This window comes from Phyllobates terribilis, unplaced genomic scaffold (genome assembly GCF_046119375.1).
Source record: "Phyllobates terribilis strain yellow unplaced genomic scaffold, ASM4611937v1 Scaffold_3__8_contigs__length_932513732, whole genome shotgun sequence".
Taxonomy (NCBI): domain Eukaryota; kingdom Metazoa; phylum Chordata; class Amphibia; order Anura; family Dendrobatidae; genus Phyllobates; species Phyllobates terribilis.
This window is the reverse complement of record NW_027362763.1, coordinates 853,442,368-853,514,456: the sequence shown is the minus strand read 5'-3', so window position 1 is coordinate 853,514,456 and position 72,089 is coordinate 853,442,368. Positions and strand designations below refer to the sequence as shown.

The 72,089-nt window shown below is 44.3% G+C and overlaps 1 long non-coding RNA gene across 1 annotated transcript; it reads left to right on the top strand.

Moving 5' to 3' along the window:
- Positions 1-39,830: 39,830 nt before the first annotated feature.
- LOC141258375 (uncharacterized) lies at positions 39,831-49,034 on the top strand. The gene is made up of 3 exons (XR_012318310.1): positions 39,831-39,964; positions 40,048-40,228; positions 48,012-49,034. It is a non-coding gene; the product is annotated as an uncharacterized lncRNA (long non-coding RNA).
- The last annotated feature ends 23,055 nt before the right edge of the window (positions 49,035-72,089 follow it).

Here is a 72,089-nt window from a genome sequence, read left to right as displayed (position 1 = left end):
GGATGTCTTTGGAGTGTGTGAGGAAACCGGAGAACCCGGAGGAAACCCACACAAACACGGGGAGAACATACAAACTCCTTGCAGATGTTGTCCTTGGTGGGATTTGAACCTAGGACCCTTTATGATGATAGAGGCCACCATCCCCTTAGCTTGCTGCTGGTACTTTTCTGTGGGAATGAGCTTGCCCCCAACCAGCCTGGAATATTTCCAGGGAATTATGGCACACCATGGTATTAGCAGTGCACCCAGATTGTGAGCCCTCGCGGGCAGGGTCTTCTCTCCTCCTGTACCTGTCGGTCACTTGTATTGTTCAAGATTATTGTACTTGTTTTTTATTATGTTATACCGCTTTTCACATGTAAAGCAACATGGAATAAATGTTACTATAATAATAAATAATAATACTATGATGACCCAACTCACAGCACCCTATATAGTGTGATGATCCCCCACAGGCCCCCAAAAATTAAATGATCCCTATACTCCCCTAATCCAGACACCTCATCCTCCGCAGCATCTGTCTCTTTTATCCATTCTCGCAGTGGATGCTGGTGGCGCGACACAGTGTTGTCATTGCACTGCCAATGTCCCCTGCTTGGTGCTGGCCTCCGGCGGGTGGCAAACAGAGGGGACGCCCGCGGCCTGCTGGGGTAAGTGATGGAGCCAGTGACTTTGTGCTCCGTCACAACTTTTAACAGTATGGGCATCTTAAGGATGCCTCTCCCCAGTAGATTGTAAAACTAGAACCACGGAAGTTGGCGGGGGACAATGCCGGGCTAGTCATGTATCTCTCTATGTTTCCTGGCTGGCTTCTTAAACTACGTTTTCTCTGAAACACTGCATACCTGCCATCAATCGTACAGCGAGGCTCTGATTCATGCTGCCAATGGTTCAGTCTGCATCAATCAAGTGATTGGTTCCTTTTAAACTTTTAAAAAGCATTCTGGCATGAACTTCCAAAATAAGTATACCAGTCACATCAGATCTAACACATATATTTCATTATGTGTGTAGTTTGTCTGACATCTGGTGACCGATGCTTTCATTTACATGGTAACGGCAGAATCCGTCCTTCGTTCTGTATTAGTGTCCTTAGTAAAATGAGTGACTGTGCACCACCTAGTGGTTACTTATAGCTATTCTGACCTTATCGCAATCCAAAAAAATAAGACACATGCGTGTGGATATAATATTAATCAGTGATTTATAACATTGGAACATTCTTTTTATATAACAACTTTGAAATCAGCAAACACTGGTATTCGTTGACGACTGGTACATAGAATATACTTTTGCATATTTTAATTTTCTAAATTTGAAGTTCCACAAAATATTAAGAAATGTGAGAAAACAATTGCATCGTATAAGAAATATGTATTGCTCTTTCATGTATTAAAAATATAAAAATATACATCATTCAACAGTACAACATTATCCATCCACTTTATGCTTGACTTTGTCACTGACTACTCTATTCCTCATCCTATATACACATATATTCATATTTCTATCAGGATGCCACCTCTGAATGGAGGATATTGGCAAGTGTTAACTGGGCTTGCATGGCAGGATACGATCTCCGAGAATTGACTATGAGCTTGCCGAATACACCAATGATCACTAACACCACTGTCAGAACACAGACCAGGATCATTGTCTCTACTGGAATGAGTTTCCTCCGAGCTGTAAGGAAAAAGCAAAGATTTGTTACTGGAATCATTGTGGGTGATCCAAGCACATTTTATCATTCAAGCATCTTTTTCTTAACCCCTTCACACCAGAGCCTGTTTTCACTTTCATGACCGGGCCAATTTTTACAATTCTGACCACTGTCACTTTATGAAGTAATTACTCTGGAACGCTTCAACGGATCCCACTGATTCTGAGACTGTTTTTTCGTGACATATTGTACTTCATGATAGTGGTAAAATTTCTTCGATATCACTTGCGTTTATTTGTGAAAAAATCAGAAATTTTGGGTGAAAATTTTGAAAATTTCACAATTTTCAAACTTTGAATTTTCATGCCCTTAAATCAGAGAGATGTGTCACATAAAATAGTTAATAAATAACATTTCCCACATGTCTACTTTACATCAGCACAATTTTGGAACTAAAATTTTTTTTTGCTAGGAAGTTCTAAGGGTTAAAAGTTGACCAGCGATTTCTCATTTTTCCAACAAAATTTACAAAACCATTTTTTTAGGGACCACATCACATTTGAAGTGACTTTGAGGGGTCTATATGACAGAAAATACCCAAAAGTGACACCATTCTAAAAACTGCACACTTCAAGGTGCTCAAAATCACATTCAAGAAGTTTATTAACCCTTCAGGTGCTTTAAAGGAACTGAAGCAACGTGGAAGGAAAAAATGAACATTTAACTTTTTTTCACAAAAATTTACCTTAGACCCAATATTTTTTTTATTTTCGCAAGGGTAACAGGAAAAAATGGACCCCGAAATGTGTTGTGAAATTTTTCCTGAGCACGCTGATACCTCATGTGGTGCAAAACTACTGTTTGGGCGCACGGCATGGCTCTGAAGGTAAGGAGCGCCATTTGACTTTTGGAATGCAAAATTGGCTGGAATCAATAGCGGACGCCACGCTGCATTTAGAGAGCCCCTGAGGTGCCTAAACAGTGGAAACCCCCAACAAGTGACCCATTTTGGAAACTAGACCCCTCAAGGAACTTATCTAGATGTCTGGTGAACACCTTGAACCCCTAGGGGCTTCACAGAATTTTATAATGTTGAGGTGTGAAAATAATAAAACACATTTTTACCACAAAACTGCTATTTTAGCCTCAAATTCTTAATTTTCACAAGGGCAGCAAGAAAAGATGGACCCCGAAATGCCCATGAGGTGCCTAAACAGTGGAAACCCCCAACAAGTGACCCATTTTGGAAACTAGACCCCTCAAGGAACCTATCTAGATGTGTGGTGAGCACCTTGAACCCCAGGGGCTTCACAGAATTTTAAAATGTTGAGGTGTGAAAATAAAAAAAACACATTTTTACCACAGAACTGCTATTTTAGCCTCAAATTTGTAATTTTCACAAGGGCAGCTAGAAAAAAAATGTGTTGTGCAATTTCTCCTGAGCACGCTGATACCCCATATGTGGTTGGAAACTGTATTTTAGCCATAGTGCAAATCTCAGAAGAGAAGGAGCGCCATATTGGAGGGCAGATTTTGCTGGAATGGTTTCTGGGTGACATGTCACATTGTCAGAGCCCCTGAGGTGCCAGAACAACAGACCCCCCCCAAAAGTGACTGCATTTTACAATCTACTCCTCTGTATGAATTCATCTAGTGGTGGGAAAATAGGTAGATAGGTAAATGGTCACTACACCCATAGATGAATTCCCAGAGGGGTGTCATTTCCAAAATGGGGCCACTTCAGGGGGGATTCTGCTATTCTGGCACTTTTCAGAGCCGCTAAGTGCCAGAACTGCAGAATCCCCCCTGAAGTGACCCCATTTTGGAAATGACACCCCTCTGGGAATTCATCTATGGGTTTAGTGACCATTTTAACTCCATGGATGATTTCCAGAAACAAGCACGCAGTGGAAGGTTTTGATTCTGGAGAACCCCCCCACTCCCCTCCCACCTCTGGAAATTGTTAAGTGAGCTCTACTCGAATGTGTCATTCACTAAATAAACCAAATGCTTGAATGACCTAATGAGATACATTTTTACAGTTTAAAAACGTGGTTCTGTGTGGAAGATTTTAAAGCAGTCAGTGAGGCATAAGGCTGGCAATGAAGGGCATTGTGGGCAATAGTAGCGGGTATCACGCCTCATTCCTCTCTTAGTACATACACAACATCTTTTCTGGGGGTTCCTTCTTGTTTCTGTTGCTGGAATAAGTGCAATAAAATGTCGCTCAATGAGTCTTTTCACAACCTCAGATTCTAATGGATGAGCGAGGCTAACACTTTCAAAAACAAGATTTTTAATTACCTTTTCTTGATAATCAAGAAAAGTATCTGAATTTTCTGCTTTTTTTTGTATAACACAAAAGAATTGTATGTGGCCACCTGAAACAAATAAATAACTAACTTTTTATACCAGGTATAGGACTTTCTTGATACCTGGTATGGCTGTAGAACCTGGTCTGCAAGGTCCACACCCCCATGTGTTTGTTGTAGTCAATGACTGACACAGGTTTTTGCTTTGGAGTAGTGTATCCTAGTTCTACAGCGGCCCTTGTGTCATCTGTGTGGATCGAGCTGAGGACAAAATATCCTTCTTATCCCTATACTGGTGTAATAATTGTCCACATACAGATTGTAGCCTTTTTGTAAAAATGGACTTACCAGCTCCCAAAGAATTTTTCCAGATGTTCCCAGATAAGTAGGGCATCCTGGTGGGTTTAGTTGGCTATCTTTACCCTCATATTTGCAAAAAGCGGATGTGTATTCGGTTGAACTTTCGCACATTTTATAGAGCTTTATTCCGAACCTTGCCCTCTTAGATGGGATAAATGCTTGAGGTGTAGTCTTCCTTTGAATTTTACAAGCGACTCTCATCTATAGAAATGTTTTACTTTGAGGTGTAGAGCCTTAAGAATTTTTCTGACAAAATCTTCAATGATGGGTCTGATTTTATATAATCTGTCATTTTCTGGGCAGGCATTGACTATTGTTGTTAAAATGCCAAAACCTCATGAGCATTTCATAACGGGTCCTAGGAAGATTGACTGAAAACATAGGGGTGGCTTGAACAGGGTGGTTGGACCAGTAGGATCGAATGCTCGGTTTTTTAACAAGCCCCATGGCAAATGTAAGCCCTAAAAATTTTTTTATTTCCGGGACATTAGTTGGTGTCCATAAATTTGCCCTAGCATAATAGGATCGGGGATTCTGGCTGATGAATTGAGACGCATATAAATTTGTTTGCATGACAATATGCTCTAGCAAGCTGTCTGTAAAAAACAAATAAAAAAAAATTAATTGGTCCAAAATCTTTCACCTCCACATTTATACCAGGAATGGCGTTGAAATCAGGGCTGAATGGAGCAGCCGAATCCGAAGCCTCCCATCTGGGAATTGATATATCAAGTGGTAAAGCCCCTTGTACACTGGCGTGCTCAAATTCACTGGTAGCAGGGACAGCGCTTGTACTGGCCAGTGTTCCCTGATTTGGAGACTTTTCTCCAGTAGCGCTATTTGCCCCTATTGCTGTACTGGTCCTTGGGCTTGAGGATGGACCAGAATCACTGCTCATTTCTGAGCTCTCACTGTCGCCGCTACTAAAGCCCTCAAAATTCACATCTCAATCTGACATTGCACTGTCGTCACTGTCAGAACATAACAGGGCATACGCCTCCTCTGTGGTAAAAGTCTGACTGGCCATTTTAATTGTTTTTATATTTTTTGACGAGACTAACTGACGAAACTAACCGACGAAACTAACTGACGAAACTAACTGACGAAACTTACTGACGAGACTAACTGACGGCTAACCCTAACCCAAGGCTAACCCTAAGGCTAACCCTAACCCTAGGCTAACCCTAACCCTGGGCTAACCCTAACTTTAGCCTAACTCTAATTAGCCTAACTCTAACTTCCTTTTTCTGTTTTTTTTTTTCTTTTACAGTGGCAAGATCGCTGACTGACACAGCTCTTGTCAGCTGCGCTTGTCACACTGTTTCTCCTCTGATCTCTCACTGACAGGAGATCTGAGGAGAAACACTGTGTTTATCAGGCAGATCGCCCAGGAAAGTTTGTTGCTACAACAAAATTCCCCAGGAATCGGTTAACATCATGGGGACCTGATCCAATCAGATTGCAATGAAGTCACATGTAAGAGCTGTCGCTCTGCACCAGAACCGCAGCGCTTGCAGGACCCTGGGGGTCCTGAGCGCTGCTAGACCACTGACCGTTTGTAAACAATGGTGCTGCACAGAGCCCAGCAGGCGGTTAAAGTGGTTGTTTAGTGGTTGTATGAACGTTGTCCCTCTTGTGTCCCAGCCTCCCCACTTCAACTTTGATCTCAACACAGGTGCTCCCTTATTCTTCCCATATTCCGTATGTTGGTAAGTGATAAAGCCTGGCTGACTGGCTCATTTCAATGGCTAAAGCAGCTCAGGCAGAGCTTAATAGCTGTACTAAGATGGAAGACTTTGGGGCCATTGTCCATTGTTAGGCAATGATTTCTAGTATCAACCCACTGAAACCCCACAATCACATCAAGCAGGAAGAGTGATGGAGTTGAAGAGGGGGTCTCGGACTAACTGCTTAGATGCTGCATTTGTTATTGACTGTAGCATCTAAAGTGTTATCTCACTTCCTGACTGTTGCAGCATTACCACAATCAGTTAGTCATCGAGATCACACAGGCACAGCTCCTGCGCCATTGCGAATACATTGATAATGTACATATACATCACTTTGCATTAAGGGGTGAATAAAGCTGCAGTTGTAGCTTGAATCTAAAAGCCTCTATACACATTAAATGAAAGTTGGCCAAACCAGAAGATATTGGTGGGATTGGCCATGAGTCTAATATGTATGGGGTCCCACGACTTTCCCCCAACAGATGACGTCAGGGTAGCAAAAGATGTGGCCTTTTCAGTTTCAATGGCTAATCCATTTACTAAGTTCGGCGATAAACAGCTGCCAGAGGAGCCTGCCAGAGACTCACTTATAGAGAATACAGAAGCACTCGGTTGTGTCAAGCTCCTGTATATGGGGGAGTTTGGACTGATACCTGTTGGTCAAATGATCGTTCGGGTGATAGCAATCTAATGTTTATGAGGGCTTTAAAGGGAATCTGTCACAAGAATTATGATACCTAATCTGAATGCAGAATAATGTAGAGATTGAAACCCAGATTTCAAAAATGTATCACTTACTGTTCTTCTGAGTATATTTTTATCACCAGGAGATTATCACTGGAAGACTACTTGGCCTTCTGCCAAGTAGTCCAACTACACCACCATTATTGATTGATTGATTGGCAGCTTTCTGCCTATGAACAGTGTAGAAAGAAAGCTGCCAATCAGTATGATTGTGCAGAGTAGCGCAGATCTCAGCGTACAAATAATTGGTAGATCTGTAGCAGAGAAAACCGTTTTTAATCTAAACTGCTGCACCCAGCAAAGTAAGTGTTGCCACGTCAGGTGACGTCAGGTTTAGTTATTTTGTTTTGTTTATCCTTTATTTTCTGTAATTGTATATGCAATATTATTTTGTCCCCTTTGGAAAATATTTTGTATATTTTTTTTATAAACACTGCCTATCTTTCTGGATTAAATATAAAATTTAATAGTTCTGTTCCTTTTGTTCTGTAAACCAAACCCCTGAAGCTATAGACTATCTGTGTCCAATCGGTCTGTAAACAATTGGTGGTGGCAGCTAACAGTCTTTCTTGGGTTATTGTGGAGTAGACTGTGACGGTTCCGGGGTATATACAGTATACAGTGCCTACAAGTAGTATTCAACCCCCTGCAGATTTAGCTGGTTGACACATGCGGAATTAACTTGGCATTGTGACATTTGTACTGTAGATCAGCCTGGAAGTGGGAAATGCACTGCAGCTAATTTTTTTTTTTTTTTTTTAAAAACGTTAAAAGTTAATTCAGAGTGTCATTTATTATTCATCCCCTCAAACCACAAGAATTCTGTTTGGTCCCCCTAAAGTATTAAGAAGTAGTTCAGGCACCAAGAATAATGAGCTTCACATGTGTGGATTAAAGATCTCTTTTGCCAGCCTTTTCTGACTATTTAAGCCCCTCCCCAAACTTGTGAACAGCACTCAGACATGGTCAACATGGGAAAGACAAAGGAGCATTCCAAGGCCATCAGAGACAAGATCGTGGAGGGTCACAAGGCTGGCAAGGGGTACAAAACCCTTTCCAAGGAGTTGGGCCTACCTGTCTCCACTGTTGGGAGCATCATCCGTAAGTGGAAGGCTTATGGAACTACTGTTAGCCTTCCACGGCCTGGACAGCCTTTGAAAGTGTCCTTCTGTGCCGAGGCCAGGCTTGTCCGAAGAGTCAAGGCTAACCCAAGGACAACAAGGAAGGAGCTCCGGGAAGATCTCAAGGCAGTGGGGACATTGGTTTCAGTCAATACCATAAGTAACGTACTCCACCGCAATGGTCTCCGTTCCAGACGAGCCTGTATGGTACCTTTACTTTCAAAGCGTCATGTCAAGGCTCATCTACAGTTTGCTCATGATCACTTGGAGGACTCTGAGACAGACTGGTTCAAGGTTCTATGGTCTGATGAGACCAAGATCGAGATCTTTGGTGCCAACCACACACGTGACGTTTGGAGACTGGATGGCACTGCATACGACCCCAAGAATACCATCCCTACAGTCAAGCATGGTGGTGGCAGCATCATGCTGTGGGGCTGTTTCTCAGCCAAGGGGCCTGGCCATCTGGTCCGCATCCATGGGAAGATGGATAGCACGGCCTACCTGGAGATTTTGGCCAAGAACCTCCGCTCCTCCATCAAGGATCTTAAGATGGGTCGTAATTTCATCTTCCAACAAGACAACGACCCAAAGCACACAGCCAAGAAAACCAAGGCCTGGTTCAAGAGGGAAAAAGTCAAGGTGTTGGAGTGGCCTAGTCAGTCTCCTGACCTTAACCCAATTGAAAACTTGTGGAAGGAGCTCAAGAATAAAGTCCACATGAGACACCCAAAGAACCTAGATAACTTGGAGAAGATCTGCATGGAGGAGTGGGCCAAGATAACTCCACAGACCTGTGCCGGCCTGATCAGGTCTTATAAAAGACGATTATTAGCTGTAATTGCAAACAAGGGTTATTCCACAAAATATTAAACATAGGGGTTGTATAATAATTGACCCACACTTTTATGTTTAAAATTTAATAAAATTCAACTGAGAAACATAACTTTTTGGTTTGTAAGATTTATGCTTCTGTTCATAAAACCTACTCTCGTTTGCAGTTTGAAGGCTCTAACTTATTTGCATCTTATCAAACCAGCTAAATCTGCAGGGGGTTGAATACTACTTGTAGGCACTGTATATATGCATTGGAATGGGACGTGAATATACCATACACTCACTGTTAGTTCTCCAATAACCGGCCTAGTGGTAGTTACAGCCTACAGCCTCCTCCGTTAATCGTCGGGCAATTGCATAATTGTCCAGACAATAAGGGGCAGCAGGGGGCTGTTCATGACAATAAGGTAACAGCGTGGTGGGTTCAGCGTGACCCCCTTGGCTGTGATCTTTGGCAGTGACTACTGAATTAACACACACACATCCTGAAGTTGGTCTCTCAGTCAATAGATCATTACCACTGTCTAAACTTAGCTGTCATTGGGGGGAAAAACCTTTTGGGAATGACATGCATTACATGATGCTCACTGAAATCTCATAATAAAGGGGAATTCAAAAGATAGCACTGACATTGCCAGGCAATTATGGCATGTTTAGTTGATGTTTCATAAATGCCTTTTAAAGGGGTTGTTTAACCCCTTTCCGACCCAAGGCGTACTAATACGTATCTGTGCCCTGGGACTTATGGACCAGATACGTATTAGTACGCCCTATCTTTAAAGCGGCACCGCGACCGAAGTCGCGGTGATAAAATTAAAATTCCGGTGCCATCTTACCTCAGGGTAGATGGCGCCGGCATCTTGGGGGGTGGCGCCGCCCCCTCGCACCCACGATCGCTGTGATTGGCTGTTCAATTCTGAACAGCCAATCACAGCATTTCTCACTGTTTCCGGCAATCAGATTGCCGGAAACAGTGCTGTGCAGCCTAGGATCGGTGCTCCTAAGAGCACCAATCCTAGGCTGTTGCCTAGTAACCCCAGCCCTCTCCCCAAACTGCTAGGATCGGTGAGATCGCCGATCAAATCGATCGCACCGATCACAGCGGGACCGCGCGGTAACAGGGCGGTCACGGGGCGATGACCGGCTTGTGACCTGCCTGTCACCTCCCCATGACCCCCTGTGAAGTCATACAAGCCCCCAGCCAGCTCTGATTGGAGCGATCGATGATGACATCGATCGCTCCAATCAGAGTACATGAACACAGGTGACACGGCGGTCACAGGACGGTGACCGGCTTGTGACCTGCCTGTCACCTCCCTGTAACCCCCTGTGGTGCGTGCCCAGGCCCCAGCCATCTCTGATTGGTGCGATCGATGTCATCATCAATCACACCAATCAGAGTACCTGACCGGGAGGTGACCGGGTGGTGACCGGCCTGTGACCTGACTGTCACCACCCTGTCACCCCCCTGTGACCGCCCTTCAGATCCTCACACTTGGTGAGGATTTCTACAGAGCGGTCACGTCTGATCACTCTGTGCTGGGCCTTGTAGTTCCACAACCTTTTGTGACACTACAAGACCTCTCTCCTACCTGCTCCAGTCGCTGCTTCTGCTCCGGCATCCCTCTGCGCTCTCCAGGGTCCTGGATCTCTTGCTCCGGCATCCTGCTGAGCTCTTCAGGCTGCTGGCTGAGCTTCGGCGTCTGGCTGCTGTCCAGGGTCCTGGATCTCCTGCTCCTGTCTCCCGGGTCGTCGGTCTCCAGCTCCTTATCCTGCGTATCCTGCTCCTGAGCCTGCTGAAAGAAGAACAGAGAAGACTTTGGTAAATGCATCTCTGTTCTCCCCTCATCCACCCCTCTCTCCCCCCCCCCTCCTTTTTACCAATTTTTTTTTTCATGCGTCCTGCAGCGGCCGAGCGCTGAGCAGTGTCTACGTCACTGATCAACGTCCGTGCTCACTGCTTTTCACGACTTTTCTTTTTTTCTTTTCACGACTTTTCTTTTTTTTCTTTTCCGTGTTCGCTGTTTTCACGACTTTTCTTTTTTTCTTTTCTGTGTTTGCTGTTTTCACGACTTTTCTTTTTTTCTTTTCCGTGTTCGCTGTTTTCACGACTTTTCTTTTTTTCTTTTCTGTGTTTGCTGTTTTCACGACTTTTCTTTTTTTCTTTTTTTTTCTTTCTCTTCTTTCTCTTCTTTTTCTTGTCCCTGTCAATTCCCCCCCCCCACCTTTGCACCACATCCGCGCACACACCCAGCAGCTGCCGAGAGTTGATTGGTGACATAGTTTGCTCGCTGTTTGAACTACCCATGGTAGTTCTTTTTTTTCTCTTTTTTTTTCAGGAAAAAAAAGTTCACACCAAGCACACTGACCCACACACACTCTAAATAAATTACTGACATACACGCACCACATACACGTAAAAAAAAAAAATGGCCGGCTCATCCCAAACTCGCTATTCAGCGGAGGAGGCATACTCTTTTGTTGCCTCCGACACTGAGACCGACAGCGAGGGCGAGGATCCCACATTTCTTTGCTTTTCTGACGCCTCATCGTCCTCCTCTTCCTACTCTTCTTCCTCCTCTTCTTCCTCAGGTTCTCCTGGACCGCCCCGCAGTTGTCGCAGGAGAGATGTTCCAGCGCCCCCCAATACTGACCCCATATGGACCTCGCCCCCCCGAAAATTTTGAGCCATTGATTCCTGATTTCGTGGCGGAATCAGGAATCAAGTTTGACACCACCGGCCTCACAGAAATAGACTTTTTCAAAGTCTTTTTCTCTGAGGATTTTATAAACCTCATGGTGGGCCAAACTAATGTGTACGCTCATCAATTTTTGGAACAAAACCCCTCTTCATCATTTTCTGACTGGTCTCCTGTAGACGCAGAAGAAATGATGAAGTTTTGGGGCCTGGTCCTTCATATGGGGATCCTGAAAAAACCAGAGATTCGGCAATACTGGAGTGTTGACGTTTTGTATAACACTCCAGTGTTCCGAATGGTGATGATCCGGAAACGTTTAGAGGCCATCCACAAGTTCTTGCATTACAACGATAATGCAAGGTGTCCTGCACGCGATGACCCGAACTTTGATCGTCTTTTCAAAGTTCGGCCGGTCATCGAGCACTTCAACAACAAGTTTGGTGAAGTGTACGTACCCCAAATGGACATCTGCGTGGATGAGTCCTTAATTGCTTTCAAGGGGCGGCTTGGATTCCGGCAGTACCTGCCCAGTAAAAGGTCCAGGTACGGGATCAAGCTGTATAAACTTTGTGAGAGTACCTCAGGGTACACTCACAAGTTTAGAGTTTATGAAGGGAAGGACTCCCGGATTGAACCCCCTGAATGCCCCCCTGTTCTGGGAGTGAGTGGGAAAATTGTGTGGGACTTGGTGCACCCACTGCTGGATAAAGGTTATCACCTGTACGTGGATAACTTTTATACAAGTATCCCACTCTTCAAGTCCCTCTCTGCGCGACATACCGCAGCTTGCGGTACTGTCCGCAAAAATCAGAAAGGCCTCCCAAAGACGCTAATTGGGCAGCTGCTCAGAAGGGGTGAGAGCAGAGCCCAATGTAGCGACCACCTGTTGGTGGTCAAGTACAAGGACAAGAGGGATGTCCTTCTCTTGACCACCATACATGGTGATGGCAGCACCCTCAGCACTGTAAGAGGTTCCACTACACAGGTCGCCAAACCAGACAGTGTAGTGGGGTACAACAAGTACATGGGGGGAGTTGATCTCTCCGATCAAGTCCTCCAGCCATACAGTGCTTTGAGAAAGGCCAAGGTATGGTATAAGAAGCTGGCCGTGCACATTGTTCAGATGGCAATGCACAACGCTTTCCTTCTGTCTCAATGTGCAGGCCAGACTTCTGCGTCGTATCTTCACTTTCAGGAGACAGTTATCAAGGCCCTGATATTTGGCAGTGGTGGTGGAGCGGGTCCCACTACTTCTGGAACTAAAGGACCTCGAATTGTACCGGGCCAGCATTTCCCGGGGCAGATCCCTCACAGCGGAAAAAAGGGTAAGTCACAAAAGAAGTGCCGAGTGTGCTACCAAAGAGGAATACGCAAGGACACCATTTACCAATGTGACACCAGCCCCGACAAACCTGGCCTCTGCATGAAAGACTGCTTCAGAAGATACCATACCTCCATGGACTATTGAATTAATTTCTGACATATGAGAACCCAACGAACACTACACAGCTGACGTAGTGTTCGTCAAGTTGTCATACTTCAGTTGTGTAGTGTTTGTCAGGTTGTAATACACAACTGGCATATAACACTACATAATAAAATTGACAAATCAGGAATCCGTTCCAAAAAGGGGGCACTTGTGGGGGAGCTCCAATGTTTAGGCACAGAGGGGCTCTCCAAATGCGACATGGTTCCAATTTGTTAGCGAACACCATGTCATGTTTGGAGAGCCCCTGTGTGTCTAAACATTGGAGCTCCCCCACAAGTGACCCCATTTTGGAAACTAGACCCCCCAAGGCACCTATCTAGATGCATAGTGAGCACTTGGAACCCCCAGATGCTTCACAAATTGATTCGTAAAAATGAAAAAGTGTGTTTTTTTCCACTTTTTCATTTTTACGAATAAATTTGTGAAGTACCTGGGGGTTCCAAGTGCTCACTATGCATCTAGATAGGTGCCTTGGGGGGTCTAGTTTCCAAAATGGGGTCACTTGTGGGGGAGCTCCAATGTTTAGGCACACAGGGGCTCTCCAAACGCGACATGGTGTCCGCTAACAAATTGGAACCATGTCGCGTTTGGAGAGCCCCTGTGTGTCTAAACATTGGAGCTCCCCCACAAGTGACCCCATTTTGGAAACTAGACCCCCCAAGGCACCTATCTAGATGCATAGTGAGCACTTGGAACCCCCAGGTGCTTCACAAATTAATCCGTAAAAATGAAAAAGTGGAGAAAAAAACACTTTTTAATTTTTATGAATCAATTTGTATAGCACCTGGGGGTTCCAAGTGCTCACTATGCATCTAGATAGGTGCCTTGGGGGGTCTAGTTTCCAAAATGGGGTCACTTGTGGGGGAGTACCAATGTTTAGGCACACAGGGGCTCTCCAAACGCGACATGGTGTCCGCTAACAATTTGAGCCGATTTTCCGTTCAATTTCTTAGCGGACACCGTGTCGTGTTTGGAGAGCCCCTGTGAGCCTAAACATTGGAGCTCCTCCACAAGTGAACCCATTTTGGAAACTAGACCCCCCAAGGCACCTATCTAGATGCATAGTGAGCACTTGGAACCCCCAGGTGCTTCACAAATTGATTCATAAAAATTAAAAAGTGTTTTTTTTTCCACTTTTTCATTTTTACAGATTAATTTGTGAAGTACCTGGGGGTTCCAAGTGCTCACTATGCATCTAGATGGGTGCCTTGGGGGGTCTAGTTTCCAAAATGGGGTCACTTGTGGGGGAGCTCCAATGTTTAGGCACACAGGGGCTCTCCAAACGCGACATGGTGTCCGCTAACAAATTGGAACCATGTCGCGTTTGGAGAGCCCCTGTGTGTCTAAACATTGGAGCTCCCCCACAAGTGACCCCATTTTGGAAACTAGACCCCCCAAGGCACCTATCTAGATGCATAGTGAGCACTTGGAACCCCCAGGTGCTTCACAAATTAATCCGTAAAAATGAAAAAGTGGAGAGCAAAACACTTTTTAATTTTTATGAATCAATTTGTGAAGCACCTGGGGGTTCCAAGTGCTCACTATGCATCTAGATAGGTGCCTTGGGGGGTCTAGTTTCCAAAATGGGCTCACTTGTGGGGGAGTACCAATGTTTAGGCACACAGGGGCTCTCCAAACGCGACATGGTGTCCGCTAACAATTTGAGCCGATTTTCCGTTCAATTTCTTAGCGGACACCATGTCGTGTTTGGAGAGCCCCTGTGAGCCTAAACATTGGAGCTCCTCCACAAGTGACCCCATTTTGGAAACTAGACCCCCCCAAGGCACCTATCTAGATGCATAGTGAGCACTTGGAACCCCCAGGTGCTTCACAAATTGAGTCATAAAAATTAAAAAGTGTTTTTTTTTCCACTTTTTCATTTTTACGGATTAATTTGTGAAGCACCTGGGGGTTCCAAGTACTCACTATGCATCTAGATGGGTGCCTTGGGGGGTCTGGTTTCCAAAATGGGGTCACTTGTGGAGGAGCTTCATTGTTTAGGCTCACAGGGGCTCTCCAAACGTGACATGGCGTCTGCTAATTATTCAAGCAAATTTTACAATCAAAAAGTCAAATGGCGCTCCTTCCCTTCCGAGCCCTGCCGTGCGCCCAAACAGTGGGTTTTCCCCACATATGGGGTATCTGCGCGCCCAGGGGAAATTTCCCAACAAATTTTGGGGTCCATTTTTTCTTGTTACCCCTGCGAAAATAAAAAAAATTGGGTCTAAGGTAACATTTTTGTGAAAAAAGTTAAATGTTCATTTTTTTCTTCCACATTCCAAAAATTCCTGTGAAGCACCTGAAGGGTTAATAAAGTTCTTGAATGTGGTTTTGAGCACCTTGAGGGGTGCAGTTTTTAGAATGGTGTCACTTTTGGGTATTTTCTGTTATAAAGACCTCTCAAAGTGACTTCAAATGTGATGTGGTCCCTAAAAAAATGGTTTTGTAAATTTTGTTGGAAAAATGAGAAATCGCTGGTCAACTTTTAACCCTTATAGCTCCCTAATAAAAAAAAATTTTGGTTTCAAAATTGTGCTGATGTAAAATAAACATGTGGGAAATGTTATTTATTAACTATTTTGTGTGACCTATCTGTCTGATTTAAGGGCATAAAAATTCAAATTTTGAAAATTGCGAAATTTTCAAAATTTTTGCCAAATTTCAGTTTTTTTCACAAATAAACGCAAGTGATATCGAAGAAATTTTACCACAATCATGAAGTACAATATGTCACGAAAAAACAATCTCAGAATCAGGGGGATCCGTTGAAGCGTTCCAGAGTAATTACCTCATAAAGTAACAGTGGTCAGAATTGTAAAAATTGGCCTAGTCATTAACGTGCAAACCACCCTCGGGGGTAAAGGGGTTAAAGTTAGAAAAACATGGCTTCCAAAGACAGTGCAACTTTTGTTCATTGGCTGGATTTCTTGTTATGCAGGGTTTTCACAAAGTATTTTTTATCAAGAGTAGTTTTTCTGCGTTAGGCTACGGCCCCACTATCAGTACTTGGTCAGTATTCGGTCAGTATTTTTCCTCAGGAGTTGGAGCCAAAACCAGGTGAGGAAAAATCAGAGAAAAGGTATAATAGAAATAAGTCACCAATTCTGCATTTAACACCCACTCCTGGTTTTGACTCCCACTCCTCCACAAGAGAAATTAACATGTTACAGATATGAAACACGCACCACAGGTCAGTTTACGCTGAGCAAAAAAAATCGCAAGTGGGCGCAAGATTTCTATAATTCCCATTCACTTTGTTGGAACTGTAAGACTCACCATCGAAACTTAGCCAAAGGGCTCATTCACACATCAGTATTTGGTCATTGTTTTCCGTGAGTATTTGCATGCCAAAACAAGGAGTAGAACTTACAGAGAAAAATTACAATTGAAAGATTGAAAACAGTTCTGGGTTTTGGAGAAACTCCTGGTCTTTGTATTGAAATACTGATCAAAAGTGATGATGAGTGAATAAAGTATTTTTTCTATGTGTTAGGCCACGCTCACACATTCAGTATTTGGTTAGTATTTTACATCAGTATTTGTAATGTGACATGCAGAAGTACTGCTGTTGCTTCCAAAGCATCCAGCAACTGTTACAAATAACACAAGCACAGGAGACAGGAACTGTTGTGCTTCAGAAGCATCTAGCAACTAGAGGGGTTAACACAGTCACAGGAAACAGGGAGTGTTTTAGCAAAGCCCCAGGGGGATTGTGGGGAACTTTTTATGGTAGTCTGGCTGAAGCCGAAGAGAAAGGTGGTATTTTATCTGGATCTGACAGAAGGCAACTGAAGAGGATGCAGATCAGGAGAGAAACTAAACACAGGTCAGATAAACTCCCTGAACTAAGGCTATGTGCCCACGATGCAGAAATGAAGCAGAAAATTTCTGCAGCATTTCTGCATCTCCCTGGCAGAAAAAACGCATGCAGATTGTGCATGCGTTTTTCCTGCAGAATACATGCGGATCCACATGCGGATTCACATGCGTTTCCGCATGCAGATTGACAAGCGCTTTCCTGGCGATAGCATCACTTGGAAAGTGCTTGACAACTAGGTCACACTATATAAATCCATGCAAACGGCATGGATTTATACAGTGTGAACCGTAAAAATTAAAACAAATAAAGCTATACTCACCCCCGAGGCCCCAGTGTGTGCAGCAGCGCTCGTTCCTGTCTGGTTCCTGGCTGCCGGCATATCGCGAGACAGAGCGGTGAAGGGCCTGCGGTCACATGACTGTGACGTCACCGCAGGTCCTCAAGCGATGCCGGCATTCAGAGAGAAGCCGCCGGACAGGTGAATATAAACTTTATTTGTTATTTTATTCTTTTTTTTACAGGTTCTTCGGTACCCAGGTCTGGATGAGAGTCTCCTCTCCTCCAGAACTGGGTACCATCCGCACATAGAGACGCATAGAAGCCACTTGTACAAATGTACAGTCGCGGTTTCTATGCGTTTCAATGCCAGTCAATGGCGGGAGTTCCGCTGCGCTTCCGCAAAATTAAATGACATGCTGCGGATTTTTGTACGCAGCATAAACGCTGCGGAAAAATCCGCAGCTTGTGCATAGAACATGCGGAATCCCCTTGGGGACCATGGGGAGCGGATTACCTAGCGTTTCACAAGCGTTTCCGCTGCGGAAATTCCGCAGCATAAACGCTTGAAAAGCGCTACGTGGGCACCCAGCCTAACAGTGCAAAGTATTATTGGGCAGGAAGATAAGGACTGGAAGGAATTGTGAAACAGGGATCATCTCCCTCCTCAAATCCCCCCTCCATCTCCATGCAGGATAAAGAATGCTGTGTACTATTGTGTCCTTGTGAAGGAAAAGCCTATGGTTGTGTGTGCATAGAAGTGTGCTGCTAAGAGATCTAATCTATGCTGAATTATGCTACTGAAGAGACTGTAATACTGTGCCCTGTGAAGAAACTACTGTATTTTTACTGGAGCCGGTTGCTCAAGAAACTCAGACTGTACTGTAATGAAGATTGTAGCTGTAATATCCCTGAATTGCACTGGCCGTGCTTCAGATTAAATTCCACTATTAAACTGTTGAAAAAGACTCTTGTCAGATGTGTCTGGTCAGAAATTGAATCTATCGTGTGCCTGAGAGAAGCTTCAGCCTATGGTCGCCCTGAGTAATGGTTCCCCCAGGATTCCAAAGAATTCATGAAACCCATCTCGCTCTATCTGAACCTAGCGACGTGCATATAACATTGGGGGCCCAAATGGGGAATACTGAGCGGGAATTAGCGTGTAGAGGAAGAAGAGGAAAAGTGTCTGGAAAAACACTGCAGCACAGCACCTCAATTCAACTCTTCTACACCAGTCCTAAAGAAAACTCACTAGCAGCAATGGATGTGGAAATACAAATGGACAGAATTAGTGAGCTGATTCTTCAGTTAACCTGTGAAATATTGAGAACAGTAGCAGAACATATAAAGATGTCAGAAGAACAGATTTGTAAAGCACACTCCCGCAGGCAACTGTTAGGTGCCATTAATTCAAAAATGGATGAGCTGGGGGAGAAAGAAGGTGAAGACATCATAGGAACGTTCCTCCAAGAGCTAACACAGTTTCTAACCAGGTTGAAGTTGGAGGATGGAGGGGCGGCACCAATTACCAAAAGCGTGAATCTCCGCCCGCAGACAGAACTACAGGAATTGAAAGAACAATTCAAAGCCCTAACAACAGCCCTGCAGGAATCGACCAAAAACTCTGAACGGGTGACAGACTCAGACAGGAACTTTACCCTGCTCGGGTTACATAAATCAGGAAGAAAGTCCTGTCTAACACCACAAATCACCATAAGGAAAGAATTCAAGATCCTGGGACAGATTGGAGAGTGTGAACAGAAAGAGAAACTGTCTTATATGAACTTGTCGCACCAGATCGATGAAGCCTTACAGAAAGGTTACCAGCCAGATGAGATCATTGAGGGGATGGTAAAAGCAATCAGCTCAGGGCTGAACCTCCGTAGTATGCTAGAAATGAAGAGTCAATTGACCTTGCAACAGCTGAAGATGATTTTAAAAGGGCACTTTAAAGAAGAGAGTGCTTCAGAATTGTTCCACCGACTCATTAACCTCTCACAGAAAAATAATGAATCAGCCCAAAGTTTCTTGTTCAGAGCAATTGAACTGAAGTATAGTGTCACGTCAGGTGTGAGTGCAACACAGAGGGGAAAGGGAGCCCAGACACTAGGGAAAGGGGGAAGAGGTGACCTCCTAATCTGGACTAGCGTCACCCTGTCTTCCCCTAACGTCCCTATTCAGCCTCTGCAGCTGTCGCCGATCACGTGTCTCGCCTTACTATCCCTGGCGTAAGGCTATAGCTGGGGATGGAAGGAGATGAGCACTAGTCATCCTCCACTAGCACTCTAAAGACAAAAGGGGAAGACAACACATGGGAATAACAACTTAGCTGTTAGGAGAACTCCAACAGGGCACACGGCCTCAAGACTTCAGCCAAGTTCCAAGTAGAAACAAGTATAACTGGCGACGCCCATATAGACACACCAGGTATATATACACCCAGACTAGAGACAAACAGGTAATGGGCTAGGACACAGTTCAGACAGGAACTGAACCCGGAACAAGATACAGGAACGAGCCTGGGAACTCAGCCCCCAGGGTGGCAGAAACAGACTAGAAGTCACAGATACAGATAACGGGCCTGGGTATACAGCCCCCAGGGTGGCGGAACAGACTAGATACAGGACAGGACCTGGCAACTCAGTTGCACAGAACACACTGAAAGAAAGTGTTGCTCAGGCCCCACCTACTGGGTGGAGGGGGTTTAAGTATCCAGTGACTCACAGCAATAGGCTGGGGACGCATTAGGATTGTGCACACAGTAACTATAAGAATCAGGCAGTAACCGCGCAAGTTCTGATTGACCCGCTCGGTCTGACCATTCGACTGAGGGTGGGAGGCAGAGGAAAAGGACAGCTGCACCCCCAGTCGAGAACAGAATGCCTTCCAGAACTTGGAAATAAACTGGGTCCCCCAATCAGACACCACATCGGAAGAAACCCCGTGAAGCTTCACAATCTCATTTATGAACACCTGAGCAAGTGTCTTAGCATTGGGAAGTGCAGGTAAAGCGACGAAGTGAACCATTTTACTGAACCTATCTACTACTACCAAAACCACAGTTTTGCCTGTAGAAACCGGTAGGTCAGTAATAAAATCCATGGATAAGTGTGTCCATGGCCTGCTAGGGATAAGTAGCGGAAGAAGAGTGCCAGACAGACGAGTGTGCGAAACCGTAGACACCGTGCAAATACTACAAGCAGCTACGTGTTCAATTACATCCCGATGCAACCCTGGCCACCAAAAATGACGAGAGAGGAGGTCCGTGGTTGTCTTAGCACCTGGATGCCCAGCAAGCACAGAGTTTTGATGTTCCTTGACTACTTTACGGCGCAGATCAGGTGGTACAAATAACTTTCCTGAAGGGCAGGAGGCAGGGGCGTCCCCCTGAGCCTCCAGCTCCTCACCCTCAAGTTCAGGAAAAAGCCGAAATAACTCCCTTTCTGTAATATCAGGGCAGGGTTCTCATGGTCACCACCATAAGGGAAGTTCCGGGACAAAGCATCAGCCTTGATGTTTTTGACCCCTGAACGAAAAGTGACAACAAAATTGAACCTAGTAAAAAACAGGGACCATCTGGCTTGCCTAGGGTTGAGACTTTTAGCTGACTGGAGATATGACAGGTTCTTATGGTCAGTAATATCAGTAACAGTAATAGGATGGACAGCCCCCTCCAACCAGTGTCGCCATTTCTCGAATGCCAATTTGATTGCCAAAAGTTCTCTATTACCCACGTCATAATTTCTATCAGCCAAAGACAATTTTTTAGAAAAGAAGGCACATGGACGCCATTTACCAGGAGACAAACCCTGAGACAACACAGCCCCAAACCCGACATCCGAAGCATCGACCTCCACAATAAAGGGTTGAGAAACATCGGGTTGACTGAGAATAGGTTCAGTGGCAAAATGATTCTTTAAGGAAGAAAAAGCCTGGAGGGAAGCCTCCGACCAGTTGGAAAAATCAGACCCCTTCTTAGTCATGTCAGTATGGGGTTTCACTACCACCGAGTAATTTTGGATGAATTTCCTGTACAAATTAGTAAAACCCAGAAAACATTGTAGGGCTCTAGGCTCTCGGGACGTTCCCAGTCAAGGACTGCATGGATCTTCTCCGGATCCATCCGAAAACCTGAAGATGACAACAAGTACCCCAAAAACTGCACCTCCTGAACAGCAAAAACACATTTTTTAGTTTGGCATAAAGTTTGTTATCCCTTAATATCTGGAGCACCTGCTTAACATGCCCCAGATGGGTCTCAAAATCAGGTGAATAAACCAAAATATTGTCCAGACAGACCACCATAAACCTCCCCATCAAATGATGAAAAATATCATTTATGAAATGCTGGAATACCGCAGGTGCATTGGTCAAACCAAAAGGCATAACCAGACTCTCAAAATGACCATCCGAGGTATTGAACGCTGTCTTCCATTCGTCCGCCTCTCTGATTCTAACCAGATTGTAGGCTCCCCTTAAATCCAACTTGGAGAATACCTTACCTCCCACAACCTGGCTGAACAAATCAGGAATCAGGGGAAGAGGGTATGGATCACGGATGGTAATTTGATTTAATTCCTGGAAATTTAAACAGGCATGTAGACCACCATCTTTTTTCTTCACAAAGATGAACCCTGCCGCCACGGGCGAAGATGAAGGTCTGATATGTCCCTTCTCCAGACTTTCCGTAATAAAAACCTTCATTGCTTGTCTCTCAGGGTCAGAAAGATTATATAGTCTGGACTTTGGTAGTTTAGCTCCGGGGGTCAGGTTAATAGGACAGTCATAAGCATGATGAGGAGGCAAATCCTGACACCCCTTTTCAAAAAAAAGTCCTCAAAACCAGACAGAAAAGCAGGCAGTATCCCCGTAGTGACAGCAGCAATAGAAACATTCAGACAGTTCTCATGGCAGTAATCTCCCCATTCAGTAATCTCCCCGGTTTGCCAATCCACCAACGGATTATGTTTAACAAGCCAGGGGATACCTAAAACAATCGGAGTAGGGAGATTTTCCAAAACATAGCAAGGGATGATTTCATAGTAAACTGACCCCACTCTCAGTTTTACATTATGTACAATCTGAGTAAATGCTTTCTGTGCAAGTGGCGCCGAGTCAATGACAAAGATGGGAATAGGTTCAGCTAAAGCACAGCAAGCAAGACCATGAGTTTTCACAAACTCAGCATCAACCATACTGACTCCGACTCCACTGTCAACAAACACAGAAATTTTTTGGTTTTGCTCACTGCTGTCAGGATAAAGCGGGAACTGCAGTTTGGCCACAAATGCACCCCTTGTTTATCCAACTACAGACTACCGAGAGTTAAACGAGTCTCCTTTTGTTTAGAAATTGAAGGACAGGTCCCAACAAAGTGTCCCTTTTTCCCACAAAGAACATACGCCTCTTTTCTTGTGAATCTCCAGGGAGATATATGATGTAGAGACACCCCGTGACTGCATTGGTTCCTCCACCTCCCCCAGTACTGGTTCGTCCCCAGACCGCTCCCTTGGCAAAGGTACACAACCCCGACAAGAAGGCCCCGAAGAAGAAGGTTGCACCCGTCTATCCCGAAGGCGCCTATACAGACGTATGGCCAAAGACATGGCAGCCTCCAAGGACTGAGAGGTATCATATACAGCCAAGGCATCTTTCAACCTTTCAGTAAGCCCCTCACAAAATTGACTTTTAAGGGCTGAGTCATTCCATTTGGAATCCATTGCCCATTTACGGAATTCCGAACTGTACGTTTCCACTGATCGAATCCTCTACTGAAGGCGACATAGCTTAGACTCAGTCAAAGCGACTCGCTCAGAGTCATCATAGATGAGGGCAAGAGCTCAAAAAAAAACCTCCACAGACTGGATACAAACTGAATCCTGCAGTAACGAAAACGCGCATGACTGAGGATCGCCTTGCAGTAGAGAGATCACAATTCCAACCCGTTGCTCCTCATTACTGGAAGTACAATTTGCATGCCTCCTTAAACACAAAAAACTTGTCCCTACCTCCTGAAAACCTGGGTGGGCAACCTTGGGTTCAGACTGGACAGGTCTACCACCAAAAACAGTTATGATCTGCAACAAGAACTAAGGAAAGATAGGGGAAAGCTGTCCCTACAGTAAGAATAAGCTGAATCCCTACAATGTAGCGGGCTGCCTGTTCCTAGTGAACAGACCCGCCTTCGTCCTCGGCTAGTCTGAACGAAGACCTATAGAATTAAGGGAGGGGTCCCTAAAAGAACTAAGGACTGGGACAAAAATGGGACACCTCCTAAACAGAATTTGTTGTAGAACACAAAAGACAAACTGACAAAAGGTACTAGAGGTCCCAGAGGACCAAGCAAACTGACAGAGATAGGCACCGAAGCACCAGGCTAGGAAGACCGTGAAACAACACTGAAGTCCAGCAAAGCCAGAAGGGCGGAGCTGGAATATATAGGCCGATGGTCACGTGACCGCAAAACACAAGATAGAAAAAACTAACAGGAGGGTTCTAACAGTACCCCCTCTTTTATGAGGATCCTCCGGATCCTCCAGGCCCAGGCCTATCCGGAAACCTCCTGTGGAAAACTTTAACAAGCCTAGGAGCAGAGACATCATCCATCCTTACCCAGGAGTTGTCTTCAGGACCGAAACTCTTCCAGGAGACAAGATACTGTAATCTCCCTCTATGCCATCTAGAATTCAAGATACGCGAAATCTCAAATTTGCCGTCTTCCACCACAGGAGGAACTGGGACAGTGGCGTCCCTATCAGAAACGTCACATAATAGCACCATAGCAGAAAAAAGTTCCTCAACAGACCCCAAACACGGATCATTAGGTTGGAGAGAAAAGGCCCACCTCTGTGGTTCCTTGCGCAAAAGTGACATAATAAAACCAATGCGCTGTGATTCATTCCCAGAGGATCTTGGTCTCAAACGAAAATATAACAAGCATTTTTAAAGGAAAAAAAATCTTGCTGTTTACCACAAAAAACATCAGGCAGTCCGACCTTGGGTTCGCCAAAATGTGCTCCAGAATAGCTACTCACGTGTTGCTGGAGCTCGGCCACCTCCAGAGACAATCCCTGCAAGCGTTGAGCCAACTCCTGGACGGAAACCATACTGATCCCCAAATTTCTTTCCTTTAAGTTATTTTTGGGGCTGGACTTACTGTTATGATCTGCAACAAGAACTAAGGAAAGATAGGGGAAAGCTGTCCCTACAGTAAGACTAAGCTGAATCCCTACGATGTAGCGGGCTGCCTGTTCCTAGTGAAAAGACCCGCCTTCGTCCTCGGCTAGTCTGAACGATAACCTATAGAATTAAGGGAGGGGTCCCTAAAAGAACTAAGGACTGGGACAAAAATGGGACACTTCCTAAACAGAAGTTGTTGTAGAACACAAAAGACAAACTGATAAAAGGTACTAGAGGTCCCAGAGGACCAAGCGAACTGACAGAGATAGGCACCGCAGCACCAAGCAAGCAAGACAGTTAAACAACACTGAAGTCCAGCAAAGCAAGAAGGGCGGAGCTGGAATATATAGGCAGATGGTCACATGACCGCAAAACACAAGATAGAAAAAACTAACAGGAGGGTTCTAACAGAAACCCCTACATTGGCGGCCTGTAACTGGTGATACCGCTGCTGAACCTCACAGCGGAGGTCATTCACCTCCAGAGACAGACAGCGGAACTGCTCTGCGAGCTCTGCAACTGATCCCATAGTAAAGGGAGTAAGGAAAAAAAAGGTGCACGCCCAAAAACACACAAAGAAAAAAAAAATGTCAATCTTGTGTGTTTTTTTTTCTTTTTTTTTTTCCAAAACAAGCTCGGCCGGTTATAATGTCACACCAGGTGTGAGTGCAACACAGAGAGTCACCCTAGGTGTGAGTGCAACACAAAGGGGGAAAGGGAAAGGGAGCCCAGACACTAGGGAAAGGGGGAAGAGGTGATCTCCTAATCTGGACTAGCGTCACCCTGTCTCCCCCTAACGTCCCTATACAGCCTCCGCAGCTGTCACCGATTACGTGCCTCTCCCTACTATCCCTGCGTAAGGCTATAGCTGGGGTTGAAGGAGATGAGCACTAGTCAACCTCCGCTAGCACTCTAAAGACAAAAGGGGAAGACAACACAGGGGAATAACAACTTAGCTTTTAGAAGAACTCCAACAGGACACACGGCCTCAAGACTCCAGAGAGGACGTGATGCTGCTTCCGCCAAGTTCCAACTAGAAATGAGTATAACTGGCGACGCCCACCTAGACACACCAGGTATATATACACCCAGACTAAAAGGAGGTAGTCGCTGGGTCCAAAACACCGCCTCCTATCTAGGCAACTGTCTGCATTGCCAAACGTGGAGATCTCCTGCAAACCACTGCAGGGCGACTGTCTGTCTCCTCTGACACACCCGTGACAGATAGACTGTTGTTTGCATCCAGAGATGTAGAAGCGGAGGAGAAGTTTAATGCTGGACTAGTCCAGAAGAAGTTCTTGAGATCATTGGGAATGGGGTTAATCTGCAAAGACATCAAGTTGCAGCTGAAACAGTACCTAGAAGATCCTGGCATTCTTGACGAAGTCCTAATTGAAAAAATGAATGAGGCAACTAGTTTGGAGTCAGAGAGCGAACAGAAGTTAAAGAAATGCTCTGCTCCTAAAATCACCAAAATGAATCAGCTGAAGTTGGAGACCCCGGTGGCCAGTCCGAAAATCATCATGGAGACCCTCCAGTGACACCTCCGAGAGGGAACCTTAAATCACCAACAAAAGAGAGGACCGCCAGCCGGACTGGGAGGAAGTAATAGGAGAACTGCGAGCCTAGTTGATTGAGGTGAAAAAGTTGATTTGTTCCAGGCCAGAACCTGTATCCCTCTGACCCAGGAGTGGGTTCCAAAACAGAAGATACCCGGTTTGTGAAGATATAGCGATAGCAAAACAGATGCTGAGAGAAGAGTGTCATGCATTCTGTAAAGATGACTCTGATATAGGCTGTATCCCGTCATTGCAATGGAAAATCAATTTGAAAGACACGACCCCAGTAACCAGAAGTTACATGTCTGTGCCGAAACCATTACATCGTGAAGTGAAAGAGTATTTACAAGATCTAATCAACAGACGTTGGGTCCAAAAGTCGAAGTCGTCTTATTCGTCTCTTATTGTTTGGGTTAGGAAGAAGGAAGTTGAGACTCTGCTATGACTTTCGAGAACTAAACCGAAAGTCAGTACCTGATCGGCACCCGATACCAAAGATTCAAGATATGCTAGATAGCCTGTCAGGAAATACCTGGTTCTCTGTCCTCGATCAGGGTAAAGCATACTATCAAGGGTTTGTTGAAGAGTTCAGTAGACCCTTGACAGCATTCATCACACCGTGGGGGTTATATGAGTGGGTCCGAATACCGTTTGGGCTCAGTTCAGCTCCAGCAGAATTTCAGAGGAGCATGGAAGGATTGAGGGACGATATCTGCCAGTCGTACTTGGATGACAATGTGGTACAAAGCAAAACCTTCCGGGTGCATGTTGAACACTTGAGGACAGTATTACAGCGATATCAACAACACGGAGTTAAGTTGACCCCAAAGAAGTGTGAACTGTTCAAAAGGCCAGGCAATAAAGCTGGTCGAACAGCGGCAGAGAAGATCTTCAATGATTTTGCTTTGAGGTTTGGGTTCCCTACGAGGTTACACCACGACAAAGGAAGAGAATTTGAGAACCAGCTCTTTGCCAAGCTAGCAAAGTACTAAAGTACTGTAGAATTCAGAGATCCCACACAACTCCCTATCACCCAGAGGGTAATGGACAAGCGCAACGTTTTAACTGGACATAATTGTCGATGTTGTGCATTTTAACAGCTGACGAGAAGAAAGACTGGAAAATTTCTCTGTCAAAAGTGGTACATGCCTATATCTGTACAAAGAGTGATGCAACGGGTTACTCACCCTTCTTCCTATTGTATGGACGATCGCCAAGACTGCCAATCGACATCATGTTCAATACTCCGGTGTCAGAGACTTACAGAACGTATCCGGAGTACTTTCGGAAATGGAAAGAACGGATGGCAGAGGCATACAACATAGCGTCCAAAGTGGTTACACAAGGACAGAGCAAGAGTAAGGAGTACTATGATCGAAAATGTTATGGAGCAGAATTGGCATCGGGAAGCCGGATGCTAGTCAAGAACGTATGTGAGAAAGGTGGTCCAGGAAAACTTCGTTTGTACTGGGAAGACAAGGTGTATGTGGTCGTAAAGAGGAAAGCCGATGACAGTTCAGTGTATGAAATCCAATTGGAAAGAGGGGACAAGAAAACCAGAATAGTCCATCGGAATTTATTACTACCCTGTGATTATCTCCAACCACAACAAGACTTCCCAGAAGCAGACCGACATCAACCGAGATCGACTAAGAGACCACCACAGATTGAAGCTCCAGTGGTGGATAGTCACCTTTGAAAGTTCCGATGAAGAAGAGCACACCGTTGTATTTCTCAAACCAGCAAGGAGAGGGATGTACCATCCTCAAGAGAGTGAACGAAGTCCCGAGGCTCTAGAGTTTGTACCAAGGAGTACAGATGAAGTCCAATTCAGATCTGATGATCGAACACCGGTCACTGGAGAGACCGATCAACACTCGGGAGAAGCAGAATTACCAGACCAAGTGGAAACGGACGATTCAAGAGAAGTACAGGAACTTACAGGGGCAGTTCAAGGATCATCTGAGGAAGCACGGGAAACTCCTGTGACCGAAGATCCCATGGTATCTGAGGAACAACCCACCAGAAGGATGTCGACTTGAGAATAGAGGAGGCCCGTGATGCTGACATATGAGACACTTGGTGAACCGAGTCAAGTGCCAAGGACTGTCGACTGGAAACAGGTAAGCCAACTGGAGTGGTATTCACCACCGAGAGGCAGTATGGAAGATGTTGCCTGGTGGAAAGACTTGTTTTCATGCTTTTATTTTCCTTAAAAGACTTTGTAGAAATAAAGAACTGTCAAGGCCTAGTGAGAGAGAGAGCTGGTTGAAGACGTACAAAAAGCTTCAGCTGAAGAGACACTGATTGTGTTAATTGTTTATTTCTAACAGGAGTACTACAAGAAAAAGGTTGTAGAATAGGTTGTTATAAATTTTTATAAATGTTATGCCAATTTGTATATAACGTTACTCAACTTTCACCGCTGTCTCAGAATTGGTCAGACTGACCAGTTAGGACGAATGTCGAGGACGACATTCAAAAAGAAGGGCAGAGTGTGACATGCAGATGTACTGCTGTTGCTTCCAAAGAATCTAGCAAATGTTACAAATAAGACAAGCACAGGAGACAGGAAGTGTTGTGCTTGAGAAGCATCCAGCAACTAGAGGGGTTAACACAGTCACAGGAGACAGGGAGTGTTTTAGCAGAGCCCCAGGGGGATTGTAAGGAACTTGTTATGCTAGTCTGGCTGAAGCCGAAGAGAAAGGTGGTGTGTTACCTTGATCTGACAGAAGGCAACTGAACAGGATTCAGATCAAGAGAGAAACTAAACACAGGTCAGATAAACTCCCTGAACTAACAGTGCAGAGTATTATCGGGTAGGAAGATAAGGACTGGAAGGAATGGTGTCACAGGAATCATCTCCCTCATCAAACCCTCCCCCTCCTCCATCTCCATGCAGGATAAAGAATGCTGTGTAGTATTGTGTCCTTGTGAAGGAAAAGCCTGTGGTTGTGTATGCATAGAAGTGTGCTGCTAAGAGTTCTAATCTATGCTGAATTATGCTACTGAAGAGACTGTAATACTGTGCCTTGTGAAGAAACTACTGTATTGTTACTGGAGCCGGTTGCCCAAGAAATTCAGACTGTACTGTAATGAAGATTGTTGCTTTAATATCCCTGAATTGCACTGGCTGTGCTTCAGATTAAATTCCACTGTTTAAACTGTTGAAAAAGACTCTTGTCAGATATGTCTGGTCAGCAACTGAATTTATTGTGTGCCTGAGAGAAGCTGCAGCCTATGGTCACCCTGAGAAACTGTTCCCCCAGGATTCCGAAGAATTCATGAAACCCGTCTCGCCCTTTCTGAACCTAGTGGCATTCGTGTAACAGTAAGCCAAAATCAGGAGGGGAACAATCAGAGGAAAAGTATAATAGAAACTCGTCACCAATTCTGCAGGAAGTAGTGACGTGTTTCTATTATACTTTTCCTCTGATTGGTCCACTCCTGATTTTAGCTTACAAATACTGATGTAAAATGCTGACCAAATACTAAATGTGTGAACATGGCCTAAGACTAAGTTTACACAAGCATACTTTTGGTCCATGTAGTAATGGATAGCACATGAACAAATGTTAGCCTTTGTGCTGGTGTACATGGGCTATTTTCTGCACAGTCCTTAGGTATGCATGGAAAAAAACACAGCATGAGCTAGTCTGAATTACAGACCAGACTAGTGCATGTAAATAACAGGCAGCTCTTGGACCTGTCTGGTATGCGATCAAGCACACGGGTGCCAGTTATGTCTGTAATTTATGGATGTGACTGGTCATAAAAGCTCAGTGCTAGTGTGAACTTGAAGGGGTATTCCCATCTCCAAGATTCTATCCCAATATGTAGTAGGTGTAATAATAATAATATTAGCAAATACCTCCAGTTAGAAATGTAGTATAGTATTTTTGATTCACTATGTCTCTTTCCTTATGTGCAGGTATTGCAGGACCTTAGGTATCCATGGTTATGTCCACTGATAAAGTGACAGTTAGCTAGCTGCTAGTGGTCGTAACCGTGGATACCTTAGGTCCTGTATTGCCTGCACATGAGATAAGTGGCATAGCGAATCAAAAATACTATACTACATTTCTAATTGGAGGTATTTGCTAATATTATTATTATTACACCTACTACATATTGGGATAGGATCTTACTGCTCTGTGTAATCTCTTCTGAAATCTACATTGTATCTCCATGTTACTTGCAATGCTCTGCAGCTAATCACTGGTATATATATCTCACTCATCTACGTTGTTTAATCCATGATACTTTAAGGTCATCACACTTACTTTAACAGTTTATGATCCATGTTGAGTTGCCAGTCTGTTTTTTTTTTCTGCAGTTTTATGGTCTCCTGTTGTCTTAAGCTAGTTGATTGATTGCTAACGAGTTAAATCTGTGTAGATCTAAGCAGATACACCCCTATATATTGAGACATAGTCAAGGGGCAGCATTTATGCGGGGGCATTTATGCATATAGCATTTATGCATACTTTATCAAAGTGCCATAATTTATCAAAGTGTCTCGGCAGTTAGATATGGCAGTTGGACAGGGCAGGAGACAGGTAAGACATGCAAGACAATTAAACAAACTTGCTTCCAGGTCATCTGTTTTGCAAACAGTATTCACCATTTGTATTTGTGCCATTTACATTCTGGCTGCTACAATCATTCACATTCACCGTTCTCCCACAAATTCTGCACACTTCATCCATATTAACCCCTCTCTCCTCTCTTCTCCTATGTACAGCTGTCATGCTCTCTTCACAATGTTATACCACACAGATCCATTCATTCCCACCATACAACACAGGAAACGCTCTCACAAATCACTCAACCATCTGCTCACTCTCTGTATCTTCCTTCTCTTAGTCGCAGGTGATATTTCTACTAATCCAGGGCCCTCCAGTAATAACACTAACTCTTTCCCTGTTACATTCAGTAACCCTGCTAATCTCATTAATATTCCCTGCATATCTTCTGTCCTATTCAACTGTGCCCTTTGGAATGCGCGCTCAGCATGTAATAAACTCTCTTACATCCATGACTTTTTCCTCTCTAATTCCCTCAACCTTCTGGCTCTCACTGAAACCTGGATCCAGCAGTCAGACACCACCGCCGCTGCAGCTCTCTCCTATGGTGGCCTACACTTCTCTCATACTCCGAGACCTGACAACAGATCAGGTGGAGGTGCTGGTCTGCTTCTTTCAACAAAATGTACTTTTCAGGTTATCCCCCCAGTACCCTCCCTTATCTTCCCTTCTTTTGAGGCCCACACAGTCAGACTCTACCGGCCCTTCTCCCTGCAAGTGGCCGTTGTCTATCGCCCTCCAGATCCCTCCCGTCAGTTCCTGGATCACTTTGCTGCCTGGCTTCCAAATTTTCTATCCTGCGACATCCCCACAATAATCATGGAAGATTTTAACATCCCAATTGGCGATCCTCTTTCCCCATCTGCCGCTCACCTTTTATCACTAACCTCCTCCTTCGGCCTTTCACAGCTTGCTAATTCTCCTACACATGAGGACGGGAACACATTGGACCTGATCTTCTCCCGGCTTTGCTCAGTACATGACTTTACTAACTCTCCCCCTCCACTGTCTGACCATAATCTTCTTTCATTCTCTGTCAAGAACTGTGACTCTACTCAAGACCCCCCCCCACTTTCCACACTTATAGAAATATATGCACCATTAACACTCAGAAATTTAGGAAAAAGTTGCAATCATCATTGGCCTCAATCTCCTCCCTCTCATGTCCTGACTCTGCACTGAAGCTTTATAACGAAACATTGCAATGTGCCCTGGATGAAGCCGCACCTCCTACACAGAGAACAATTCGGCATAGACGGCGACAACCCTGGCACACACCTCAAACATGTCTTCTCCAGCGGTGTTACAGGTGCGCTGAAAGGCTGTGGAGAAAATCTAATCTGCCCGAAGATTTCCTCCATTATAAATTTATGCTGAAAACATACAGTACAGACCAAAAGTTTGGACACACCTTCTCATTTAAAGATTTTTCTGTATTTTCATGACTATGAAAATTGTACATTCACACTGAAGGCATCAAAACTATGAATTAACACATGTGGAATTATATACTTAACAAAAAAGTGTGAAACAACTGAAAATATGTCTTATATTCTAGGTTCTTCAAAGTAGCCACCTTTTGCTTTGATGACTGCTTTGCACACTCTTGGCATTCTCTTGATGAGCTTCAAGAGGTAGTCACCGGAAATGGTTTTCACTTCACAGGTGTGCCCTGTCAGGTTTAATAAGTGAGATTTCTTGACTTATAAATGGGGTTGGGACCATCAGTTATGTTGTGCAGAAGTCAGGTGGATACACAGCTGATAGTCCTACTGAATAGACTGTTAGAATTTGTATTATGGCAAGAAAAAAGCAGCTAAGTAAAGAAAAATGAGTGGCCATCTTTAATTTAAGAAATGAAGGTCAGTCAGTCCAAAAAATTGGGAAAACTTTGAAAGTGTCCCCAAGTGCAGTTGCAAAAACCATCAAGCGCTACAAAGAAACTGGCTCACATGAGGACCGCCCCAGGAAAGGAAGACCAAGAGTCACCTCTGCTTCTGAGGATAAGTTTATCCGAGTCACCAGCCTCAGAAATCGCAGATTAACAGCAGCTCAGATTAGAGACCAGGTCAATGCCACACAGAGTTCTAGCAGCAGACACATCTCTACAACAACTGTTAAGAGGAGACTTTGTGCAGCAGGCCTTCATGGTAAAATAGCTGCTAGGAAACCAATGCTAAGGACAGGCAACAAGCAGAAGAGACTTGTTTGGGCTAAAGAACACAAGGAATGGACATTAGACCAGTGGAAATCTGTGCTTTGGTCTGATGAGTCCAAATTTGAGATCTTTTGTGCGATGCAGAAAAGGTGAACGGATGGACTCTACATGCCTGGTTCCCACCATGAAGCATGGAGGAGGTGTGATGGTGTGGGGGTGCTTTGCTGGTGACACTGTTGGGGATTTATTCAAAATTGAAGGCATACTGAACCAGCATGGCTACCACAGCATCTTGCAGTGGCATGCTATTCCATCCGGTTTGCGTTTAGTTGGACCATCATTTATTTTTCAACAGGACAATGACCCCAAACACACCTCCAGGCTGTGTAAGGGCTATTTGACCAAGAAAGAGAGTGATGGGGTGCTATGCCAGATGACCTGGCCTCCACAGTCACCAGACCTGAACCCAATCGAGATGGTTTGGGGTGAGCTGGACCGCAGAATGAAGGCAAAAGGGCCAACAAGTGCTAAGAATCTCTGGGAACTCCTTCAAGATTGTTGGAAGACCATTTCCGGTGACTACCTCTTGAAGCTGATCAAGAGAATGCCAAGAGTGTGCAAAGCAGTCATCAAAGCTAAAGGTGGCTACTTTGAAGAACCTAGAATATAAGACATATTTTCAGTTGTTTTACACTTTTTTGTTAAGTATATAATTCCACATGTGTTAATTCATAGTTTTGATGCCTTCAGTGTGAATGTACAATTTTCATAGTCATGAAAATACAGAAAAATCTTCAAATGAGAAGGTGTGTCCAAACTTTTGGTCTGTACTGTATAACTCTGCGCTTCACCTCTCCAAACAAACCTACTTTAACAACCTCATAATCTCACTTTCCAATAATCCTAAACGACTCTTTGACACGTTTCATTCTCTCCTCAATCAAACAGCACAGGCCCCGATCACCGACCTCAGCACTGACGATCTGGCCAATTATTTCAAAGAAAAAATTGACCATATCCGACAGGAAATGTTCTCCCAATCACCAAACGTTATGCATGCTCTCCCCCGCCACATTGTATCTTGCTCACTTTCTGACTTCGAACCAGTCACGAAAGATGAAGTGATCAGGCTCCTTGCATCTTCTCGTCCTACCACCTGCACCAGTGACCCTATTCCCTCACATCTCCTTCAGTCCCTTGCTCCAGCTGTCACCACTCACCTAACTAAAATTTTCAACCTCTCCCTCTCATCTGGTATCTTTCCCTCTTCTTTTAAACATGCCAGCATACATCCATTACTTAAAAAACCATCCCTTGACCAGAACTGCACGGCCAACTACAGACCTGTTTCCAATCTTCCCTTTATCTCTAAACTCCTGGAACGCCTGGTCCATTCCCGTCTAATCCGCTATCTCTCAGACAACTCTCTTCTTGACCCTTTACAATCTGGTTTCCGCTCTTTACATTCTACTGAAACTGCCCTCACTAAAGTCTCTAATGATCTACTAACAGCTAAATCTAATGGTCACTACTCCCTGCTGATTCTCCTGGATCTCTCTGCAGCATTCGACACTGTGGATCACCAGCTCCTCCTCACTATGCTCCGCACTATTGGCCTCAAGGACACTGTTCTCTCCTGGTTCTCCTCCTATCTCTCTGACCGCTCCTTCTCTCTGTCTTTTGCCGGCTCCTCCTCCTCTCTCCTTCCCCTTACTGTCGGGGTTCCTCAAGGATCAGTCCTAGGCCCCCTTCTTTTCTCCTTATACACTGCTCCCATTGGACAAACAATCAGCAGATTCGGTTTTCAGTACCATCTCTATGCTGATGACACCCAATTATACACCTCTGCTCTGGACATCACACCTGCATTACTACAAAAGACCAGTGATTGTCTTTCTGCTGTGTCCTCCCTCTGTCTAAAACTGAATCTGTCAAAAACTGAACTACTCGTATTTCCTCCCTCCACTAACCTACCTGTGCCCGTTATTGCCATTTCCGTTTGTGGCTCAACCATTACTCCCCAGCAACAAGCCCGCTGTTTTGGGGTCATTTTTGACTCAGATCTTTCCTTCACTACTCACATCAAATCACTCGCTCGTTCATGTCATCTACACCTCAAAAACATCTCAAGAATCAGGACTTTTCTCAACTTTGACTCGGCAAAAACTCTTACTGTAGCTCTTATTCATTCCCGTCTGGACTACTGCAACTCTCTACTTATCGGGCTCCCTCTTACTAAACTCTCCCCTCTCCAATCCGTCCTTAACGCAGCAGCCAGGATCATATTCCTCGCCAACCGCTACACCGATGCCTCTTCCCTGTGCCAGTCATTGCATTGGTTACCCATCCAATATAGAGTTCAATTTAAACTTATCATGCTTACCCACAAAGCGCTCCATGCTTCAGTACCCGCCTACATCTCCTCCCTTGTCTCAGTCTACCACCCTACACGTGCCCTCCCTTCTGCCAGTGACTTAAAACTAAAATTCTCCATAATCCAAACTTCCCACTCCCGTCTCCAAGATTTCTCGCGTGCTGCGGCAATTCTTTGGAATGCACTACCCAGGACAGTTCAATTAATTCCCAATACCCACAGTTTCAAGCGGACCCTAAAAACCCATTTATTTAGACTGGCGTATCGCCTCCACACACTATCTGTCCATCCCAGTTGTCCGTCCCAGTTTTCCCCCATATTAAAATCTTCTTCAATTTCAGGTTCATACCAACCATGCACATAATAGCCTCGGTCAGGACTGCACACATACTGGCAGACGACCAGTCCATGTATTATTAATCCTATATAGTATATCAAGGCTGCATTATACAATATATGTTCATTCTACCTTTTGTGTCTCCCCATTTCCTCATAGACTGTAAGCTTGCGAGCAGGGCCCTCACTCCTTTCGATATGAAATATGCTTATTCTATATTGTCTGTATAAGTCCCCCCTAAAATTTGTAAAGTGCTGCGGAATATGCTGGCGCTATAAAAATAAAAATTATTATTATTATTATTATTGGAGATGAGAATACCCCTTTAACCTAATTAATAATCTTAACACAAAAAATGCATCATAATTGCAATAAAATGCTCTGTGAAAACCCAGCCGGTGGATACGGCCAATCGTTGTGGTGGCAGCGTGGACAAAACTTTGCACATCTTTGAGGGTCCAGCAGCCACATGATTGTGAAAAGAAATTGTGCTGCAAATGGCTATCACAGTAGGTGACGTTTCGGCAGCATGTAGCTGGCCGTATCCTACCAGCCACAATCAGTGGAGCATAGACAGATACTTGTGGAAAAAAAGCAGTCTTGGGGTTTCTAAAGTTGCAAAGGCAAGAACGTCTAATAAACGTGATTAGTGCAGGTCTTAAGATATTTGCCAGTTACCCAGTGATACATGAATGTTTGTAAATCATGGCCGAACATTCACATACATGATTGTAAACATCAGGAAGATCTTCTAAGTGAAATGACCACATATATAATTGTGCATGGTGAATATCCTACCCGATATATAGAAAGCTTTGACCTTGAATAGAGAAACGCCTAGACCAGTAAATTTCCATGTATGTGGGTGTCTGAGAGATATAAAAACCATGACACTCCAAATATATGCATTTTGAAGCAATTCTTTTAATATGTACACAATACAATTTCATATACATGTGCGGCCACACAGAATACTGTGTACTATTTTGGGCTGCAGTGTATAGGCTGTCAGATTCCCTTTAACCTGTTTTGTGACTTTTTTTAGTGCAAAAAGTCACATGTTCTGCTAAAATGATACAAAATTTTGAGCCAAAATACCCAGCATACATGAATTCACTCCAGGTGGGGACTGGACTACATTTGTGATAAATTGTTGCGACTTTTTAATAGGCAATTTATGAATCAGATGCAAAAATCTGGAAGCCCCGGCCCAAAATAGTGATGCATGTTTTCGCTCATTGACAGTGTCATCACATGACCGCTGTGATTTACATACTTACGGTCACATACAGACTAGAATCTATAACTGTAGAAAAAGACATGGCTTGCACATCCTAAAATTCATACATTGATCTATTGTGGGGGTCATTGCTGCTGTGATGGTGTGTCTGTGGGGTGCAATGGCCTGGAGCTGTGGAGGCTTTGCCTTGCAGTGTGGGGTGCTCCCACTACTGGTGTCAGGAATTAGGGACGCACTGAGAGGTGCTTCATACAGTCTGATCAATAGTCTGAATGTTAGCCTAAGAACCTCCTGTTCATTTTTGCAAATTTTTGCCTAGCAGCATTAGATCAATATATGGGAATTTTGGGATGTGCCCTCCATTTCTTTTTCTACAGTTACTAACTAGAATCTTTTCTTGCTTCTCTCAAATGTTTTACTGAGACAAGTGTAAGTGAAGCTTGTCAGCATGTGATCGCAACTATTCAAATCACATAGGAGCAGTCATGTGACGAGCGGTCCAGCAGGCATACAGAGCAGAATCCTGACAGTGTGGATATTGCACACTGATAGGATCAGGCAAGATGCAGTCAGATAGTGTGTCTGCAGAAATGCCTGGTCCTGAAAACACCTTTAACGTAAATACAAAAATTGAAAATAAAATACCTGAATCAGCAGCTTCGTCATCTGATAGCTTCAGTTTAATTGGCCCATAGGTCACAGTATGAGAAGCTGGTAGGTCTCTCCTCTCTCTGGTGGCTCTTCTGTGATTAGTACAGTTCTATACAGGGGTGAAATAGACAGATTCACCTTAATTCACAGCAGATATGTTCTATGCCTCCGAACAGCTAGGAATACAAATGCTTACTGGCTTGCAGATGGATTCTGTGTTGTGACATATCTGCACACTGCAATGTAGGAAGACGTTGTTGTAGGCCAGACCCACAAACTTGAACATCTGAATCCTGAACATGGCTTCAGCACTCATTCCATTCATGATTATTGATAAGGTCTCATCCAGAAATACATGAGAACAGCTGTTTTAAATAAAGATATAGGACAAAGAATCAGTTCAGTATTGACAAGGAGCATTGTGAATATGGCCTTCTGCCTCCTTTCTTCATAGGTCCAGAATTCTGTGCCTTAAAATTTTTTCAAATAATTTTATAGCTGGTCTTTGCAGCTACTATGTGGTATAGAGCAGAGCGAAGTGTCATTACAAACACTTCTGCAGTTGCAGCTCTTCTCTCACAGTTCTGTCAGCTCTGACCCCACTCCCAAAGGTATACTTTGGTGAGAGGAGATCTGGAACTGTTTGTAATGACACTCAGCTCTGTTGTACTCACCTCCCCCCATACTGACTACAATGAGAGGAGATCTGGTAGTGTTTGAAATTACACTCAGTTCTGATCTCTGCTACACAGGAGCTGCAAAAAGCAATGCTGAGAGCAGGGCATGTCTGTCCGCCCCCCTCCACCACCTCTGAACTTTTGACTTTCAGGCTCCATATCTCACCATCCAATACTGCTTCGAATGTGAAACTACAATAATTTTATAGACAATGATCTTGGCTATCTCATACATAAATTTGACTGCTAAATAGATGCAAGTCAAATTTATGTATGAGATAGCCAAGATAATTGTCTATTAAATGGTGGTAGTCTCACGTTCGAAGCAGTAGTGGATGGTGAGATATGAAGCCTGAAAGTCAAAAGTTCAAAACATTGTTACCCTTTTGCTCGTCACTGTATGAAGGACTATTGGGGTGCATTATACTATATGGAGGACTATGGGCAGTGCATTATACTATATTGACGACTATGGGCTGTGCAATGTACTCTATGAAGGACTATAGGCTTTGCGTTATATATGGAGGACTATGGATGGTGCATTATATTATATGGAGGACTGGGGTGCATTATACTATATGGCGGACTATGGAGTGCATTATACTATATGGAGGACTATGGAATGCATTATACTTTATGGAGGACTAAGGGGGGCGCATTATACTATATGAAGTACTATAGGGGGCGCATTATAATATATGAAGGACTATAGGGGGCGCATTATAATATATGGAGGACTATAGGGGGCGCATTATACTATATGGAGGACTATGGGGGTGCATTATACTATATGGAGGAATATGGGCTATGCGTTATATATGGAGGACTATGGAGGGTGCATTATACTATATATGGAGGACTATGGGATGCATTATACTATATGGAGGATTGTGGAGGTGCACTATACTATATGGAGGACTTTGGCCACGGCCCCACTATCAGTATTTGGTCAGTATTCGGTCAGTATTTTTTGTCAGGAGTGGGAGCCAAAACCAGGAGTGGGTGATAAATGCAGAATTGGTGACTTGTTTCTATTATACCTTTTCTCTGATTGTTCCACTCCTGGTTTTGGCTCCCACTCCTGAGAAAAAATACTGACTGAATATTGATCAAATACTAATAGTGTGGCCTATGGAGGACCGTGAGGGTGTGTTATACTATATGGAGAGTGCATTATACTATGTGGAGGACTATGGGGAGTGCATTATACTTCTGCTATGAGGCCTCATGACGTCTATGTACGCCCCTGGTGAGTATAATGGTTTATTTTTTTCTATACATTAAAGAACAGCAGCAGAACAGTGGGCATGTACCAGGATGAGAGATATATATAGCAGGATGGGGTCCAGGATAAGGGACATATACCAGGATGTGGCATATACAGGGGGGGGGGGATAAGTATTTGATACCTTGCTGTCTTTGTAAGTTTGCCCACTGACAAAGACATGAACAGTCTATAATTTTAAGGGTAGGTTAATTTTAACATTGAGAGATAGAATATCCCCCCAAAAAATTAAGAAAATCACATTGTATAAATTAGATACATTTATTTGCATTTTACAGTGAGAAATAAGTATTTGATCCCCTACAAACCATTATGAGTTCTGGCTCCTACAGACCAGTTAGACGCTCCTAATCAACTTGTTACCTGCAATAAAGACAGCTATCTTACATAGTCACCTGTATGAAAGAATCCTGTCCACAGACTCAATTAATCAGTCAGACTCTAACCTCTACAACATGGGCAAGACCAAAGAGCTTTCTAAGGATGTCAGGGAGAAGATCATAAAATCATTGAAATGCGTTGTGGCATTAGAGAGCGTATTAAACTATAAAAGGTTTGTGTTTTATAACCTTAATTCCCTGTCTAGTTGTTCTAGCGCTTCCCTAACACCCCACAATTCTTTCCTTCTTGATTGCTAATCTCCCTTGTGGAGAGCGGTGGAAGCTGCTCTGTTTACAACTAGCTTACTACAGGACCTGCCGTGATGTCATTGTGGAAAGCCCACTTCGGTCACACGGTCCCGGTCATGTGACCGCTGAAGCAGGAAGAAACTCCTTACAGCAGTCCCTGTTAAGCTGCGGTGATCATACAGACTCCCACCTGGAAGCGTTTTCCCTTGTTGTGCGGGGCTCTTTGGCACAGCAGGACCAGGTGAGTGGTCACAACATCTCCCCCTTCTTCCCCCCCAAACCTCAGGCTCTTCACCATTGGCTCCAACTGTTTTTGTTTTCCAGGGACAAGATCATAGACCTGCACAAAGCTGGAATGGGCTCCAAAACCATAAGAAAGACGCTGGGTGAGAAGGAGACTGTTGGTGCAATAGTAAGAAAATGGAAGAAATACAAAATGACTGTCAATCGATCTGGGGCACCATGCAAAATCTCACCTCATGGGGTATCCTTGATCATGAGGAAGGTGAGAGATCAGCCTAAAACTACACGGGGGCAACTTGTTAATGATCTCAAGGCAGCTGGGACCACAGTCACCAAGAAAACCATTGGTAACACATTACACCTCAAAGGTTTAAAATCCTGCAGTGCCCGCAAGGTCCCCCTGCTCAAGAAGTCACATGTGCAGGCCCGTCTGAAGTTTGCCAATGAACACATGGATGATTCTATGAGTTATTGGGAGAAGGTGCTGTGGTCAGATGAGACAAAAATTGAGCTCTTTGGCATTAACTCAACTCGCCGTGTTTGGAGGAAGAAGAAGGATGAGAACATCATCCCAACCGTGAAGCATGGTGGGGGAAACATTATACTTTGGGGATGCTTTTCTGCAAAGGGGACATGACGACAGCACCGTACTGAAGGGAAGATGGATAGGGTCATGTATCGCGAGATTTTTGCCAACAACCTCCTTCCTTCTTTAAGAGCATTGAAAATGGGTTGTGGCTGGGTCTTCCAGCAAGACAATGACCCATACAGCCAAGGCAACAAAGGAGTGGCTCAAAAAGAAGCACAGTAAGGTCATGGATTGGCCTAGCTAGTCTCCAGCCCTTAATCCCATAGAAAACTTATGGCGGGAGTTGAAGCTCTGAATTGCCAAGCGACAGCCTCAAAATCCTAATGATTTAGAGATGATCTGCAAAGAGGAGGGGACCAAAATTCCTCCTGACATGTATGCAACCATGGGCGTACCCACCGTGGGGCAGGAGGGGCAGCTGCCCCCCCCTAGAAGCAGGGAGGCACGCCGCACACCAGGGCCGGCGTCAACACCCGGCGCACCCGGGCAAATGTCAGGGCTCTGAGCAGGTGGGGGGGCCCCTCACCGTCAGCGCCCGCTCCCCCCCGCTTGCTCAGGGCCCCGGCACAATACTTACCTCTCCCCGTGCCTCTGCAGCAGGTCCTGCATCCTCCGCAGCTGCTGCACTGTGATGTCTCAGGTCAGAGGGCGCGGTGACGTCTTTACACCGCGCTCTCTCCTGAGCAGCCACAGCGCAGAGCGGGATGAGGCCGGCGACACTGAGGAGTCCAGAGCAGCGGCAGCAGGTGAGACGTGAGGTGAGTATTTGATTTTTTTTTTGCCCCCCCTAGTTTTCATCCTGGGTACGCCCATGTATGCAACCCTCATCATCAACTACAAAAAACGTCTGACTGCTGTGCTTGCCAACAAGGGTTTTGCCACCAAGTATTAAGTGTTGTTTGCCAGAGGGATCAAATACTTATTTCTCACTGCAAAATGCAAATAAATTTATCTAATTTATGCAATGTGATTTTCTTGATTTTTTTTTGGATATTCTATCTCTCAATGTTAAAATTAACCTACCCTTAAAATTTATAGACTGTTCATGTCTTTGTCAGTGGGCAAACTTACAAAAACAGCAAGGGATCAAATACTTATTTCCCCTACTGTATATACCAGGATGAGGGAAATAAATACCAGGATGGAGGGCATATATATACCTGGATGAGGGACTTATATACCAGGATGGGGGACATATATATACATACAGTAGGGAAAATAAGTATTTGATACACTGCCAATTTTGCAAGTTTTCCCATCTACAAAGCATGGAGAGGACTGTAATTATTATCGTAGGTACACTTCAACTGTGAGACAGAATCTAAAAATAAAAACCAGAAAGTCACATTGTATGATTTTTAAATAATTAAATTGCATTTTATTGCATTAAATAAGTACTTGATCACCTACTAACCAGCAAGAATTCTAAATCTCACAGACCTGTTAGTTTTTCTTTAAGAAGCCCTCCTACTTTGCACTCATTTCCTGTATTAATTGCACCTGTTTGAACTCGTTACCTGTATAGAAGACACCTGTCCACACACTCAGTCAATCACACTCCAACCTCTCAGCCATGGCCAAGACCAAAGAGCTGTCTAAGGACACCAGGGACAAAATTGTAGACCTGCACAAGGCTGTGATAGGCTACAGGACAATAGGCAAGCAGCTTGTTGAGACGGCAACAACTGTTGGCACAGTTATTAGAAAATGGAAGAAACACAAGATGACTGTCAATCTTCCCCGGTCTGGGGGCTCCATGCAAGATCTCGCCTCGTGGGGTATGGATGATTCTGAGAAAGGTCAGGAATCAGCCAGAACTACATGGGAGGACCTGGTCAATGTCCTGAAGAGAGCTGGGACCACAGTCTCAATCATTACCATTAGTAACACACTACACCGTCATGAATTGAAATCCTGCAAGGTACGTGAGGTCCCCCTGCTCATGCCAAAACATATCCAGATCCGTTTGAAGTTCACCAATGACCATCTGGGTGATCCAGAGGAGGCATGGGAGAAGGTCATGTCGTCAGATGGAACCAAAATAGAACTTTTTGGTATCAACTCCACTCACTGTGTTTGGAGGAAGAAGGATGAGTGCAACCCCAAGAACATCGTCCCAACCGTGCAGCATGGTGGGGAAACATCATACTTTCGGGGTGCTTTTCTGCAAAAGGGGACAGGATGACTGCACCATATTGAAGGGGAGATGGATGGGGTCATGTATAGCGAGATTTTGGCCAACAATCCCTCAGTAAGAGAATAGAACATGGGTCGTGGCTGAGTCTTCCAGCATTATAATGACCCGAAACACACTGCCAGGGCAACTAAGGAGTGGCTCCGTAAGAAGCATTTCAAGGTCCTGGAGTGGCCTAGTCAGTCTCCAGACCTGAACCCAATAGAAAATCTTTAGAGGGAGATGAAACTCAATGTTGACCAGCGACAGCCCCGAAACCTGAAAGATCTGAAGAAGATCTGTATAGAGGAGTGGGCCAAAATCTCTGTTGCAGTGTGTGCAAACCTGGTCAAGAACTACAGGAAACTTCTGACCTCTATAATTGCAAACATAGGTTTCAATAACAAATATTAAGTTCTGTTTTTCTATTATATCAAATACTTATTTCATGCAATAAAATGCTAATTAATTATGTGATCTGTCCTGAAAACTGCATTATATCTCCATGCAATGCTCTGCAGCCTATCAATTTCTGGTATATATTTTTCACTGCTTGTGTGATCTGTCCTGAAAACTGCATTATATCTCCATGCAATGCTCTGCAGCCTATCAATTTCTGGTATATATTTTTCACTGCTTGTGTGATCTGTCCTGAAAACTGCATTATATCTCCATGCAATGCTCTGCAGCCTATCAATTTCTGGTATATATTTTTCACTGCTTGTGTGATCTGTCCTGAAAACTGCATTATATCTCCATGCAATGCTCTGCAGCCTATCAATTTCTGGTATATATTTTTCACTGCTTGTGTGATCTGTCCTGAAAACTGCATTATATCTCCATGCAATGCTCTGCAGCCTATCAATTTCTGCCTATCAATTTCTGGTATATATTTTTCACTCCTCTAGCTTTTTTATTCCATGATACTTAAAGGTCATCACACTTACTTTAAGAGTTTATGATCCATGCCGAGTTTACTAGTCTGTTTTTTTTTTTTTTTTTTTCCCTGCACTTTATGGTCTCCTGTTGTCTTTTAAGCTAGTGATTGATTGTTAATGAGTTAAATCTGTGCAGATCTAAGCAGATACGTCCCTATATATTGAGACTTAGTTAAGGGGAGGCATTTATGCGGGGGCATTTATGCATATAGCATTTATGCATACTTTATCGAAGTGCCATAATTTAGCAAAGTGCCCTGGCAGTTAGAAAATGGCAGTTGGACAGGGCAGGAGACAGGTAAGACAATTAAACAAACTTGCTTCCAGGTCATCTTTTTGGCAAACAGTATTCACCATTTGTATCTGTGCCATTTATACTCTGGTTGCTACAATCATCCACATTCACCGTTCACCCACAAATGCGGCACACTTCATCCATATTAATCCCTCACTCCTCTCTTCTCCTATGTACAGTTGTCATGCTCTCTTCACAATATTATACCATGCAGATCCATTCATTCCCACCATACAACGCAGGAAACGCTCTCACAAATCACTCAATCATCTGCTCACTCTCTGTATCTTCCTTCTATTAGTCGCAGGTGATATTTCTCCCAACCCAGGACCCTCCAGTAATAATAACACTAACTCTTTCCCTGTTACATTCAGAAACCCTGCTAATCTCATTAATATTCCCTGCATATCTTCTGTCTCATTCAACTGTGCCCTTTGGAATGCACGCTCAGCTTGTAATAAACTCTCTTACATCCATGACTTTTTCCTCTCTAATTCCCTCAACCTTCTGGCTCTCACTGAAACCTGGATCCAGCAGTCGGACACCACCGCCGCTGCAGCTCTCTCCTATGGTGGCCTACATTTCTCTCATACCCCACGACCTGACAACAGATCAGGTGGAGGTGTTGGTCTGCTTCTTTCAACAAAATGTACTTTTCAGGTTATCCCCCCTGTACCCTCCCTTATCTTCCCGTCCTTTGAGGCCCACACAGTCAGACTCTACCGGCCCTTCTCCCTGCGAGTGGCGGTTGTCTATCGCCCCCCAGGTCCCCCCCGTCAATTCCTGGATCACTTTGCTGCCTGGCTTACAAATTTTCTATCCTGCGACATCCCCACGATAATCATGGGAGACTTTAACATCCCAATTGGCGATCCTCTTTCCCCATCTGCCACGCATCTTTTATCATTAACCTCCTCCTTCGGCCTTTCACAGCTTGCTAATTCTCCTACACATGAGGACGGGAACACATTGGACCTGATCTTCTCCCGGCTTTGCTCAGTACATGACTTTACTAACTCTCCCCTTCCACTCTCTGACCATAATCTTCTTTCATTCTCTGTCAAGAACTGTGACTTTACTCAAGACACTCCCACCGTCCACACTTATAGAAATTTACGCGCCATTAACACCCAGAAATTTATAAAAAGGTTGCAATCATCATTGGCCCCAATCTCCTCCCTCTCATGTCCCGAATCTGCATTGAAGCATTATAACAAAATAATGCTATGCGCCCTGGATGAAGCCGCACCTCCTACACAAAGAACAATTCGGCATAGACGGTGACAACCCTGGCACACGCCTCAAACACGTCTTCTCCAGAGGTACTCCAGGTGCGCTGAACGGCTGTGGAGAAAATCAAATCTGCCCGAAGATTTCCTCCACTATAAATTTATGCTGAAAACATATAACTCTGTGCTTCACCTCTCCAAACAAACCTACTTTAACAACCTCATCATCTCACTTTCCAATAATCCTAAACGACTCTTTGACACGTTTCATTCTCTCCTCAATCAAACAGCACAGGCCCCGACCACCGACCTCAGCGCTGACGATCTGGCTAACTATTTCAAAGAAAAAATTGACAATATCCGACAGGAAATTTTCTCCCAATCCCCAAATGTTATGCATGCTCCCCCCCGCCACATTGTATCTTGCTCATTTTCTGACTTCGAACCAGTCACGGAAGATGAAGTGATCAGGCTCCTTGCATCTTCTCGCCCTACCACCTGCACCAGCGACCCTATTCCCTCACATCTCCTTCAGTCCCTTGCTCCAGCTGTCACCTCTCACCTAACTAAAATTTTCAACCTTTCCCTCTCATCTGGTATCTTTCCCTCTTCTTTTAAACACGCCAGCATACAACCATTACTTAAAAAACCATCCCTCGACCAGAACTGCACGGCCAACTACAGACCTGTTTCCAATCTTCCCTTTATCTCTAAACTCCTGGAACGCCTGGTCCACTCCCGTCTAATCCGCTATCTCTCAGACAACTCTCTTCTTGACCCTTTACAATCTGGTTTCCGCTCTTTACATTCTACTGAAACTGCCCTCACTAAAGTCTCTAATGATCTACTAACAGCTAAATCTAATGGTCACTACTCCCTGCTGATTCTCCTGGATCTCTCTGCAGCATTTGACACTGTGGATCACCAGCTCCTCCTCACTATGCTCCGCACTATTGGCCTCAAGGACACGGTTCTCTCCTGGTTCTCCTCTTATCTCTCTGACCGCTCCTTCTCTGTGTCTTTTGCCGGCTCCTCCTCCTCCCTACTTCCTCTTACTGTCGGGGTTCCTCAAGGATCAGTCCTAGGCCCCCTTCTTTTCTCCTTATACACCGCTCCTATTGGACAAACAATCAGCAGATTCGGTTTTCAGTACCATCTCTATGCTGATGACACCCAATTATACACCTCTGCTCCGGACATCACCCCTGCATTACTACAAAACACCAGTGATTGTCTTTCTGCTGTGTCTAACATCATGTCCTCCCTCTACCTAAAACTGAATCTGTCAAAAACTGAACTACTCGTCTTTCCTCCCTCCATTAATCTACCTGCGCCCGATATTGCCATCTCCGTTTGTGGCTCAACCATTACTCCCCAGCTACAAGCCCGCTGTCTTGGGGTCATTTTTGATTCAGATCTTTCTTTCACTCCTCACATCAAATCACTCGCTCGTTCATGTGATCTACACCTCAAAAACATCTCAAGAATCAGGACTTTTCTCACCTTTGACTCAGCAAAAACTCTTACTGTCGCTCTTATTCATTCTCGTCTTGACTATTGCAACGCTCTACTGATCGGTCTCCCTCTTACTAAACTCTCCCCTCTCCAATCCGTCCTGAACGCAGCAGCCAGGATCATATTCCTCGCCAACCGCTACACCGATGCCTCTTCCCTGTGCCAGTCATTGCATTGGTTGCCCATCCAATATAGAGTTCGTTTTAAACTTATTACGCTTACCCACAAAGCGCTCCATGCTTCAGCACCGCCCTACATCTCCTCCCTTGTCTCAGTCTACCACCCTACACGTGTCCTCCGTTCTGCAAATGACTTGAAACTAAAATCCTCCATAATCCGAACTTCCCACTCCCGTCTCCAAGATTTCTCGCGTGCTGCGCCAATTCTCTGGAATGCACTACCCAGGACAGTTCGATTAATTCCCAATACCCACAGTTTCAAGCGAACCCTAAAAACACATTTCTTTAGACTGGCGTATCACATAAACACACTCTGTCCATCCCAGCTTTCCCCCATATTAAAATCTTCTTCAACTTCGGGTTCAAACCAACCATGCACATAAAAGCCTCTGTCAGGACTGCACACATACTGGCTGGCGACCAGTCCATGTATTATTATTTATCCTATTCAGTATATCAAGGCTGCATTATACAATATATGTACTTTTTACCTTTTGTGTCTCCCCCACTTCCTCATAGACTGTAAGCTCGCGAGCAGGGCCCTCACTCCGTTCGATATGAGATATGCTTATTCTGTATTGTCTGTATAAGTCCCCCCTAAAATTTGTAAAGTGCTGCAGAATATGTTGGCGCTATAAAAATAAACTATTATTATTATTATTATTATTATTATGTAAAAATCATACAATGTGATTTACTTGTTTTCATTTTTAGATTCTGTCTCTCACATTTGAAGTGTACCTACAATAAAAATTACAGTCCTCTCCATTCTTTGTAGGTGGGAAAACTTGCAAAATCATCACTGTATCAAATACTTATTTTCTACACTGTATGTATATATAAAATCAGGAGGGGGTCCCCAGTCCAAATCTTGCAGTGGGGCCCATCATACTCTAGTTATGCCACTAACTAAGACCATGTTCCTACTTACAAAATCATTACATTTTCTTCAACTGTTTTTCTGCAGTTGTCTGCACCAAAATATTCAAAACCAATCTGCTTTGATTGTTGTATTATTGCGTTTTGGCTGCTTTTTTTCCCTCTTTTTTGATGCGTTTTTTTAGTACATCATTTTTAGGATTCTGCACTGAAAACATAACTGAATTTTTTGCATGTGTTTTTTTCAGGTTCCCCCTAAAAGCCTATAGGGAAAAAATGAACCAAAATCGAACTGCATCAATGCGACGTGGCATGGAGGCGATCAGCCTGTGGCACTTCTGAGGTATTTTGGAGGCCCCCGGTTGCTTTGATTGCAGCCTTCAGTTCATCTACATTGTTGGGTCTGGTGTCTCTCATATTCCTCTTGACAATACCCCATAGGTTAAGGTCAGGCGAATTTGCTGGCCAATCAAGCACAGTGATACTGTTGTTTTTGAACCAGGTATTGGTACTTTTAGCAGTGTGGACAGGTGCCAAGTCCTGCTGGAGAATGAAATTTCCATCTCCAAAAAGCTTGTCGGCAGAGGGAAGCATGAAGTTCTCTAAAATTTCCTGGCAGACGGCTGCACTGTCTTTGGTCTTGATAAAACACAGTGGACCTACACCAGCAGATGACATGGCTCCCCAAACCATCACTGTTTGTGGAAACTTCACACTAGACCTCAAGCAGCTTGGATTGTGGCCTCTCCACTGTTCCTCCAGACTCTGGGACCTTGATTTCCAAATGAAATGCAAAATTTACTTTCACCTGAAAACAATACCTTGGACCACTAAGCAACAGTCCAGGTCTTTTTCTCCTTGGCCCAGGTAAGACTCTTCTGGCATTGTCTATTGATCATGAGTAGCTTGACACAAGGAATGCGACACTTGTAGACCATGTCCTGGTGGCTCTTGAAGCACTGACTCCAGCAACAGTCCACTCCTTGTGAATCTCCCTCAAATTTTTGAATGGCCTTTTCTTAATCTTTTCAAGGCTGCAGTTATCCCGGTTGCTTGTGCACCCTTTTCTACCACACTTTTTCCTTCCACTCAACTTTCCATTAATATGCTTGGATACAGCACTCTGTGAACAGCCAGCTTCTTTAGCAATGACCTTTTGTGGCTTACCCTCCTTGTGGAGTGTGTCAATGACTGCCTTCTGGACATCTGTCAAGTCAGCAGTCTTCCCCATGATTGTGGAGCCTGTTGAAACAGACTAAGGGACCTTTTTAAACACATCGGAAGCCTTTGCAGGTGTTTTTTATTAATTATTCTAATTTACTGAGATAGTGACTTTTGTGTTGTCATTGGCTGTAAGCCATAATAATCAATATTAACAGAAATAAACACTTGAAATAGATCACTCTGTTTGTAATGACTCTATATAATATATGAGTTTCACTTTTTGTATTGAAGAACTGAAATAAATTAACTTTTTGATGATATTCTAATTTTGGGAGAAGCACTTGTAGCATAACTTCTATTTGGAAGCAATTTATACATACATTCAGACATCTTTTTTTATCAAATAATATGGTATTTACTGTATTACAGTAGTTATTTAGGTCATTTTGCTTCTATCTCGAAAAAAAACATAATGCTCTCACATCCCATCTGCTTTTGAATTGCAAAATTTCATAAAAACATACTTGACAAGGGGTGTGGGCTCACTGAAAGGGGTCATGGTATGTCATAAAGATGTGTGGCCAATATGCAAAAAGAAATGCCAAAATTGTGGTGAAATCTTCTGGTACAAAGTAAGGCAACTGATATAGACAGATTTATAAAACAGTTTGAACCATGGCACATTTGAAAATGATCTATTGTTATGGACCACTTCCTCGAGACTAGCGTTTTTTCAGGCCAATCTTGACCCAGAATGAGTTTGAGTAAGATGTGCCAATTCATTAAATTTGGTGCATTTTTCAGCTGGCGTGTGCCATCAGTAATAAACTCCAACACGTTTCTGTGTCATAATTTATGAAGAATTTTTCAGGCTGAGATCCATCCATTTTTCAAAAAGTGGGCAGAGACAGCATAGAAGCACCAACACTTGTCTTGTGGTATTCGTTGCTGTTTTTCTTGTAGCAAATTCTTCAAAATAGTGCACACAGTTTATGAATTTTACACAAAGTCAAAAATGGTCTTTATTTTTGTCTTTAACCTTTTTTGTGACTATTTAGCTCAAAAATTTGCATGTTTCATAAAATGGTGCAAAAATCAATCACAAATATCTGGCATACATTAAATCACTATAAGAGAGGACTGGAGCAAATTTGTGACAAATTTTCAAAAAGTCGCAAATGATGAAAAAGGCAAAATCTTTTGGAAACCCTAAACTCTGGCCAAATGAAACAAAAAAAAACTAAACTAAAAAAAATAGCGGGCAGACAAATATAAAATGGAATTAGAAAAGCTAAAATGTAAAGATGAATATGGCACAAAGAAAAAAAAGTGCAAAACACTAAAACTATACAAAAACAAGCATAAATGCAACAATGAATAAGGCACCAGAAGAAACATATTTGCACAACTTCAAATTGAGCAAAAACTTTGCAAAGTTTTAATTCAAATTCCTAGAGCTGTTTTTTTGATGAATCTGCCCCTAAATTTGCAATGTCTGATAATGGAAACGTATTGATAAATATGCCCCAATATTCTGTCCATTTTTTTTAAGCTCACCTGTCTTGGATGAATGTGTACTGCACAGGATGAGAAGGGTCATTTGTTGGAGTGGCCCAACATTTTTCCAGTCTTATTATTAAATGTCCTGGAATCTGTAAAAAACAAAACATAAAAAAAATCATATTCTTCACTATTGTTATGTCTACCTCTTTCAGCAGGTGGCAGCAGATACTTAAAAAGAAGCCTTTCCATGAACTTTGCAGCTACTTATAATAAAGAAGCCTCCCTTCTGAACTTTTATTTCCCCCCTTCATCTGTGTATATTTGTGTGTAGTGTAGTGTCAGTGTGTTAGTATACTCACCCACTGCTGCCTTCTCCAGTATTGAGTGCCATTCTGTTTCTCTATTGAGTTCACCACTCTGCAGACTCACCAAATCACACTGCGCTCTGTATGACCCTGAAGTCTCTTTTAGGCCAGGGCTCCACTATCAGTATTTGGTCAGTGTTCGGTCAGTATTTTTTTCTCAGGCGTGGGAGCCAAAACCAGGAGCAAAACCTGTTTCAGTCTGTCAGTGATTTGGGACTGGGACGGAAGTTCACCTTCCAACAAGACAGTGATCCAAAGCATACTGCTAAAACAACACTTGAATGGTTTAACCCCTTAACAACCGCCGGAACGCATTTTCACGGCGGTCATTAAGGGTACTTATTACTCAGCGCCGTGAAAATGCGACACTGAGAAATAAGTAAATAGCGCTGCCCAGCGGTGGCGATTCCTGCGAGTGTCAGCTGTGTGTGACAGCTGACACCCTGCAGTATCGGCCCCGGCCAGTCTCTATGCAGATGGGGGCTGATTAACCCCTTAAATACCGCTGTCAATCGTGACAGTGTGGCACCCTGCTACTACAGGTACCACAGGACCCAAAAGGGTGCATGGACGGACTCCTCCACAAGAGGCCCTCATTACATTACAAACACCTCCACCCTTCCACCTCATACCACCAGAGGGAGCCCTGTTAAGGATATATATACTGGAGGGTGGAGTTAGGCAGTCAGTCTGAGTTCAGTCTGAAGACAGTGTGCTGGCACTTAGACCAGTGAAGTAGCTGCTGTGTTCTGAGGGCCCCGAGTGTGGCCGGAGGCAAAAAGGAGAGGAGAAAGGAGTTAAGGGGGCAGAGAAGCATCACAGGCTCACCCCAGAATACAAACCGGACACCGGGTCCCCGCCTACAGGGTTCTCTACACCCAGTAGGCACAACCGGCATACCAGGAGGCTTCCAGACCCCTGGTCATCCTGAAGCTACCATCAAATACAGGACTAGGAACCACGAAGGCCCTGGCGTCCAGGATAGTGGTTGCCAAAGAAATGTCCTACTACCAAGCGGTCAGGTGAGAAAGCAACACAACATAGAAGCTAGGCCAAGTTCCAGGCTGGCTAGAAGCTTAGAGAGAGGAATACACAGATCAGGAGGCCTTATACCCGCTCACTGGGGAGAGTCCTGAAGTGCACCCTTCCTAGCAAGTACCCTGGACCATACCTGCCGTTACACCAGTAAAGGTACTGAAGCGAATCTCCCTGTGTGCGTGTCCGTCATTCCCCCTGACCCGACCGGGCCATCTCTCACGTGCATCCCTTCTATCAACCCTGCCCCGGTGGCCCGCACCGCCTGTGGGGAGCAGAAACATCCCAGCTGCCATCCCACAACACCCCCCGGAGGTCTGCAGCAGAAACCACAGGTGGCGTCACGAGACAAACTGTTAACAAAACTCCTTTTAAAGAGTGACCCAGAGGACGGGCCCGGGAGCCGACTGCCGTGATATCCTACAAAGAAGGTAAAGGGCCGGGTACCGAGTCTCCCCCATATATCCACCTGGGCGAGTCACACTCTTCCTGGCATCACGAACAGGATTTCGTGCCCTTTGGCACTGGTTACTGTGTGCCGTAATTGAACTGTGTTTAAACTGTGGTGAACATCGCCGCCATTACCGCGTCGCCGTGCGGGAAGAAGAGGGGCGTAACCGAGGGAACCAGAGAGGCGTGACTGTTGGTAGCGCGCGAAGCTCAAGCCCCGCCTCGCGCTCTGACGCAGCACCAGGAAGCGTCAGGTCCTGGAAGGAGACCGTCGTCTGCGGAGCTGCGGCCTACCCGAAAAAGAGAAAGAAGGTAGGCTCCGGTTTACTAGGGGGGCGCAACCATGGCCGACGACCAACAAGACGCCGGAGCACCAGTTAATGCTCTCGATGGTCAACTCGCGCCCGGCGCTGCTCAGGCCGGAGCGGCCGCCCCACCAGCAGGGGTCGTGACCCCAGTGATACCCATGGCTCTGCTGTATGTTCCCGGAGCGAAATGGCTTCCCCAGTATGATGGCAAACCAGACACCCTGTCTGGATTCAACAGGAAAATATGCGGTGTACTGGATATGTACTCAATGACTGGTAAACAGAGAGCCGCTGTTGTGCTCGGACAATTGACTGGTGCCGCCGAGCGGGAAGTTGAAACCTGGCCAGCCGCAGACCAGGAATCAATATCTATCATATTTAAGAGACTGCAGACTGTCTTTGAGAACCGCACTGAGACAGATCTCCGGATGAGGTTCTACCACTGTACCCAGAAACCTGAGGACAGTATCCAGGACTATGCCTGGCGTCTACAAGAGGCCCTGCGGGCCCTGAAACAGGTTAGTCCAGCCAGCTTACTTGATGAGGACAAAAAGCTGACAGAACAATTCATCCGGGGGTTGAGGTCCCAGGAGGAGGGCAGAACCGTACGGTGGTGGGCCTTAGATCATCCAAATGCCACCTTTGACGCCCTGAAGGACATGGCTATCAAGGGTCTGCAGCCCCTGGAACCATCAGATACTGCTATCCAGCGTTACCAGTGTGGGGCCACCCCAGTGCCCGCAGCACCCACTGCTTCTTCATTAACGGCTGAAACAAAGGTGCAAACAGTGCCCCCTAGCGAGCTGGACAGCCTGCACTCTGAAGTGCGTCAGCTAAGTAAAACCCTGACCACTGTCCTGAGCGCCCTGCAGCTACAGGCGGAGCCCGAGTCGGAGGGAAGGATCCTACTCGCCGACAGTCCTGAGGATGTCCCCTGGATGAGGAGAAGAAGGAGGACAACGCCACCCTGTGAGAGGACCAACGACCAACGATGCCCTCCAAGAGAATTTGTCTGCTACCGCTGCCACAAGGCAGGCCATACCACCCGGACCTGTCCTTTAAATGGGCAAACCATGGGGCCGAGGGCCGACACCCAGGAGTAGACCAACCAGGCCCATCAAGCTGGTACCACCGGTTTGTAGGAGGAAGGCCTTTCCTGTCCATCGTGCTGGACGGAATAGCAACACCTGCACTACTGGACACCGGGTCACAGGTAACCATCATACCTGACATCCTCTACAAATGGTACTGGTCCCTAGATGAACTCCATCCGCCAGCCCCAAATCTCTCTGTGTATGCATCCAATGGCCTTCCTCTTAACCTAGTAGGGGTTAAGGACGTGACAGTGAAGGTGGGGAGAGCGGAACTAAAGGACCAAGGGCTGATTGTAGAGGAGTCTAACCCTAGTGATACAGACTTGTATATGATACTTGGTACAAATGTAGTTGGTAACTGTTTGGGAGAAGTGTTGTTCTTACTCCAACATATGGCTGACGCTGTCAAACCGGGGCAGAGGAAGGTGCTCCAGAAGGAAATTCGAGCCCTCCTGTACCAGCAGCAGGTAAAACCAACTGGTGGTGAGATTGCTAATGTACGGGTGACAGACCCGATACCCATTGTGATTCCCCCAATAAGTGAAATGCTGATTTGGTGTAGGGCAGCAATAGGTCTCAAGGGACAGAACTACCAGGCGGTAGTGGAGCCCACTAGCTCAGAACACAGACCTACACTCCTAACTGCTATAGGGGTAGTTGATGTACGCAATGGAAGGGTACCTGTACGTCTCCTAAATTGTGGGGAGGAGGAAGTTAAATTGTCACAATACGCCACTGTTGCCAGACTGTATACTGTGAATAATGATGCCATACATACAGTGGAATCCTTGACCCCACCGGATACAGTGGAGGACAATGACTCCGAAGCTCAGCTGGAGGAATGGTGTCAACAGCTCTATGTTGGGACTGACGCCACTCCTGTTCATCAGAAACACGGTGTTTACAGAGTGGTTCAGGAATATGAGCAGGAGTTTAGTAAACACCCACTTGATTTTGAAAGTGTTAAAGGGGTACAACACCACATACCCACCGGTAACCATCCACCCATTAAGGAGCGTTACAGACCCATACCACAAGCACATTACCAAAAAGCCAAAGAAATGTTGCATGACATGAAAAAGGCAGGGGTAGTAAGGGATAGTTGTAGCCTCTGGGCAGCTCCCCTGGTCCTGGTCAGAAAGAAGGATGGTAGCATGAGGATGTGTGTAGATTACAGACAAATTAATTGAATAACACATAAAGATGCATACCCTTTGCCCCGTATAGAGGAATCCCTGGCTGCACTAAAATCTGCCAATTATTACTTTGAGACAGTGCTGCTATACCTGGATGACGTTATCGTGTACTCGAGGACGTATGAAGACCATCTAAAGCACCTGGCAGAGGTATTTGAGGCATTGTCCCGGTATGGGATGAAACTAAAACCTTCCAAGTGTCACCTGCTCAAACAGAAGGTTCAGTACCTGGGACACGTGGTCAGCTCAGAGGGAGTAGCACCAGACCCGGAAAAGGTCACTGCCATCCAGAAGTGGCCTGAACCAAGGAACATCAAAGTAGTACGTCAATTTCTGGGACTGGTCGGGTACTACAGGAGGATCATTAAGGACTATACCAAAAAGGCAGCACCTTTACAAGATCTCCTAGTAGGACAGTCCAAAAGAGGTAAAAGTCCCCCATTCCAGTGGGGCAAAGAGCAGACTGAGTCTTTTGCGTCAATGAAGGAAGTCCTAACCGGTGAGGAAATCCTGGCTTACCCCGACTACGGCCAACCTTTCCTGTTGTACACCGACGCCAGCAATGAGGGACTGGGAGCTGTATTGTCCCAGAAGCAAAACGGCAGAGAAAAGGTAATTGCCTATGCCAGTAGGAAGCTTCGCCCTACTGAGAGGAACCCGGAGAATTACAGTTCCTTCAAGCTGGAGTTCCTGGCCTTGGTCTGGGCTATCACTGAAAGATTCAAGCATTACCTAGCCTCAACTAAATTCACAGCCTTTACCGACAATAACCCCTTGACACACCTGGAGACAGCCAGGTTGGGAGCCATGGAACAGCGTTGGGTAGCCAGGTTGTCGAATTATCAGTTCACAATCAAGTACCGGGCAGGTCACAAGAACACCAATGCTGATGCCCTGTCAAGAATTCCCCACCAGTCGGACACCGAGGATGAAGTGGATGACCTTGAAGAAATTGAATTACCTGCTTTCCACAGAAGCGGAATGGTCCACGAGCAATAAGCCTCCAGAAGACGTCATGGTAGGATGCTAAATCCTTTACCTCATCACAGCTGGAAGGAGACCCAGGACAGTGACCCGGTTGTCAGCCTCATCAAAGGACTGATAACCCAAGAAGATTCTCACCTGGAGAAGGATGCTCCTCCACAAGCCAAACACCTGTGGAATGAGAGAAGCCGGCTGTTCATCTACAGAGAAAAGCTGTGCAGAAGGTATGTCAACACCAGAACCCATGAAATGGTGAGGCAGATTGTTGTACCCAGGACGGATATCCAGATGGTGTTAGAGGCCTACCATGACCAAGCAGGTCATTTTGGCTGGAAGAAGCTGGAAACCCTGCTGAAGGACCGATTCTTTTGGGTTGGAATGTGGAGTTCCATAGAAAGGTGGTGCCCGAATTGTGGGCCCTGTAGCCTCAGAAGGAAAGACTACGGCAGCCAGAAAGCACCCTTGCAGTCCATCAAAACAACCCAAACCCTGGAGATTGTCGCTCTGGATCACGTCAAACTGTCGCCAAGCAGATCAGGCTATTCCTATGCCCTGACCATGGTGGATCACTATTCCCGGTTCCTGGTGGTAGCCCCTGTCAAGGATCTGACAGCAGAAACTGTAGCAAGAACGTTCCAAGCCTACTTCTGCAGACCCCATGGATATCCGGACAAGGTGCTAACAGATCAAGGCCCTGCTTTTGAAGCTGAGCTATTCAAGGAATTCTGTCACCTGTATGGATGCAAGACGATCCGGACTACGCCATATCATCCGCAAACCAACGGTATGTGTGAGAAAATGAATAACATCATTATAGACCTGTTAAAAACCCTACCTTTGGAAGAGAGGAACCAGTGGCCAGACAAGCTACCAGACCTAGTGGACCTGTATAACCACATACCTGTGAGTTCTACTAATTGTACCCCAGCGTACCTCATGAGAGCAAAACCTGGAAAATTGACCATGGACCTGGAGCTCGGAGTGGTAGAACCTGCTGCAGATACGTCCACTGAAGACTGGGACACAAGTCGGCAAGAGCAGCACAGGAAAGTACAGGCCTGTGTCGAAGACAGTCTAAACAAGGTGAGGGAAAGACAAGAAGAGCAGTATAACAAACATGCACCAGCAGAACCCTTGGCACCAGGAGAAATAGTGCTCAAGCGGAAAAGAAGAGATCACAAGCTCGATGACCAGTGGGAAAGAGAGCCCTACACAGTGTTAAATTCCAAATTCGACAACACCAAAACCTGCCTGATCAGCAAGGATGGAGGTAAAACAACCGCAACAATCTCAAGAGACCACTTGAAATTGTGCCCAGGTCTACTGAAGACACCGGAGGAAGAAGCACCTCTTGTAATACCGGAGAAACCCAAGGAAGATGTACTTCATACAGTTCTAGGAGACTTCCCTGCGGACTGGCCTCAACTTGATGGAGCAGTTATTATACCAGTAATACACTTCTGTCAACCACCAGAAGAGCATCCACCACAAGAAGAACCTGTGAGCGCCCGAGAAGAACCTGCTCATGAACAGGAAGAGTCCCCAGTAAGAGGAGGATCACCCGTTGAAGCAGAGCCTGAAGGCCCAGTAATCAGTGCACTTGCCAGTCCCATAGAGAGATTGAGGCAGTTTTATAATCTACCAGCACGTACACCTGATAGGTTAACAGAGAGTGCATGCACAGACACGAGTATCACCCCAGTGCTACGATGGTCCACACGCAGCACACAAGGCCAAATCCCTGCCAGGTTTTGGGATTAAAATACAAAATGCTTAAAGTATAAATAGTTACCCAGTTGGGTATTGCCTACGTTATTTATTTGTATGAACTGCAAATAATATGTATCCATTTAGTTACCCGTAAGTGTATAAAGACTTGTAGGCTGAGGACTGTGAGCAGCCAAAAACTTTCCTTGTAAATAGTTGCACTTGTCAGAATGCCCCCTTATTTGTTTCATAAAAAGACCACAGAACAAAAACCCGTTTGGCATGGCCGAAGATGTGGTTCAACACCTGGATCACTTATGCCCTGTAGCCACGCCCAGGGCCTAGGTTGATGGTTTTCAGGCGGGTCCCTCATAATACTCTTGTTACACCTTCATCAGTAAAATGGACACCTGGTGACGGGACTTATTGTAACATTGTTGTTGTAGCTATTATTGTTATTACTTGTTCTTATTACCTGTTTTAAAATGCTTCAGTCCAGGAGTACTGAGTTGCACTAGGGGGGAATGTGGCACAGGACCCAAAAGGGTGCATGGAAGGACTCCTAAAACAAGAGGCCCTCATTACATTACAAACACCTCCACCCTTCCACCTCATACCACCAGAGGGAGCCCTGTTAAGGATATATATACTGGAGGGTGGAGTTATGCAGTCAGTCTGAAGACAGTGATGCGCCCAGGGGATGGGGGCGACTCGGTGCCCGGGCCTAGTTGATGGTGCTGGGGGATGCCGTGGTGGCCAGCTCCCGAGGCCGTACCCTGGGGTCACTCTTAAAAAAGCAAGGAATAATGGGGAAAGGTGTATGGGATAGGAAAAGTTCGTGACGCCACCCGTGGTGTCTGGTGAGGATCACCAGCGCTGCTATGGTCCTCTGAGGCCGGTGGTCCGGCAGCTTAGTTGGTGCTGCTCCCCACAGGTGGAGCATGGCCTCAGGGCAGCGTAGGAGAAGGGATGCAGGACAGAGGGGACCCAGCAGGGGCAGAAGAAGAATAGGCACACACACGACAGTTCACTTCAGTACCTTTACTGGTGGTGTTTCAGGCACGATCCAGGGCACTGTAGGGTGCATTTCAGGACTCTCCCCAGTGAGCGGGTGTGGGGCCTCATGTTTTTTGCCTTTTCCTGATAAGTTTGTGACCTGCCTGAAGCTAGGCCTAACTTGGTCTCTGTCTTGCACCTGCTGACCTGGTGGTAGGGCCTTCTGTTGGAGATCACACTCCCTGGTCTCTTAGGCCTCAGTGATTCCTGACCCTGGTATAACGGTCAGCTTCTGGTGTTCCTGGGACATGTAGTTCGCCAGGGGTTCCGGTTCTTTCTGCTGGTCCTAGAGATCCTTGCAGACACGGACCCGGTGTCCGGTATATGGTCTTGGGGTGAGCTGGCTAAGCTCCTCTGCCCCCTATGTAGCTCGCTTACTCCACTTGCTTTCGGCCGCGCTCGGGGCCCTCGCTAGGCTTCACACTGGCAGTAGGCCTCGCTACTCTTCACCGCTCTTATGGCGTCGGCACGCCATTGGCCCATAACCTGAGCTCCCTGAGTCTAGGCTGGACTGGCAACTTCTCTGGCTGCAGCAGACTGACCTCCTCACAGACTAGACTGAACTGCCTAGCTCCACCTTCCCTTTTTATATCCCTCTCCGGGCTCCCTCTGCTGGTCTGAGGTGGAAGGTGGAGGTGTGTGTATGCTATGAGGGCCTCTTGTGGAGGAATCCATCCATGCACCCCTCTAGGATCTGTGGCACCAATGGTCAGCAGGGCGCTACAACAGTGTGCTGGCACTTAGACCAGTGAAGAAGCAGCACGTGAGCTGCTGTGTTCTGAGGGCCCCGAGTGAGGCCAAAGGCAAAGAGGAGAGGAGAAAGGAGTTAAGGGGGCAGAGGAGCATCACAGGCTCACCCCAGAATACAAACCGGACACCTGGTCCGCGCCTATAGGGTTCTCTACACCCAGTAGGGACAACCGGCATACCAGGAGGCTTCCAGACCCCTGGTCATCCTGAAGCTACCATCAAATACAGGACTAGGAACCACGAAGGCCCGGGCGTCCAGGGATAGTGGTTGCCAAAGAAAAGTCCTACTACCAAGCGGTCAGGTGAGAAAGCAACACAACATAGAAGCTAGGCCAAGTTCCAGGCTGGCTAGAAGCTTAGAGAGAGGAATACATGGATCAGGAGGCCTTATACCCGCTCACTGGGGAGAGTCCTGAAGTGCACCCTTCCTAGCAAGTACCCTGGACCATACCTGCCGTTACACCAGTAAAGGTACTGAAGCGAATCCCCCTGTGTGCGTGTCCGTCATTCCCCCTGACCCGACCGGCCATCTCTCACCTGCATCCCTTCTATCAACCCTGCCCCGGGGGCCCGCTCCGCCTGTGGGGAGCAGAAACATCCCAACTGCCATCCCATCACCCCCCCGGAGGTCTGCAGCAGCGCTGGTAACCATTACCAGAAACCACAGGTGGCGTCACGAGACAAACTGTTAACAAAACCCCTTTTAAAGAGTGACCCAGAGGACGGGCCCGGGAGCCGACTGCCGTGATATCCTACAAAGAAGGTAAAGGCCCGGGTACCGAGTCTCCCCCATATATCCCCCTGGGTGAGTCAACAGCAGTATTTAAGTTGTTACAAGGGGGTCTTCCGACTCCCTGAGTAAACATCGGACCCCCGCAATGAGAATCGCGGGTCCCTATGGTTACCATGGTACCCTGAGATCTTGTGATGATCCCAGGGTATGGGGGCCTGTGAGATCCAGCAATAAGCTCCCTCTCACAGGCAGAGTCAGTGAGTCAGACATGACTCACTGACAGGTCTCCTACACTGCAGTACAGAGGTACAGTGTATGAGATCAGCAATAAAAGTGAAAATCACACATGTCCCACTGTGGGACTTACTGAAAAAGTAAAAAAAATATAAAAAAAATATGTACAAAAGTAAAAAAAAACACAAATCACTAAAATCCATTTTGCCGCTCAAAACGCAGCGTTTGTGATAAAACAAAAATAAACAAAAAAATATACACATAATTGGTATTGCCGTGTCCGGAATGACCGTCTCTATAAAACTGTCACGTTATTTAGTCCTTTTAATGAATGCCGTAAAAATAAAAGACACGACGAAAATGACGCTTTTTCATCATACTGACTCACAAAAAAGTGAATAAAAAGCGATCAAAAAGTCGCATGTAAAAAAAAATTATATAAATAAAAACGCCAAATCATCCCGCAAAGAAACAAGCCCTAATATGGCTCATCCGGCAAAAAAGTAAAAAAGTTACAGCTCTTAGAATGCGATGATGCAAAATCAAATTCTTTTTTGTAAAATACTGTTTTTAGTCTGTAAAAATAGCAAAGCATAAAAAATATATATAAATCTGCTATCACTGTAATCGTACCGACCCGACCAGCAAACCGATCTTATCACTTTTTCCGCACGGCGAGCGTCGCAAAAAATAAAAGATAAAACAATAACTGAGTTGCTGGTCTTTGTTCATTCTGTGTCTGAAAAATCTTAATAAAAAGAGATCAAAAATTACTATGTGCCCCAAAATAGTACCAAAAAAATCTGCAACTCGTCCCGCAAAACATAAGCCCTCATACAGGGCTCATACACAAAAAATAAAAAAGTTATAGTGCTCAGAATATGGCAACGAAAATAACTGCTTTTTATAAAAAAAAAAAAGCATTTTTACTGTGTGATAGCAGCAAAACCTAAAAAAAAACATAAATCTGGTACCGCTGTAATTACACCAACCCGAAGAATAAATCCGGCTTATCACTTATACCGCACGGTGAACCATGAAAAAATTAAAATAAGAACTATCATGGTACTGCTGTCTATTTGTTTATTCTGCCTCCAAAAAAATCAGAATAAGGCTCTGCTCACATTTATCCTGCGCTCTCCGCTGAGCGCTTGCACTGGGGTTTCTGTGTAAATTCACCAAAACCGCAATTCAGACAAAAAAACCCAGATGGAGCCATTCACTTATGAGGCCAATGGAGTCCCTCTGGACTGGTCTCTGTTCTGGTGGCGTACCATCATTTTAGGCATTTTTTATCGCACAAGTATGGACGACCACAGATCTGTGTGCGCCTAAAAAGATGGAGACCACCAGAGTAGACGTCAAACGGGTTCCAAAGTGTCTCCATCTACCTCTTTGTGGTGGGTGGTTCCGTTGAGGGTTTCGTCTGAATTGCATTTTTGTGGGATTTACACGGAAACCCCGACGTAAGTACTCAGCGTAGAACACAAGAATCTGATTCAGCCTTATTCTGGAAGCAATCAAAAATTTATGTACCCCAAAATGTTACCAATAAAACCTCTAATTTATCCCACACAAAACCAGCACATTCTCCATCATCTGTCACTGGGATTATAAGGGTCCCACGTTACTGGTAGAACAAAGACTCTGGAAAAGCGTCATGGCTCCCGCCGGCTCGAATAAAATCCAGTGAATTCTGCGCTCTCAAATCCAAATGCCTCCTCCTTCTGAGCCCCACTGTGCCTAAACCGCAGTAAGCAGCGTGTGTCACCAGGAGAAATGTATGGGGGCACTACACTTTATGGGGGCACAATGTATGTGCACTAAACTGGCATAAGAATAAAGCCTGGCGTAGATATTACATAATAGTCACTGCAGCAGTAGATGAATTCATTGAGATGTGCAATTTCTACAATGGGGTCACTTTTTGTTTTTTTCTGCAGCTCTGGCACCTTAGGGGCTCTGCAAATGTCACCCACAAACTATTCTACCAAAATCTATGCTATAAAAGCCAAATAGTGCTTCTTCCTTCTCAGCCCTGACGTGTGGCCTAACAGTAATTTCTGATGACATATGGGGCATCATTGCATTCGGGAGAAATTGCATAACAAATTATGGGGTCAGTTTTCTTCTATTATCCATTGCAAAAGTTACAAATTTGGGGCTAAAACTACATTTTCGTGAAAAAAATGAACATTTTCAGTATGACCACCTAATGTTATCAAATTCTGTGAAGTACTTGTGGGTTCAAAATGCTCACTATACCCCTGGATAAAATTCTTGAGGGGTGTAGTTTCCAAAATGGGGCAACTTGTCGGGGTTTCCACTGTTTAGGCACATCAGGGGCTCCCCAAACACGACACGGCGTCCGCTAATTATTCAAGTAAATTTTACATTCAAAAAGTCAAATGGCGCTCCTTCCCTTCCGAACCCTGCCATGCGCCCAAATAGTGTTTTTTCCCCACATGTGGGGCATTGGCTTACTCAGGAAGAATTGCACAACAAATGGTATGGGGTAATTTCTCCTGTTACCCTTATGAAAATGCAAAATTGGGGCCTAAAAATCATTTTTGTGGGAAAAATGTGAAAATTTTATTTTTACTGCTCAATGTTATAAACTTTTGTGAAGCACCTGGGGCTTCAAGGTGTTCACCACACATCTAGATAAGTTCACTAAGGGGTCTAGTTTCCAAAATAGTGTCACTTGTGGGGGGGTTTCCACTGTTTAGGCACCTCAGGGCTCCCCAAACACGACATGGCGTCCGCTAATTATTCAAGCAAATTTTACATTCAAAAAGTAAAATGGCGCTCCTTCCCTTCCGAACCCTGCAGTGCGCCCTAACAGTGTTTTTTCCCCACATATTTGGCATTGGCTTACTCAGGTGGAATTGCACAACAAATGTTATGGGGCAGTTGGGGCAGTTTTGTGAAATAAAGTTAAATGTTCATTTTCCACGTGGCTTCAGTTCCTGTGAAGCACATAAAGGGTTAAAAAACTTCTTGAATGTGGTTTTGAGCACCTTGAGGGGTGCAGTTTTTAGAATGGTGTCACTTTTGGGTATTTTCTGTCATATAGACCCCTCAAAGTCACTTCAAATGTGATGTCCCTAAAAAAATGGTTTTGTAAATTTTGTTGGAAAATTGAGAAATCGCTGGTCAACTTTTAACCCTTAGAATTTCCGAACAAGTAAAACAAGTAAACAAAAGTCTTAGCAAAGACATTTTACCACAATATGTCATGAAAAAAACAGGAATGGACAAAAATCCCAGTGGCGAAATGTGGAAAGCTCTTAGAGACTTACTCAAACGACTTGCAACTGTAATCGATGCAAAAGGAGGCTCTACAAAGTACTGACTTTAGGGGGGTCAATAGTTATGCACACTGAAGTTTTCAGTTATTTTGTTGTATTTGTTGTTTGCTTCACAATAAAAAGAAAACCAAATGTTCACAGTTGTAGTCATGTTATTTACATGAACTGATGCAAACCTTAAAAACTGAAATTCCAGGCTGTGGGGTAGCAAAGCATGAAAAATGCCAAGGGGGTGAATACTTTTGTAAGCCACTGTACATACTGTAAGTCTAATCTATATAAAAGTAGAGTAACCATGTGTAAGATAATTGATTTAATGTAGAGAGGGGTGTTTACAACCTCATTGAAAACCATACACAATCAAAATAAAGGTTAGATTCAAATGACCTTCATATCTGGATTCATATTCGTAACAAAATCTGCATGTCATATATGGGGATTTACATGCAGATTTACAGCAGAATTACTGATGCTGAAATACGCAGTAATTCTGCGGCAAAATGTGTAAAATGTAATAATGCTTTATTTTCCCAGATGCTGATGCAGGGAATAAAGCACTTGCTGTTGGCTTCTCCAACATATTAAAGCTGGTAACTGGGGGTTCCAGCAGTAAGACACCCTGTGAACATTTTTGTGAGCATTTTTCATCATTTGCATAACAATCGTCTATCGTTCAATCCTGTGTTTCCATAATTCCATGACGTTTGTGTGTGTTTCATGGGAAAGTATAATTTTGATGATCCACATCCACTAGCATCAACCTACCATAAAAACTCTGACAAATATGTTGTCGTCAAGTTTAAGAGATGGGATTGTAGTCCACATGTCCTGAAATTCTTCATCCTTGTACAACATCATAGAGACAGAGAAGTTTCCATCTTCTGTGCTTAAAGTTATGGTTCTAAAAATTAGGTGCAAACTTGTTAATAATAGATAATATGGTTAGCAGAGGCCCTTCCCAGAGATGTATAAATATTCCTGCAAATATATATATATATATATATATATATATATATATATATATATATATACAGTACAGACCAAAAGTTTGGACACACCTTCTCATTTAAAGATTTTTCTGTATTTTCATGACTATGAAAATTGTACATTCACACTGAAGGCATCAAAACTATGAATTAACACATGTGGAATTATATACTTAGCAAAAAAGTGTGAAACAACTGAAAATATGTCTTATATTCTAGGTTCTTCAAAGTAGCCACCTTTTGCTTTGATGACTGCTTTGCACACTCTTGGCATTCTATTGATGAGCCTTCAGTGTGAATGTACAATTTTCATAGTCATGAAAATACAGAAAAATCTTTAAATGAGAAGGTGTGTCCAAACTTTTGGTCTGTACTGTATATATTATACACAGTGTATCAAATACTTATTTCATGCAATAAAATGAAATTTAATTATGTAAAAATCATACAATGTGATTTTCTGGTTTTTATTTTTAGATTCTGTCTCGCACAGGTGAAGTGTAGCTACGATACAAATTACAGACCTCTCCATTCTTTGTAGGTGGGAAAACTTGCAAAGTTTATTTTCCCCACTGTATATCATTTGGGCAGGTGTAGAAAAAAAGGGTTAATATTTTAATTTTATAAATTACCAAAATGCAAAGTGAGTGAACAAAAAAGAAATGTAAATCAAAGCAATATTTGGTGTGACACCCTCTTGCCTTCAAAACAGCATCAAAGCCGTATAACTACCTTATGTCTTGTTGCTGTGTTCAATATTGCCAGGGTGTATGAAGTGTGACTTGAAACTGTCTTCCACAACCTCACTTTTGTTGTAAAGTTTGACTGTTCCTCTCCCAGTTTTAAACCTACTAGACAGCTTTATCTGTGTCAGTTAATTTGGTATAATTGGTTACTCATACACCTGACTATAATCTTATCAAATCCCTGACTTGTTCAAGCATTACTAGAAGAATTGATGGTGTTTTGAAGTCAAAGAGTGATCACACTAAATATTTATTTAATTTTGTTAATTGATAAAAAATAAACTTCTGTTTTTGCAAGCATTGTTATTTGTCAGCAGTTTTTTCCCACCCAACTAAAACTTTTGCACAGTACTGTGTATATACTGACTAGCAAAAGGGTAACAATGTTTTGAACTTTTGACTTTCAGTTTCCATATCTCACCATTCATTACTGCTTCAAACGTGAGACTACCAATATTTTATAAACCATTATCTTGGCTATCTCATACATAAATTTGACTTGCAACTTTTTTGCATATGATTAGTTATGCATATTCTTGTCATTTCACTGCATTGCTACTGTTTCTCTCCTGGTGGTGGAACAAACTTTTTCTTCCTGTATACTACAGATAACAACCTGCTCTCACTTTCCCTTATAGCTCAGTGTATTATTAGGTTGATTCCCAAGTGAAAGGTCACTGGTTTGAATCGACGAGCAGCCATGAAGACGATTTCCCAAGAAAAGAGAAACAGCATCATCCAGCTCATCAATAGTGGTCTCTTGGCCAAAAAAAGTGCCAAACTGCATTATTTGAGTGCTATGACAGTTGGAAGAATATGAAATTAAGTCCATCCATCTCAAAAGCCAAGAGCTGGACGTCCAGGCAAAATATCTACAAGTCGTCTCATCACAAGGTCTATTACATAAGTCTGGAATAGTGGACCGAAAAAAGATGAAGAAACTTCGACTTCAATATCGTCATAAGCGTTGGCTTGAGTTTGCAAAAAAGTACAAAAAGTGAACAATGGAAGATTGGAGACGGATGATTTGGAGCGATGAGACGAAAGTCAATAAACTTGGCTCTGATGAGTGCAAATGGGTCTAAAAGAAACAAGTGAAAAATGGGCTAACGGATCTAGAAATTGAAGGAAGTGTCAAGTTCGGTGTGGAGGAAACCTGATGGTGTTTTATACTTGACCAGGATCGATGGTGGTCTCAATACTAAGCTATATGTGAGTATCCTACAAGATGAGTTATTTAGTACAGTCAAGTACTATGGGTATGAAAAGGACGACATAGTGTTCCAGCCGGACAACGACCCGAAGCATACATCAAGATTGGTGAAGAAATGGTTCAATGATATTGAAGTAGAGGTGCTGGATTGGCCCCCACAGTGCCCAGACCTCAACCCAATCGAACACTTTTGGGTAGAGTTGAAAAAAAAGCTGTATACATACCAAAGTGAGCTGACCAGTATGCACCAACTATGGGAACGTGTAGAAGAGACCTGGGATCAGATTTCGGTCGAAACATGATTGAATCTGACCGAGAGCATATTCAGAAGGATTCAGGCAGTGTTAAAAGCCAAAGGTGGATTTGCAAAATATGAATAATTTATATTTTGATTTTTAGGTGCAAAACAGTAACAATGCAGTGACATCACAAGAATATGCAGAACTAATCATATGGTAAATAGTTGCAAGTAAAATTGATGCATGAGATAACAAAGATGATTGTCTATAAAATGATGATAGTCTCACAATTGAAGCAGTAGCAGATGGTAAGATATGGAGGCTGAGAGTCAAAAGTACAAAACATTGTTACCTTTTTGCTCATCAGTGTGTGTGTGTGTATGTATATATATATATATATACAGTACAGACCAAAAGTTTGGACACACCTTCTCATTTAAAGATTTTTCTGTATTTTCTTGACTATGAAAATTGTACATTCACACTGAAGGCATCAAAACTATGAATTAACACATGTGGAATTATATACTTAACAAAAAAGTGTGACACAACTGAAAATATGTCTTATATTCTAGGTTCTTCAAAGTAGCCACCTTTTGCTTTGATGACTGCTTTGCACACTCTTGGCATTCTCTTGATGAGCTTCAAGAGGTAGTCACCGGAAATTCTTTTCACTTCACAGGTGTGCACTGTCAGGTTTAATAAGTGGGATTTCTTGCCTTATAAATGGGGTTGGGACCATCAGTTGTGCTGTGCAGAAGTCAGGTGGATGCACAGCTGATAGTCCTACTGAATAGACTGTTAGAATTTGTATTATGGCAAGAAAAAAACAGCTAAGTAAAGAAAAACGAGTGGCCATCATTATTAAGAAATGAAGGTCAGTCAGTGTGAAAAATTGTGAAAACTTTGAAAGTGTCCCCAAGTGCAGTTGCAAAAACCATCAAGCGCTACAAAGAAACTGGCTCACATGAGGACCGCCCCAGGAAAGGAAGACCAAGAGTCACCTCTGCTTCTAAGGATAAGTTTCTCCCAGTCACCAGCCTCTGAAATCGCAGGTTAACAGCAGCTCAGATTAGAGACCAGGTCAATGCCACACAGAGTTCTAGCAGCAGACACATCTCTTCCACAGCTGTTAAGAGGAGACTTTGTGCAGCAAGCCTTCATGGTAAAATAGCTGCTAGGAAACCACTGCTAAGGACAGGTAACAAGCAGAAGAGACTTGTTTGGGCTAAAGAACGCAAGGAATGGACATTAGACCAGTGGAAATCTGTGCTTTGGTCTGATGAGTCCAAATTTGAAATCTTTGGTTCCAACCACCGTGTCTTTGTGCGACGCAGAAAAGGTGAACAGATGGACTCTACATGCCTGGTTCCCACCGTGAAGCATGGAGGAGGAGGTGTGATGGTGTGGGGGTGCTTTGCTGGTGACACTGTTGGGGATTTATTCAAAATTGAAGGCATGCTGAACCAGCATGGCTACCACAGCATCTTGCAGCGGCATGCTATTCCATCCGGTTTGCGTTTAGTTGGACCATCATTTATCTTTCAATAGGACAATGACCCCAAACACACCTCCTGGCTGTGTAAGTGCTATTTGACTAAGAAGGAGAGTTATGGGGTGCTATGCCAGATGACCTGGCCTCCACAGTCACCAGATCTGAACCCAATCGAGATGGTTTGGGGTGAGCTGGACCGCAGAGTGAAGGCAAAAGGGCCAACAAGTGCTAAGCATCTCTGGGAACTCCTTCAAGATTGTTGGAAGACCATTTCCGGTGACTACCTCTTGAAGCTCATCAAGAGAATGCCAAGAGTGTGCAAAGCAGTCATTAAAGCAAAAGGTGGCTACTTTGAAGAACCTAGAATATAAGACATATTTTCAGTTGTTTCACACTTTTTTGTTAAGTATGTATTTCCACATGTGTTAATTCATAGTTTTGATGCCTTCAGTGTGAATGTACAATTTTCATTGTCAAGAAAATAGAGAAAAATTTTTAAATGAGAAGGTGTGTCCAAACTTTTGGTCTGTACTATATATATATATATATATATATATATATATATATATATATATATATATATATATATATATATATATATATATATAGTGCATTTGTACATATATACAGATCAATCAATCAGTAACAACCTATAACCCCCTGGCAGGGTAAGTATATTATGTATATTATTGAATTCATTGCAATCATACTTGTCAAGCTGTGGGATATATTAGACAGCAAGTGAGCAGTCAGTTCTTGAGGTTGATATCTTGGAAGAATGTAAAATCACTACGTTTTACGGAGCCGAACGACTTTGACAAAGGTTTAGCTCGAGACTAATTAAGAGCTCCAGAACAGTAAGTCTTGTGAGTTATTCTATGTATAAAGTGATTATTATCTATCAAAAGAAGTTCAGGGAAAAACTACAGGGTGATCGGTACCCATGGTCTACTAATGTGCTGGAAAGGCCCTCTGACCATTGCAGAAAGTGCCTACAATGGATACATCAGCATCAGAACTGGACAATACAGCGATGGAAGAAGGTGAACAGTTGTGCATTTTTGACAATTATCCGGAGAAGAAATTGCACCGTGATGCACAAATATGATACTTGAAGGCCCTACCTCATAACTTACTGAGCTGAAAGGGATATTTTGGTGACAAGTTGTCCCTTAATCATTGGATATGTGATAGCTGCTATGATGGGGAACGTCTGGTTTCTGAAGCCTCCATTCATTTTCCCCATTAGGCTGTGTGCCCACGATGCGTTTTTTAAGCGTTTCCGCAGCGGCAAAAACGCTGCAGAAACGCTTAAAAAACGCACGGTAGAAGGCCTGCCATGTTCCCCAATGATAATCCGCATGTGCTGCGCACATGCTGCGGAAATTTCCGCTGCGGATTATCATTGCGGAAAAAAACGCAGCACTACCAATTATTTTGCGGAAGTGCTGCATTTTGGCCGCCATTGACTTGCATTGAAATGCATGGATTACGTATCGCTGCATATGTAGATGCGCATTCAATGTGCGGATGGTACCCGGGTGTGGAGGACAGGCGACTCTCCTCCGGACCCGGATAACATAGAACCTGTGAAAAAAAGAATAAAATAAAAAATAAATATTATATTTACCTTCTGACGGCCCCCGCTGCGCTCATCCGCCCTTGCCGGCAGATCGCGGTGGACTGAAGGACCTGCGCTGACGTCATAGTCATGTGACGGTAGGTCCTTCAGTGCAGTGTACCGCGAGCTGCCGACAAGGGAGAACGGAGCGAAGCAAGACAGTGGAGGCCATCGAAAGGTAAGTATAGATTTTTATTTTTTTTTTACCATTCTTTATGGTCACACTATATAAATCCATGCCGTTTGCATGGATTTCTATAGTGTGACCAAGTTGTCAAGCACTTTCCAAGTGATGCTAAAATCGCTTGGAAAGCGCGTGACAACCCGCATGCGGAAATGCATGTGATAACGCTTCACTTCCGCTTGTCCCTGGCAGGAAAAACACATGTACAATCCACATGTACAATCCACATGCGTTTTTTTCTGCCAGGGAGATTCAGAAACGCTCAGGAAAAATACCGGAGTATTTCTGCATTGTGGGCACATAGCCTTACACTGGAATAGTGGTCACACTTTCAGTATCTATGGGACTGAAGGAGACATGACTTTAAATTACTTGGATTATTGGTGTTATGTGGACAGTCCGGGGCTTTGCAAGTCATGTAAGATGGAAAGCATTAAAAAGAAGGTAGATTTTTTTTGCATTCTGATAATAAAAGCTGGCTGCAAATCAATTCGCAGGACCCGGGCAATCGGTTATGTAAGTAATCTGTAGCCACTGGAGAGCAGCCCTGAGAATCACCTTCTTACTTGATGGCCTCCACAGCTCTTCTTTTGATTAGCTGACCTGGTGCAGTGTCATCGTTGCGGCATGACTTTATGCCAGGCCATCTAATCAAAAGCGGTGTCGGTGAGGTAGGGTAGGAGGTGGTTGTCAGGGCTCCCATCCAGTGGCCACAAATTACTGATGTAGCCGATGGGCCAAATCCTGAGAATTGATTTGCACCAACTCTAAAGTCTACAAAGTAAAACTTGTCCTGCAAGCACAAAACATTTCCTATCCAATATCATGTTAAATACTGTAAAACACAAGGAATGTGGGGAATGAAAAAAACTAAAATTCATCAGAAAAAGGTTTGATACTTTACATTCATTATGATGTCATAGAGGGGCCAAAGTCAAAGGTAGTTTCCAGTTTTGCATTTTACGGATAGGCTGCATACCTTTATCTGCAGAACTATGCAGCGGTGTAGTTCTAATGCTTCACTCCTAAAGTTTAGTTCCCAAGGGAAAGATCAGGAAGGAAGCAGATTTTAAGTAGTGACAAATAAAAGGACTGATATCCTAATGTGTTCACCCAGTCTGTGATGGGGATGGCAACTTTTATAGGAACCTATATTAAGGAAAATGTGGGGAGATGTGAAGAGAATGTGAGGTTGTAGGTAACTAATTGATGCTAATATCAGTTTTCAAAATGGCACAGCTATTGGGATCACAGGTTTAGTAGCCAAACGTTATTAACCTACTATGACCCTCAAAAGAGTTCACATCTGTTTTTATTACACTTTATTATAACACTTTTATAATGACATTAGCATCTTTCAAAAACATGCAAGCAGGGCCGGCTCCAGGTTTTCGTGGTCCCCGGGCGAAAGAGTCTCAGTGGGCCCCTTTAACACATACCATGATTCATGATGCACAGATACGGCAGAGATATAGTACAATGTCCATATAATGCTCCATGCAGAATAATGGCCCCCATTTAATGCTCCATACAGAATAATAGACCCCATATAATGCTCTATTCAGAATGGGCCCCATATATTGCTCCATACAGTATGGGCCCCATATGTTGCTCCATACAGAATGGGCCTTCTATATTGCTCCATACAGTATTGGCCCCATAAAATGCTCCATCCAGTATGAGCCCCATATAATGCTCCATACAGTATAGGCCCCATATAATGCTCCATGCAGTATGGGCCCCATACAATGCTCCATGCAGTAACGTAAAAAAAATAAAATACTCACCTCTCTTCGCTGGCTGCTGATCTGCTCCAGACTCCTCAGCGTCGCAGTCTTCCGGCTCTCTGAACTGTGATGCTCAGAGCAGAGGGCACGCTGTAGTGACATCATCGCGCCTCTGACCTGAGACATCAGAGTGTCAGAAGACGCCGGAGCTGTGGAGGAACAGGG